Here is a 71,713-nt window from a genome sequence, read left to right on the forward strand (position 1 = left end):
ATAATGAGATGACAGCCGTCACTCAGGTGATTTTTGTTAAGGAAGCAAAGTCGGTCCATTTCTTCGGACTCCACTGGCAACTCAGAACTCCCATGACATGAATTGGGAAGTTTTACAAATTCCCTCAACTCTCAAGACTCATTTCCTCTATCGTGGAGCATCTACGGGTAGGGCAGGCGAAAATGTGGTTCTTCCCCACAAATGTTTCTCAAAATGTGATAACTGAGTATAGTTTATACAGATCTAGTTTATCAACTAGATACGCCGTGTGTGTGTGTGTGTGTGTGTGTGTGTGTGTGTGTGTGTTGCCTTTGTCTCCAAGTGCAGACACAGACAGACGTGGGTGGAGGAAAGAAGACAATTTACAACAATCTTCCCACAAGAGAAGCGTACCAACAGCGCCCAGAATCCCCCCAAACCGGGCAGGTTCTCAGACTCCCCCAGGATGGCAGCCGACCTGTGAGGGACGGCCCTGGGCATCTGGCCCTTTGACTGACGTGGACGTCACGGGGAAGGAAGGGGAGGGAACCTGCCCCTGGTCACCCCATGGACACTGGCAGGGCCAGGATTTCAACCCGAAGCCATCGATCAGGATAGAACCTCATGTGACCTTCACCAAGCGACCGAACCACTCCCGGCCTGGGTGTCCTCACCTAAAAAGGAGAGTAATAATGTCACCAATTAGGGTCGTGATATATTTGCATGATTAAAAGTGGGTGTCTACCGGCAAAACACCAGGCCTGGTGTGCGGCACCTGCCAGGCCAACGGAGCCCCATGCTGCGGCCTCTGGAGGCACAGAGGGCCTGGGGGGCAGGACGGCGGGGGGCCCGTGGTGACGGGGAATCCACTCTAACCCTTCTGTCTTCTGATCAAACGCTAACCTCTTGACTCTGTGCAGCATCTTCTGGAAACGCATGCAGGTATGGTTGGCCCAGCGGCCCAGGGGGCGCACAGAAACGCTCTTAGGTTTTGCCCTGTGAGCATCCCTCAGCCCGGCCGGTGCTCCCAGTGTGGCACTGGCACCAGTCCCCTGGGGCACCTGCTCTAACCCCAGGAGAGCCACAAGTTTCTGATTTGGGAGGAGTGCGCAGGGCCCGAGCACGGGCACTCCTCCCAGGAACCAGCATTGTCCATTTTAATTCGCTGCTTCTTGGAAACGCTTGACACGCCCTCCGAGTTTAGGGCAGAGCGTTGGACACGTGAAGTGTGTTTGCAGCCAGGCCGTTGGAGTTTGTATTGTAACCTGACCACTTGCTGTCCTGTGACCTTGGGCGGGCTTCTTTGTGCCTGTGACCTTTAGTTTTCTCATCTGTGTTAAAGAGATAGGACTTGTTCCCTGTTTCACAAAACCAAATGGCACGTGGCTGTACCAAGGTTTACCTCTCCTTTTGCTGCTGACAACATTTAGACTTATTCCAGATTTTGGCTTTCACAGGAAGTGCCTCTTATAGGGACGCCTGGGGGGTTTAAGGGTTGAACGTCTGCCTTTGACTCAGGGTGTGATCCCAGGGTCCTGGGATCTAGTCCCACATCGGGCTTCCCGCTGGGAGCCTGCTTCTCCCTCTGCCTATGTCTCTGCCTCTCTGTGTCTATCATGAATAAATAAAATCTTTTTTATTATCCTTCCAGGAGGATCATTTCTCTCTCTCAGTGATTATTTCTTTGCTTTCATCTTGGGGTTCAGCTTGCTGCTCCATCTTAACGCAGGGTAAGCTATCCCTTCCATCTTTCTGCAAAGAGCATGTTTTGCTTTTTTAATGAATCGTTTTGGCTTGTGCTTCTCTGCACACCCACTCTCCCTCCATACCACTGGAGCCTGGGTGTCAGCACTGGGAGAGCCTCTTCCTACTGCCACTGCCTGGCTGGGGACTCTTTCTGCCCCGGGTCACCCAAGCCTGACTCCCCGTCCTTCAGCCAGCACTCCTACGACTCTGGTCTCCCCCCACCCCTTTTGTCTCTCACTGTGGATAATTTTTGGTGCCCCAATATTTGGTCAAGCATTACTCTGGGTGTTTCTGTCAGGCTATTTCTAGACGGGGTTAACATTCAAATCACTAGACCAAGTAAAGCACATTGTCCTCCCTGGCGTGGCTGGGCCTCATACCCTTTGACCCTTCCCCAAGAAAAAGGCAATTCCTCCTGCCTGACTGCCCTCCTATGAGGGCATTGGCTTTTTCCTGCCTTTAGACTCCAACAGAAACCGTGAGTCTTTTTGGGTCTGGAGCCCGCTGGCATTCAGATTGTAACCCTGCCCGGTGCCCTGGCTGTCCCGGGCCGGCTACCTGCCCAGCACAAACCTTAGGCTCATCCACCTTGATAATTATACGAATCAGTTCCTTACAATAAACACACACGCCTATTGGCTCTAGTTCTCTGGGGAGCCCTGGCTAATGCAGTAAGATTTTTGGAGAAAAAAATATTTGGGTAAAAAGCAGTCTCTTCCATCATGTTGAACACAAAGGAAGCCTTAGCTGTTACATCACCCCCAACCCTTATGTTTGGAACTAATTGAGGACCTAGCACAACTCTTCAGAGAAGGTTAAAGGCTCACTGTGGTGGCTGGATGGGCAGAGTGTCAGCAGTGATGGGACCCTCAACCAGCAGAGAGGGGTCTCACCCAAGGATCACTTGTGTTCCTGTATCCTCAGGAAAACATGATAGGAAGGGACTATTCTTGCAGCTGAACTTGGCATTCGTTTGTTTCTGTCCCAAGGTTTGCAGGGTGGCGATGGGGCAGGAGGCAGGCGTAGGTACAGAAGCCTGGTTCCGGTGGTCCGGGGACCAAGAGCCTGGCTCCAGGAGCAGATGGCACCAGGCGTCTTCTATGTGGCCAGTTGCAGCAGGCCTGATGTCTCCAGGGAACGGTGGTGGGTTTCTGGTCTGAGGAGGTACTTCCAGATGTTTCTTGTTCAAACAGCCGAGGGTGAGTGTGGTCTGGGCAAATGAAATGCAGGAGAAATCCTTGCCCTTGAATAATTAATTACTTCATCTTCCTTCCCCCAGATTGGTTTACAAGCTCAAATGGAACTCTTTCGACACCCATTACCCCATGCCTAAGTGACATTTAAATAAATGTCTTGTGGCATTCTGCTTCACTTCTTTGTTCTGTGGGAGCCTCTCCTGCATTCAGGATTGGGAAATTTGTAGAAACCATCATTTTGCAAAGGATGCAGCTGGGTAGTAAGTCATTTATCATTTCTTCGTCTTTTCATCTCCAGGTTAATGGCAGCCTGAACCTCTTTGTTTCAGCAAAAATGCCTGGCGAGCTGAAAATATCTTTTTATATAAATATAAAAAATATTTTGCTATATCCAGACAAGTTAGATTTTTTAAATTTATTTGTTTGTTTGTTTGTTTATTTATTTATTTATTTATTTATTTTATGGTGGGAGACACAGTCACTGAGAGGGAGCACCAATCCTGCCTGTGCCTCTCTTGCCACATTATTGAAGCTCAGTATTTTTAATACAGCTATTTCTTTTTGCAAGTCATGGATTACATGGCATTAAACCTCATATGATATTGCCATCAACATATTTTTTCAAGTTACATAGAATGTTGGGATTGGCAGTTTATTTCCCTTAACTTACAGACGATGGGGTTAAAAAAATACAGAATATAGTCTTAAAAAGTAAGAATGCTTTTGAGAAAGGAGGAAGTGAAGGGAATATAGAAACAGGGCTATTTTGGGGGGAAAAACAGAGAAGATAATTTTAAATCTGAGCCTTACTTGAGTCAAATAGGTGGCCACTGCCCAGGTGTGCAAATATAAACCTATAGGAAACTTAAGAATCTCTGTATTTCATGTGTCTTCTGGAAGTATTTTGAATTCTCTGCCCTTGAGGCAATCCCTGTGGCCCCACTTGTCCAAGTGGCTCTTTGTCATGTGCTCTTTGGATATGATCTGCAGAAGCTTTCAGGAGTGAGATTTGTACTTAAAACTAAGCTTAGAAAATTATAAATCAAGGCAAATGGGTGAGTGTCCCTCAAATGCAGGGATCCAAGTACATGAGCTCCTGCAGGTGTCTCTGATTCTAGCAAACAGGACCCTCCCTCGTGGGTCCCTCATGATGCACAGGGACTTGCAAACAGGAACCCACAGCTGTGCAAAGAACTGAAGTTCCACAAAGACCAGAAAGCAATAAAAGGAAGACATTTTTTTTTTACATCAAAATCTGTGGAAACTACACTCCAGGAAAAATGCATCATCTTAGATGCCTCCACTACTAAAAAAAGAAAGGTTAAAAATAAAGGAACTCGTCAGTACTTACCTAAGGAATATAGAAATATGGGAATGAAACTTTAGAGGCAAAATACGACTAGGGAGAGAGATTTCACAAATATAAATGCTGAAATTAATAAATTGGAACTAAAATATGGTACCTGTAGAGCTGAAAGTGAGGTGTTTGTTTTTCCCTCCTACAGCATGCTGGTGGTGTTCCTTCAAATGTTTCTAATGACACCCAGTTTCTTTAAAACAACAACAACATAGATGAGATTTTCATGAGCCTTGATGGGTGAAAAGAAGGCAAACCAATGTTGTATGAGATTAGAAAAGGAAGAAGACACACATACAAGGCGATCAGAAGAACGACAAGAGAATGATCAGTACGATTCCACAACGATGCAAGGACAACGTCCTATCAAAATGTCAATCGGAAAAAGAAAATATAGTTAGGTTTCATAGAAGGATCAGAAATAGGATGGAAGCTCATCACGTTTTTAAAAAAACATGAGGCACACATGGCTCCAAGCATAATTCTACCCATCTTTAAATACTCGATCGTTCCGGTGATATTGAAAGTATTCCAGAGCACGATAAAAAAACGAAGGTGTAAAGTCACTAGATTTATTTGAGAAGCATTGTCAGATATTTTACAATTATATGATTTCAAGGGGATCCATGGGTGGCTCAGTGGCCGAGCGTCTGCCTTTGGCTCAAGTCGTGATCCTGGAGTCCAGGGATCGAGTCCCATGTCCGGCTCCCTGCATGGAGCCTGCTTCTCCCTCTGCCTGTGTCTCTGCCCCTCTCTGTGTGTGTCTCTCATGAATAAACAAAATCTTAAAGAAATAATACTATTTCAAAAAGAAATGCTTCACTCCTAGTTTCGAATAAAATGTTGAAAAATAGGACCTAGCAACGTCTTTAAAACCTATTCAAAATAACTTCAAGAATAATCAATTACAGAAGGATGATTCAAAAACAGTAAAATGTTGACGATTCAATTAAGACAGGAAAATCATGTGATTCTGTCAATGCTGAAAGGTAAAATTTAGCAATCATTTGTAATAAAAGTTATAGGCAAATGGGAATAACAATCCAGTGGCAAACACTACTAGATCTGATGGAATGTTTCATGTTTCCTTTGAAAGTCACCACATCAGTCCAAGCAAGACACCTTCACTTTCAAAATAGTGACCACAACAGCTGCAGGATGGGTGTCCTTGGCCTCATCGTGTGTGCTTTTCCCATTGGCCAGGGTGGCCTCTTAAAGCTGGAGATCACATCACACACCCACTCCGTTCAAAACTCTCCCAACAAAGACCAGTGGGAGGAGGATGGAGACTGACAGGGCCGTCAGGGCACAGCACACACCATGCACGACCCACTGGCCTTGGAAGGATGCTTGGCTTCACCAGGAGGTAAAATCAAAGCACCGAGGACAGGTCGCCACCCCTCAGATTGGCAGAACTAAAGTGTTCAGTGCAGCTTTGGTGAAGGGCAGGAGGGTGCTCCTTTTTGCTGGGGAACCAGCGCTGGGGAGATCTCAGTAGAAAGCTCAATGGTTTCCATAATATACCGTTGGATTAAAGAGACAATTTCAGAGAAGTGTTTTTCTTTTATTTTTAAATGATTTCATTTGTAAAATATTTTTTAAAAGATTTTATTTATTTATTCATTACAGACAGAGAGAGAGAGGCAGAGACATAGGCAGAGGGAGAAGCAGGCTCCCTGTGGGGAGTCTGTTGTGGGACTCAATTCCAGGACCCCAGGCTCATGACCTGAGCCAAAGGGAGATGCTCAACCACTGAGCCACCCAGGTGCTCCTTGTAAAATAATTAAAAAAAAATATGTCTGCCCTATATATGCCTGCATATATCTACATATACGTGTTTGTGTGTAATTAGAGCAAAGAGAAAAGTATGAAAAGATATTCATCAGGTGATTAATTTAGCAATTCATACAAAGCACCTAACTGGTAGTTGCTGGGCTGGGCGAGTGGAAATAGGTGAAATAGGCAAAGGAGATTAAGAGGCATGAACTCCCAGTTATAAAATAAAGAATGGAGATGAAAATTTGTATGGAATACAATCAATATAATCAATAATGTTGTAATAACTTTGTATGGTGACAGATGACAACTACTGTTATCATGATAGCATTTTGTAATGTATGTAATGGTCAAATCGCTATGTTGTGCACTTGAAACCAATATAATATTAAAATAATTTTGTGTGTCCACATACCTCAATTAAAAATAAAAGGAAACAGGGCTCCTTGGAGAAATGACTATTTCTAAGATTTCTAAGAAGTATAAGAAGCCAAAGCTGAAGCATCTTTTTTTGTAAGAAAGTAGTGAAATGGTACCCAAGGAAGGTCAGGATGATGAAGGTATGACAAAGGGGTCCTGGAGCTAGATGCAGGAGCTCTCCACTGCCAAAGCCAGAACAATTTGAGCAACAGAATCAAGTAGTATTGGATTGTGACCCAAAGTACATAATGAATATCGGTGAGCGTGCACCAAAGTAGATAATATGATAAATAAACGAGAAGACACAACTGTCCTGTGTAGAAGAATACCGATGACTTGCGTAGATGGAGTGGGTTGCCCAGAAAGACATCCCTAGGACGCGTACAGAATGGGAAGTGGGAGCAAGAGTAACTTTACAGCAGCGGGGAGGTTTGACAATGTCTCCGCAGGTTGATCAGCATCACCGTGGGTGAGAGCAAGGCATGTGGATAGTGCGTACCCTTGATGCAACAGAATGACAATCCACCTCTGTTCTTTTGTCCAAAATCCATAATCCTAGCCTACTCATTAAAAAAAGACAAATCCAAATAGAAGAATATTTGACAAAATATCAACCAAGGGTCCTCAAAATTGTCAAGTCCTTCAAAACCAGCAAACGCTGGAGAATCCATCCCAGCCCGTGGAGGAGAAGCAGTGGGAAGGACTGGGCGTTTGGTACCGTGACGGGCCGCATGTGTTAGCAAAGCAGAGGGTGGGAACGGGGCCTGTGGGAACTCTTTGAGGCTTCACAGCAAGTTTTTTTTTAAGTTTTTAAAATAAATGTACAATTGTTCAAAAAATAAAGATCATTAAAAAATGTTTAAGATGATATATGTTTATATGCATGTGCATATATCTATGTATACTTGTTAGCATATGATTATGTGAGCAGAGAAAGTTAGGGAAGGATACTTAGCAGGTTGTTAACTTAGTTGGGTCTTGAGGGAGGAGCAGTAAGGGAGTAGAGGTCTGCGGCCGTGCCTTCCACAGGATGGGAACAGCGTGCTCCCTCCTTAGCCAGGCACATTCGGGAAGCAGAAGGTCCAAGTGTGGCAGGAGCCTGGCACCCAGGAGCAAAGTGCAGGGAGGGGGTGAGAGGGAGGGAAGATGGTGTGATAAGCAAGTAAAAAATGTTTTAACCTGTGTGTTTCCAAACAATATAAGTGACATGTTATTTAGAAGCATAGACTTTTTTTCATTTATTATTAGGTTAACACAACTGATATCGTGGGAATATATATATATATATATATATACACACACACTATATATATATATAGTATAAATGTATAGTATATGTGTATATGTGTAAACATATAGTATAAAAACAGTATAAATATATAGTATATATAGTATAAATATATATGCCATTTATAAATATGTAAATACATAGTATAGAGTATAAACATATAGCAGAAATATATATAGTATGTATAGTATTAATATATAGCATATATATGCTGTGTATAAATATAAATATATAGTATATATACTATGTATAAATAAATATGTAGTATAAACACAGCATAAATATAGAGAGTATTTATAATATAAATATATAGTGTATATACACTATACAAATATGTAAATATATAGTATAAAAACAATATAATATATTGCATAAGTATATATACTATGTATAAATACATAGTGTAAATAGAGTATAAATGTATGGCATAAATATATATAAATATATAGACTATATGGTATAAATTTATATATACATATATAAGAATGCACATATAGGATATAAATTATGTGCATGCCATTTGTCCTGGGGCAGAGAAATTCCAGAAAAATATAACTTTCTTCCTTATGCTTCATTGCTCACACTTTTAGATACTGATCCCTTGGTGATTTCTGACTGTATCATGAAAGAAAGGATGAGGGTATGAGGGTGCTCTGCCTTTGGGTCTGGGGCAGGAACCCTCCGGGGCCGGAGTCCAGTAGCTACACCAGGACTGTTAGGTCAGAAGCTGGGACTTGGACCCCAACACACCTGGCTAGGTCAGAGGCAGAACCAGAAAGCAGTTCCCTTGGAGGTTTCCATCATACTCATGCCTTTGAATCTGCCTCGGTTACGTATCTTCCTCCGAGATACTGAGGTGTGTGCACAAAACAACCCCCGTCTGACAGAGTGGGTGGGGCTAACATCCGGTCCTTCCTTCCAGGACATTCCTGCTGCACGTCCTGTTCTATGTCCCCATTTGTAGGTTGTCACTGGTGAATAAGCAAAGTTCAAAGCAGGTGAACTTTATCACGAATATTATTTTTATGGTGGCTCCCTATGGGGGACCCCCTATCTTACGGAGCCTGTCTCCCATGATTGCACATTAGAGGGTGTGATGGTTGGTTTTCTGTGTCAAGATGACCGAGCTAGGGGGTGCCAGGTCAATGTGCATTACCTGACTCCTGGGTGTGTCTGGGGGGGATGTTTCAGAAGAGATGACCTTTGGATCAGTAGCCTGAAGAAGGTCACCTGCATCAAGGTGGGTGGTGTCATCCATCCTCAAGAGCTTGACTAGAACAAAAAGGCAGACAGGAAAAAAAGGCAAATTTGCTCCCTGCTTGAGCAGAAGCCTCTCTCTTCTCCTGCCCTTAGGCATGTGCATTCTGGGTTTCTGAACCTTCCCATCCAGTGTGAGACTTATAGCACCACCCTCCCTCGGGGTTAGCACTGGACGTGACCCCTCTGCCTGGAACGTCCAGCCCCGGCCTCCTCAGGTCTGCCCTGGAGTCCCTCTTTCACAGCACATCACAGCACCCCTGCATAGGTGAGGGCTTTGGGACACCTATGTGTCCTCGAGGAGCTTCCATTCTATCTGGGGAAGCCAGGCAAGACCCTGAGGAGATGTGCGTGCGACAACCCCAGGTACGATAAAGGGATTTGGAGGAGAGCAGAAGTATGAGGAGGTGACGCCGAGTTGGGTCTTGAGGGAGGAGCGGGAAGGGAGTGGAGGTCTGGGGCCGTGCCTTCCACAAGATGGGAACAGCATGTTCCCTCCTTAGCCAGGCTCACTTGGGAGGCAGAAGGGACAAGTGTCGCAGGAGCCTGGCACCCAGGAGCAGGGCAAAGGGAGTGGGTTCCAGGCCGCAGGCGGAGGAAGATACAGGCTGTGGCGGGATGTGTGCAGGGTCTCCGTGTAAGCAGGGACCAACCGCCCTCACTTACGCCTTTGAAAGGCCACCACTGGGCGATGGACAGTGAAGGGTGAGGAGAGGTAACATAAATTCAATGAGCCCACATCAAGTACATACTTAGTTTCAGCTGTAGTGTGCAATGACTTATCAGTTGTGTATAACACCCAGAGCTCATCCCATCCGGTGCCCTCCTCAGTGCCCATCACACAGTTACCCCATCCCCCCATAACCCCTCAGTGTGTTTCTTAGAGTCAGGAGTCTCTCATGATTTGTCTTCCTAATTTTACCCCACTAAGTTTCCTTCCTTCCCTTATGGTCCCCTTCATTATTATAGTCCACATATGAGTGAGACCATATGAGAATTGTCTTTCTTTGATTGACTTACTTCACTCAGCATCATACCCTCCAGTTCCATCCACCTTAAAGCAAATGGTGGGTATTTGTCCTTTCTGATGGCTGAATCATATTCCATTGTATACATAGACCACATCTTCTTTATACATTAATCTGTCAAAGGACATAGGGGGTCTTTCCACAGTTTGGCAATTCTGGACATTGCTACTGTGAACATTGGGGTGCAAGTGTCCCATCAGATCGCTACATCTGTATCTTTGGGGTAAATACCCAGTAGTTCAATCACTGGGTCATAGGGCAGCTCTATTTTTAACTCCTTGAGGAACCTCCACACAGTTTTCCAGAGTGGCTGCACCAGCTTGCATTCCTATCAACAGTGTAAGAGGCTTCCCCTTTCTCCACAATCTCACCAAAGCCTGTTATTTCCTGAGTTGCCAACTTTACCCATTCTGACTGGTGGGAGGTGGTATCTCGTTGCGGTTTTGATTTGTATTTCCCTGAGGGCAAGTGATGTGGAGCATTTTTTCATGTGATTCTTGGCCATGTGTATGTCTTCTTTGGAGAAATGTCTGTTCATGTCTTCTGCCAATTTCTTGGCTGGATTGTTTGTTTTTTTGGGTGTTGAGTTTGATAAGTTCTCTGGATCTTGGATACTCACCCTTTATCTGATGTGTCATGTGCAAATATCTTCTCCCATTCTGTAGGATACCTCTAAAAAATGTTTAAAAAGTATATGGAAGTTCTTCACCTGCTCCCACAGAGAGGTGGGGCTGTGTCCCCACACTTTGAATCAGGTAGGCTTGGGGTCCCTTCTACCAGTAGAATCTGGTGCAAGTGACACAGTGTGACTCCTGAAGCCAGGCCATAGAAGGCCATGAAGCCTCTGCCTGGCTATGTTAGAAAACTCACCCTTAAGCAGCTTCCTCCTTGGGATGCCCTCTCTGGGAGTGAGCCAGTGTGCTCTGAGAAGCCTGAGTCACATGGAGAGACCCCCAGTGTCCACAGTCCTGGTGGGGCCAGGCTGTGAGTCATCCCAACCCAGACTCCAGATCCATGAGCCACTGAAGCTCAAGGTGTGCAGCATAGACAAGTCCATCTTCGGGTTTGTGCAGAGGCTGACCCCCAGGGTCCATGCCATGCTACTGTGGTGGATGTTTGATGCCACTGAGTGTGGACTGGCTTGTTTCAGTATGATAACGACAGAGTGTCATATCAAAGGCACAAATAGGGATGATTGTAACCCAGATTAGGCCTGATGTGGGCGAAGCTCGTCACAGATTTGGGGATTGGGCAAAACATCCAGAACCAGGTTTTTAACAAGAGGAATGAAGGATTCCCTGTTCTCTGGCCTGAACAGTAGGGTAAGTGACATGTCATTTCCTGAGGATGGGAAGGCCCTGGAGTGGGGGGTGAGGGTCTACAGAGGGGGAGCCTGATACTCTTGGCCTGTGCTCGCGGCCATGGTAAGTTTGAGATGCATCCATAAAAGGTGGAATCGGAGATGACGTGGACAATGAGTGTGGGAGTCTAAGGCCCAGGAGGTGGTCAGGACTGGGGGGGGTACTAATGCCATCAGAGGACACGAGACACTGCACACCGTGAAGGGAGGTGAGCTCACCCAGGGAGAATATAGGGGAGCCGGGGACCTGGTGGAAGATAAGCACCGGGAGATCATAACGGGTGGCCTGTGAGGCAGGTGTAAACCACAGCCTGCAAGTGCAGGTTCCCCGAGGAGGAGGAGGAGGGAGGCGGAGGAGGGTAGGTCAGCCTCCTGCAGATGCTGGCAAGCAGATAAGATGCACACTGAGAATTCACCTCTGGCCTTGACAGGATCAACGTCATGGGTAATGTGACAGGAGTCCTGGTAGAGGAGGCTCGAGGCCCCAAAAAGCAGGGGGTTAGAGGCAAGAGAAGATGAAGGGCCCAGGGCAGCCAGGGGAGACGTCACAGGGAAGGGGTTTCCCGCAAGGAGCAAGGGTAGGGTGCCCGCTGAGTGCGAGCAAGGGAGGATTGGAAGGACTTCCGTCAGTGCACTGCGCCCACCCTGCCATGTGTCCCCTCAATGCTTTCTTAAGTGTCTCACCTTTCTTGGCCTGTGCGTGGCCTTCAGGCCGGTTGGGTTTCCTGCAACCCTGGCGAGCTGGGGAGGGCTGGACCGGCTGGCAGTGTCCGCGGAGCAGAACCAGCGAGGCTGCGTGCAGTCCTGTGGGCCGCTCGGGCCACGGCTCTGGCTCTCCCCTGCAGGGTTTGCTGTGGGGCCGGGCCGCGGGCACCGAGGCAGGACTGCGGGCACCTCATTCAGGCAGGCCCCTCCAGGGACATGCTACAGGCGGGCACCCTCTTCTGCGGTCCGGGCCTCTTCAGGATGGAATGCGAGCCCCGTGGCAGGTGCGTCCCTTCCTCTGCAGCCCAGATTGCAAGATCATCCAGACTTCCCAAAGAGTCTTCCCACAAGTCCTGGATCTTCCCTATTTGCATTCATCTTGCTAAGGAGCAAGGAGTCTGCTAGAGTCATCTCGAAAGCATCCCCTCCGAGGGCTGGGTTCTTCCCTACGCTGGGCAGTCACCCCGAAACCCTCTTCCACCTCTTGATACTGTGCATCCCATCCCCTGTTGCCATGCCACCCTCAAGGCAGCTGAATGCGGCCAAGGGGCAGACTGGGCATGCAGAGCCAGCACCCCTGCACCCGTCAGCTTTGGAGGTCCCCCACATTCCATTCCACCCATCCCACAGAGATGTAAACCATCTGGCTGCTTCCACCTGCACCTCCCTGTCTCCACCTCCCCTTCCGTACCTCCCACCTCCCAGATCAGAGATTTCTACTTCTTGCAGGGGGAAAGCTCCTTTATATCACATCCTGACTTCTCTCCTCCTCGAGGCTTATGAGAAGCTCCAAATTCAGGCCTACTGGCTTGGCTTTCAAGATGAAAAGGCAGCTTTAATAGCTAGAAATCCCTTTTTAATGCCTCCAAACTTGAATTTTGAGATGATCGCCTGTCTAGGAACACGAGAAAATCAGCTTCAAAATTTATTTTATTTTTTTAATTTAAATTAGATTAGCCAACATATAGTACATATTTAGTTTCCAAGGTAATGTTCAATAATTTATCAATTGAATATAACACCCCAGTGCTCATACATCACATGCCTTCCTTAATGCCCACCACCCAGTTATCCCATCACCCACCCCTCCAGCAACCCTCAGCTTGTCTCCCAGAGTTCAGAGTCTCTCATGGTTTGTCTCCCTCTCTGATTTTTCCCCACTCAGTTTCCCTCCTTCCCTTATGGTCCCTTTCACTACTTCTTATGTTCCTCAGATGAGTGAGACCATATGATGATTATCTTTCTTCGGTTGACTTATGTCAATCAGCATAATACCCTCCAGTTCCATCCATGTAGATTCAGAGTTTATGAAAGACTTCTTTTTTTTTTTTCCAAGTGATCACTACCCATTCTTTGAAGGTAACCATCCTTAGACTCAATGGGTTGGGATCAACAGAATCCAAATTTTTTTTTATTGTGTTTTACTTGAAAAATCTTTCAAAGATGCTTATTTACACCAACAATAAGTTTTACCAGGCATGGCACACCACAAATTCTATAGTTTAGCAGGCTGTCAAATAATGTGTAGCTTCAGTTGTAGTAAAAAGAAATCTTTGATGTTGATCAATATGAAGAAGGGAAAGAGGAGAGGGGGATACAGACACACTGAGAGCTTTGTAGAAGGCGAAGCAATTGGAAACTGAACAAGGGCTCTTATCTGACCACCAACAGAGGAAACTACTACTGCTGATTCCTGTTTCATGAGGTTCCTGTTTACAGGATAAAATTCACTTTGAAAATATGACCAATAGCCATAAAAGCATTCGGGAGGAAGATTGTCCTCAGTCTGAGCATGCACAGTGCTTACGCATTCCGTTTTATAGTGACCATTGATCATTAATCAGGGACAGCCTCCCCAAAGCCTCTATTTTTAGAAGGCTTCCCAAAATTAGACACAGTCTTCTCTGGTAGATTTGAGGAGCCTGGGATTTATTGCTGCTCTCAGACAGCAAAGTGGGAGAGAGGCTGGCACGATATCAGGTGTATTAAAATGGGGCAGGTGCCGGCTGCCATGGGACATTCAGAGTGATGTGGACTTGGCACAGCTGCTCTTGACCTGAGTCAGATGCAAGTTTTCCAGTTCACTGGCTGCACTGCAGCTGTACTTTCCAAACTAGAAAGGCTTGGGCCAGAAAGTGTCCCAACAGAGGTCCTTATTCATGTGCGCTCTACTTGGATGCTGCCAGTGAGGAGTGGGGAACACCATAAGTATTTGGGTTGGAAAGGAGCACATGAAGCTGCAGGTATCTAAGTATGCTGCTGCAGGCTGAGCCACCCTACCCAGCTTCTCAAACAAGGGAAACAGCCCAGAAGGAGCTGTACCCCAGTAGTCTCTCATCTGCACCCAGACCTGATGCATGTCACCAGCTCATGGACTTCATCCCAGGTGCTGGAACAACATGAAACTTCAGGGGTCTCTGTTGGCTGTGAATCACTGGTGCCAGAAGGGAACCATAGTACTGCCTTAATGGCCCAGGAGGATTGTGCCTCCCTATGTCCACGCCTCTTTGCTAGGTAACTTTGCTGCTGCTCCTTCTGAGAGCTGGTGACTATTTCCTATTCCTGAGTCAGTGCCAGCCTTGTCCCTTGCTTTAACCAACAATGTCCAGTGAGAGTGACTACATGAGGTCCCCAGGTAGGTTGTAAGTGGCCTTGACCTGTCCAGGAGGGCATCAGAGAATACTTTCAGCAGCATGTGAGAAGGTCAAGGTGGAGGGCTTGGGAAGAGTGGCAGAGACGTCCAACCAGACCCCTACTGGCTTGTCGGAGCCCGTGTGAGCCCCAGCCATGCCTCTGACCACCTGTACCCATGTGAGAGACCAGTGAGGACCAGTAGAAGAAAGGCCAGCAAACCCACAACACATGAAAAATCACATGCCAGACTCCTGGTGCCTCAGGGTTGAACATCTGCTGTTGGCTCAGGTGGTGATCCCGAGGTCCTGGGATTGAGTCCCACATCAGGCTCCTCACAGGGAGCCTGCTTCTCCCTCTGCCTGCGTCTCTGCCTCTCTCTGTGTTTCTCATGAATAAATAAATAAAATCTTAAAAAAAAATCACATGCCATTGTCTGAAGCCATGAAGCTTTGGGTGTTTTTTGTTATGAAGCAACTGATAGCAGATACAGAATTTGGTTCCTTTTCATCTATGGCCCCAATTGAACCATAGAGGCATCTTCAAGAAAAGATTGTAGCTTCCTGCAAGTGAGCAAATTGTGACTTTTCTGGAGCTAAAGAGCTAGTTAGTAAGAATAGCCAGTCTAAAGACCTGTTCCTTCCACTGCTAGTTTGGAGACCTTATGAAAATCACCCATTTCTCTGACTTCTCTATCTATAAAATAGTAAAAACACTCCACCTGATATTCATATAGAATGCAATGAGCAAATTAAATTTGATAACTGTGATGCTGTAGCTGTGTAAGATTTCGTATGACCACTCACAGGCCTTATAGTTTTTCCTTTTATTTTCTTCCTACTAGAATTAGAGAAACAGTGTTTTTTTTTTTTTTTTTTTTTTTTTTTTTTTTTTTTTAAAGAAAGAGACACAGGCAGAGGGAGAAGCAGGCTCCCTGTGGGGTCCCTGATATGGGACTTGATCCCAGGACCCCAGGATCATGCCCTGAGCTGAAGGCAGATGCTCAACCACTAGCTACCCAGGCTTCCCCAGAGAAACACTTCTGATAATAAATCAATGTTAATTTGAGAAAAGCTAGGGAAGATGTTCTAAGTTAGGAGAAATTTTAATTATTGAAGAATTTTATGGAACTAGTGTGAGGATACAGAGAGTGGATGTAAGAAAGAGATAGATTTTGGCTTTAGTTAAAAAAAGAATCCTTTTAACCTTTGGCTATGTCCAAAAATGGAATGCATGGCCTCTATGTAAGGTCAAGGGCCCCTAAACTCAAGACAGACTGTCTTGATGTCTGCACACAGCAGGCCAGGGCAAAAAGGAAGGCCCACAAGATGTACTTTTGTACTTAAATATTTAAAAGAAATAAATCAAGCTGATAAACTATTAAATAAAACATGTTCTGTCCTCCTACCTTGAAAAATTAACCACTACATGCTTTGAGATTCACATTTAGAGTATGAAATTCTTTCAGGTTCCACTCAGTGGTTTTTTGGTTTGGGGAGTGTCACTGCCCCCCATGCCTCCCCGTGTCCTTCTCTGCGCTCCCCCAGGGAATGCTGTCCTAGGCCTGAACTCTCACAACCACAAGGACGCTCAGGCCTCCCCCCATACAGACTCTGCTCAGATGCCCTCAAGCAGCTGCCCTTTGGCCACTGAGGGATCACAGCCAAGTGTGTAAGTTCTCAGAGGTGCTTCGTGCTCAAAAGAAGGAGCTCAACTAATTAACTAAATGGCCTTTTGAGGCCTCTTCTAGCTTGGACTCCTTGTAATTCCATTATTTGCAAACACTGCACAATGTTTGAGCTTAGGGGTGTGTGGGTGGCTCAGCTGGTTAAGTGTCTGCCTTCGACTCAGGTCATCATCCTCGGGTCCTGGGATCAAGCCCCATGTTGGGCTCCCTGCTCAGTGGGGAGCCTGTTTCTCCCTCTTCCTCTCTCTCTTTCTTCTCTCTCTCTCTGTGTGTGTCTCTTAAATAAATAAATAAAAATATTTTTAAAAAAATGTGAGACTAGGGCAGCCCCGGTGGCCCAGCGGTTTAGCGCCGCCTTCCGCCCAGGGCGTGATCCTGGAGACCCGGGATCGAGTCCCACGTCAGGCTCCCTGCATAGAGCCTGCCTCTGCCTCTCCCTCTCTCTGTCTTTCATGATTAAATAAATAAAATCTTTAAAAAATGTGAACTAAGGTATAAACAAATGGGTACATAAAAACAAAATGAGTTACATTTTCAGTTTATAGTTCAGAGGAATCTTATGTCACGAAGCCATATATTGTACACACAAGATAGGAATGAAAACATCTCCTAGCTGAATAACTACACCTCCTGAATTAACAGGGCCTGATTCCTATCAGATATTAATAACTGTTGTAAGACATCTAAAATAATATTAATATTGATCTTAAAGTAGGAAATAGAAGAATCATCATAAGTAGATCCGAGTTTACCCAGGACATTTGTGGGTTTTTCCTTCTCTCCTATAATTTTTTTTCTTTAAAGATTTTTTAAAATTTATTTATTCATAAGAGACACACACACACACACACACACAGAGAGAGAGAGAGAGAGAGAGAGGTAGAGACACAGGCAGAGGGAGGAGTAGACTCCATGCAGGGAGCCCGATGTGGGACCTGATCCCAGGACTCCAGGATCATACCCTGAGCAAAAGGCAGATGCTCAACTGCTGAGCCACCCAGGTGTCTTGCCTTCTGTCCTGTTATTAATTATTGCTCCTTTTCATCCTCAAAAATGTCCCATTTTGATGATAAATTATGTGTTCATCTTACTCAAGGGCATCAAGTGACACCTTCTAGAGATCTTTTCACTGCAACAAAGGCACATGTCAACCAGAAATAAAGACTCACATATAATCAAAGGATTGTTTTCAATAAGAACATTTCAGAGATCATCCTATAGGATCTGCCATCTCCCTCTCAATAAGGATTTTCAGGCCTAGGGAAGTTACCTAAGGCACCCAGCGTTTAAGTAGTAGATCCCCAAATGGTCCCCAGCCTCCTAACTCCCAGGGGACTTCCAGAAGAGTAGAATTCTGTCGATAGTCAGGAGCCTGGGGTTGCCAAGTGAGGACTTCATCCCTAGAAGCCAGCAGGAACAAGGGCCAGGATAAGAAGCCACATGTCAGTGGAGTCTAGTACATGGGTCAGACCAGGCTGGTTCAATCTCTCTGCCACCAGGACCAGCAGGACCCTAGCAGACACCTTCATGGAACCAAGGGGCCATTTGAGCCCCATCTATAATTTACCCAGACACCATTTAGGGACAAACTGATACAGGGAAAGCATATCTGAAAGATTGAGGATTTGCCTTAAAATTTTTAAAAAATTAAAAAAAAAATCAACTTAATCTTTTCAAAAATAATAAACAAAATTTAATATTTAAAAATATTTTTCAAGCTCAAGAAAACTGTCACCAATAATTTGCAGGATTATATTCTCCTTCTTCCTCCATAATCTAATGGAGGAGGGCACTTGAAGAACAGAAGAGGTACAGTTAAAAAGGACCTTTGTACATTTTGTCAATGTAAGAAAATGAGGGGACATGTGCCATCTGAAAAGGGAGATCCTACTGGTCTTCAGATTTCAAAGCAACTGTGTGGTACCTCTTCACCAGTTAAGATTTCTCTTCCAGGGAAATGGGATGGCCATTTGGAGAACTTCCAGAAGCAAGCATAGAGGAGCCACCAGATTGTGCTCCCTCTTCTCCAGCAAACCCAAATCCCATCACCCTGTGCACTCTTCTCCCCATCAAGTCCTATCCAACTCGATGTTTGTCTAGTAGAAAACTAGCTATCTGAATCCACATTTTCTCTCACAGATACAGAAGCGTCTTTCATTCACTATCCCTCATCTTACACTCAAACCAAAGGTTTTAATACCATGAGCTCAGAATCACTCAGATTCTTGGCTGGGCTCTGTGGTCGGTGGATCCACACACTGGGATCTGAGGCTGCTCAAGGCCATGCTTTAGGCTCCCTGGTTATGTAGGGCCAGAGGATATTTTAAATTCTGGTATAATCAGTTTGTCTATTTTTTTTTCTTTTATCTGTGCTTTTTTTTTAAGATTTTATTTATTTATTCATGACAGATACAGAGAGAGAGGCAGAGACACAGGCAGAGGGAGAAGCAGGCTCCCTGCGGGGAGTCCGATGTGGGACTCCATCTCAGGACTCAGGGATCACACAGTGAGCCAAAGGCAGACACTCAACCTCTGAGCCACCTGGGGGCCCCTTGCCTGTGCCTTTGATGTCATATCTAGTGGTGTCATTGGCAAACCTAACGTCATAACAGTTTTCCCCTATGTCTTTCCCCTATGTTTTATATTTTTAGCTCTTCTGTTTAGATTCCTCGTCCATTTAGAGTTAATTCTTATATATGGTGTAAGTTAAGGTTCAAACTTCATATTTTTGTGTGTAGGATGTCTAGTTTTACTAATACCATTTATTAAAAAGTCTGCCATTTTCTCATTGCATTATCTTGCCACATTAGTTTAAAATAATTTGATCACATATGTGAGGGTTCATTTTGGGCTTTCTATTCTATTCTCTTAGCCTATGTGTCTGTCTTCAGGCCAGTACCACAGTTTTTTGATTATGGTAGCTTTGCGGTAAGTTTTGCAAGTAAGAAATGTGAGACTTTCAACTTTGTTCTTTTTTTTTTTTTTTTTTTTCCTAGATCATTCTGGTGATTCAGGGTACCTTGAGATACATACAAATTTTAGGATTGATTTTTGTTTCTTCAAAAACATTGTTTTGATTTCAATAAGGATTGCATTGAAGCAGTGGATTCCTTTCGGTTAGTAGCAACATCTTACAACATTCAGTCTTCCAATCATGACAATTTCATTTGTGTCTTTTAAAATTTCTGTCAGTGGTGTTTCATAGTTTTCAGCATAAATATTTAGTTCTTTCATATGCTATTGTAAATAGGATTGTTTTCCTTAATTTTCTTTTGTAGATTTTTCATTGCTAGTGTATAAAAATGCAACTGAACCTTTTCTTGACTAAAGTATAGAAAATGCAACTTTGCATATTGATTTTGTATCATGAACTTTGCCGAATTCATTTATTTAACTTATTTATGTACTTATGTATTTATGTATGTATGTATGTATTTATTTATTCTTTTTAAGTTGGCTCTATGCCCAATGTGGGGCTTGAACTCACAACCCCGAGACCAAAAGTAGCATGCTCGACTTACTGAACCAGCCAGCCAGGCACCCCTGCTGAATTCATTTATTAATTCTAACAGCTTGTGCTGTGTGTGTGTGATCTATAGTTTTGTTTTGTCTTTTACATAAGATCATGTTTTCTGTAAAAAGAAATCATTTTACTTCTCTTTTAAATTTGCATTTGTTTTCTTTCTCTTGCCTAATTGCTCTGGGTTGGACTTCCAGCATTATATTGAATCGCAGTCACAAAAGCTGGTATCCTTTTCCTGATCTTGGAGGAAAACCTTCCTGTCTTTCCCCATTGAGTACAATGCTAGCTATGGGCTTTCCATATATGGCCTTTGTTATATTGACGTATCAGGGTCATGCTGGCCTCATAGAATTATAATTTTTCTTAGTGTGAGATTTTTTGGATTTATCTTACTTAGAGTTTGTTTTTTTCTTGTATTTATATATTCATAGATTTCCTCAAATTTGGGAAATCTTAGTAATTATTTCTTCAAATAATCTCTCTGTTCCTTTCTCTCCTTGCTCCATCTGGGACCTCTCTAATGCATATACTAATCTGCTTGATGGTGCTTCATAATTCCCATAGGCTCTGTTCACTTTTTTTCTTTGTATTTTTATTTTTACTCCTTGGTCTTGTTAGCTTAAAATGACATCTCTTCATCTTTGCTAAGTCTTTCTTTTGTCTGTTTGAGTCTATTGTTGAAGCTCTGTTGTGAGATTTCAATTCTGAAATTGTGTTTTTCAGGTCCAGTATTTGGCTCTTTTTATAATTTTGATCTCTTCTGATATGCTTATTTTGTTTATATATTTTTATTATTTCCTTTAGCTCTTTGTCCATGTTCTGCTTTAGTTCTGTGAGAGTTACAAGGCAGTAGTTTAAAAGTCTTTGTCTAGCAATCTAAAGCCTTATTTCTTTAGAGTTTATGTCTGGAGATATATTTTCTTTCTCTGAATGGGCCATGTTTTCCTATTTCAATTACACTTTGTGGACTTTATTTGAAAATTAAGCATTTGAAAAAGGTTAGCAATTGCTCCCACTCTTTGCAGACCAGCTATGTGCAGGGCAAGACCTTTACTCATGAGCCTGGTATGAGCTTAATACCTTCTCAGGAATTTTCTGGACATGTATCTTCCCTGGGACTGTGTATGTGCTTTTTCCTGATTCCCCCATACACCTGACTATTTTTAAATGCCTCAATTTCTCTGCTTTTTCCCATGGCTGAAGATTTCTACTATGTTCCTCTGCCTCTGATCTCAGCTCCCAGGGACTCATGCATCTGTAGGCTTCCTATAGTTTTTAGGTGCTATGACCCTTGCCATGACCTGTAGCATCCTCAGACCTGATATATGAACTCTATTACTATAGGGGATGAAAAACTTTTCCTTCTACTTTTCTATGTTCTGTCACTGGTCTAAGTATTAAATGAAAAGAAGGTAGATCAGTGGAGAAAAAAAATTAATTATGTATGTGTGCATAGGAGCTCACAAAAACTTGAAACTTATATACCTGACATTAAGGAAGGGCAAGAGTTTGGAGCTTCTAGGTGGGGGTGAGTAGAGCGAAGTTATGGGAATGGATGTGAGGGAAGAAAATGTATAGTAAATAAGTATTGCTTTTTACGCAGATAAGATTCTCTCAGGAAAACGAATTATCTCTGAGATTAGCTCTCTTCCTGGTACAAGCTCCTTTTCTATTTGGAACTTCCTTTAGAGATTTCCTTTGCCAAAAGAGGAAAGGTAAGGGGCAGGTTCAAGATTTTTTCCTGAATTTTCTAACTCTCAATCACCTTCAGTTCAGAATAATCCCAATGCAAAGTGGCATGCTTTGGGATGCTCTGAACCCCTTCACTAAAATTCCTGTGTGCTATCTAGTCAGGCAAGACAGAAACCTTGCCCTCCAGGCAGCCTGCCAACAATCAAGAACACAGTAAACAAAGTGACACTCATCCCTTTGTCCCAAAGGAGGTACTAGGAATTGGGTGGCTTCCCATGGACCACAATGTGCTCAAAGGAGATGGGGTCAGGGGGAGCAAAACATAGCATTTCCTACTGTTTCTAGTGTGGCTTTTTCTTGATTTAGGCTTCACCTGGTTGCCACAGATTCTTGACTGGTTTTTAGAGTTCCCATAGAGATATTTCACTCAGTCTGTTGTCATTTACTTGGTGTTTCCACAGGAGAATGAGGGCCTGGGGCTCCCTGCTTTGCCATCTTGCTCGAGTCTTTTGACTTATATAGAGTCTTCATTGGTTTGTTTCTTTGTTTATAAAGATTTTATTTATTTATTTTGAGAGACACACAGAGAGGCAGAGACACAGGCAGAAGGAGAAGCAGGCTCCATGCAGGGAACCCAAGGTGGGACTCGATCCCAGGACCCCAGGATCACACCCTGAGCTAAAGGCAGACACTCAACCACTGAGCCACCCAGGCACCCCTGCTTCATTGGTTTAGAACATGGGTGGGGAGGAGGTGGCATTTCTGCACTTCCTTCCTTAAGTTTATTTCAACCTAACACACTTGTGACAGTGATGAATGAGGTGTTCATGGTGCCTACCTTCATTTAGCTTACAGGCTAAAGGGGAAGGTGGAATAAATAAGTACAGGGACAATAAACACTGGAGACTCATTCTGCTCTAGGCTATGGAGGAAGCAGGATCTGGGGGCTGGTTTAGGGGAGGTGTAGTAGTTTACTGGGGCTGCCATCACCAAATACCCAGACTGGAGGACCAAGAAAGAGCTCTGTGGAGACTAAAACTCTAGAAACTAGAATTCAAAGGTCCAGAGTCTTCATGCTGTTTGTTGTTGTGCCAGGCTCCCTTTGAGACCTTGCAGAGAATCCTGCCTTGCCATTCTAGCTTCTGGTGTTCACTGGCAATCCTTGGCATTCCTTGACCTGGAGATGTGTCATTCTCATCTCTGGCACCGTTGTCACAGAGCTGGCTTCTCCCTGTGTATCGTCCTCTCCTTAGAAGAACACCAGTCAAATGAAAATAAAGGCTCATCCTACTACAGTATAATCTCATCTTAATTTAATCATCTCTGCAATCCACCCATTTCTGAGTGAGGTCACATTTTGAGCTACTAGTGGCTAGTACTTCACATATTTTTTGGAGGGGGGAGGGAGGACACAATTCATGCTGAGTGGGTGATGCAAGTTTAAACAAGGTAGCCAGGAAGTCCTCTGTAAACAATGCATTTAGCGGAGTGGAATATGGGATCAAGTTGGAGGCATAGCAAGCTGTTGGATCATGAGTGCCTTATGAGCCAACATGGAGGCTGGGCTTGAGTCTAAAAGCTCTGGGATGCCACAGGGCCTCCCTGCTCTGCTCCTCCTGGATGCTTGGAGAACAAACTGGAAATCATGAGCAGGGATGAGGGCAGACCCTCAGATTCATCAGTGTCACCTTCGATCTTTTCAGTTCTTCAGAGAGGACAAGAGTGAGAGGGACAGCAAGCCTGTTTCTCTACATATACTGCAGGTAGGAACAGGAGCAGTGATGATGTAGGAAAGATGGATACTTGAGCTTAGGGCAGAAAGTGGCCTCCCAAGGAGGAGGTATGGCCTTGAGTGGGGGCATGCTAGAAACGAATATCCTGCTGCCCTGCAATTCACCATGATGCGTGTGGCAAGATGTGTAGAGAAGAAGCCACTGGGGACAAGGAGACCATGGGCATAAGAAAGCAGAGAGTGGGTGGTCAGGTGGCACTGGATCCATGTGGAGAGGAAGACCACTAAACCCAAAGGACAACAGATGACCCAAAGGACAGCAAGACAAAGGGGAGAGGCTGGTACAGTCCAGAAGGAGGCTGGATCCTGCAGCCAGAGGGGAGGCTATGATTCAGGAGAGACTGCTCTGAGATTAAGGAGATAATGCAGCATGGGAGGAGAGACTGCCTCTGCTTAGATGCTACAGGAGAAGCGGGGACGGGTCAACTGTCAGCTTTTAATGAGGTCAAAAGAGAAGCAAACTTCTACCAAGTAGTCTAGCATTTATAGAAGCTTGATAGCTAAGGCCCAGGTGTCCCAAAGGATGCAGTGAAAGGTTTGGGAAGGAGGGAAAGCAAAGGTTATCATGAGCAGGATCCAGGCATAGGCAGAGCAGATGAGTACACAGGGCTGCATTTTATGGATATAATCATCTGTGTGTGTTCGCTAATATTTCAGTAGACCAAGATAACTAGGTCAACCTTAGATAAGGCAGGGATGAGAAACTCTCGAGATTACAGAGAACAGATGTCAGCTTTAGCATCTGTGTAGCCCTGGTAAGCTGAAAAGATTAAGAACAGATAGCAAGCATGATGCCTGGGCCTTGTCCTCCCAGTGTTGAGGGAGGGGAGGAAGAACAGAAGCAAAGCCTCCTTAGACCTAAAAGCATCCAGTACAGCTGGGCAAAGCCTGAAGGGATGATTAAAAATAGAGAACTGAGATGGAAACCAATGGAAAAATAGAGTCTTCACCTGCAAAAAGACCTGCCTTTGGCCTTCTTCATTCATGGTAAGTGGATGCCCATCTCTGGAAATCGTCCGTGGCTGCTGAGGTTCTGCTGCAGTGCACAACCACAGCCACCGCTCGGGACCTGAAGCCTGGCAACCCCCGTGACTGGAGTCTTGCTGCTGAAGGCTCTCAGCTGACTCCCTTCCTGAGAATTGGCTCAGAAAGGGCCTGGGGAGAGGACAGCCTGTGATGACTAATCCCAAGGTAGCCTTTGATGTGGGACATCTCCGGAGGGCCAACCCAATTTCAGAGCCCTTATTTCCGGGCCTGGGAACTCACGGACAAGAATCAAAAGAAACCTTCATTCTCTTCTTCCTTTGGTGGGAAGACTTTATTTTCCTAGGCCTGGGCTTCCCTTCCTCCGAGTAGACATCTGCAAGGCCTCTTACATTGCAGAGCTGAGCAGTCAGTTGGAGTGTTTGACCTGTCCAGGGATTAGGCTCCATGAGGGGAAGATGGAGGCAAGAGTATGGACAGCCCTGTAGGTGGACAGCCTGACCACTGGCCTGATCACTGGGAGACAGGCCCTTAGAAGGGACAGCTGCATGGACAGGGCGTAAGGGATGCAATCCTGAAAGACCTTCCACAGGACAGAAACACCTGGAGGTGGTGTGCCTTGTCCCCCTGGCACATTCCATTAAGGCAGTGCCTTTTCAATGATTTTTAAGGAGGTAGGCTGACATGGCATTTGTTACAAATATGATAGAAAGGCTTAGGTTAGGGCGGTGGGTTTCAAACCCTACCGTGTGTCATCCAGATCCCCTGGATTGTTTGCTAAACACATGTTCTGGGCCCCACCTTCTGAGTTCCTGAGTCAGGAAGACCAGGAGAGGCTGAAATGCGCTTGCCTAGTAAGTTCCCAGCTGCTGCTGCTACCACTGGTGCCCAAGCCAGTGTCTCAGAGAAAAGAAGATGAAAGTGAGTCCATGAGACACGGAGGAAACACAGTCCAAAGGTATATCTTTTCATCACATGTATGCTCGCCCAGCAGCCAACTAGAGCATCTCCTGCCTTACCCTCCTGGAGCCCCGATGTTAGACTTTGGCTCTGCTTCTCCCTCCATGGCGTCTGGCACTCTGAGGACCTGTGACATCAGGTCCTAAATGGAGCTGCCAGCACCCAGGTGAGCAGTGCTGGCCTGGGGGAGGAATGGGCTGGGTGTGTTTGCCTGGGAAGTTTGTGTCATGTACAAAGGTGACCCGCAGAGGGTGAGAGCGAGGTTGGGGTCCAGCAGGTGCCCTGCACTCACCCCTCTGGAAACCTGGAGTGGGTAGCATCTGCTCCTGGAAGATTCTTTGCACCAAGAGTTCTCTGCTCCTCAAGTCCTGCATCATCTTGGTGGCAAGTGGAGAGTGTGTTCCCCAAGGGAGGGGTCCTTTTTCTACTTTGCAGAAAGGATGAGTTTGGCTGGTCCTACGTGGAGAGTGCAAAGTGGGAACATAGCTGAGGAAGCTTTTTTACAGCCCCCCCCCAAAGGTTCTGAGGCTCATGTGTGATTCTCGGGGAAGGACAGGGCTTCCTCTAACTGGGGGATGCTGGCCTGGCTATCCTGGTTTCGATTTGTTGGAGAAAAACAGGAGTATGTATGTTTCTCTTACCGGAACACATTGCCATCTGTTATTAGTCTCGACATCACCTGGGTGGTGGTTGATCTCAGCAGGTCCCTGCTTCAAGCAGCCTAAGCATGCCCAGGGAACCTGTTAGAATCACCTACTTTGAAAAAAAAAAAAAGAATCACCTACTTTGGAACCCCCCCCCACCTCGCCCTCAGCTGAGTCAGAACATCTGGGGTGTTCTGGGGTGTGGCTCAGCTGACTGTGTTGAACATGCTAAGAGTTTGAGAGACGTTGGCTTAGAGCTTCTCAAGTCCAACAGGCTGAGAAATATCCTGGGTATCTTATTAAAGTCAGATTTTAGGAGCAACCTACTATTCCTAGCCAGAGAAAAGTCAGGGCTTGAGGGTGACAGGCCAGCCAGGGATGTCATTGTAAGCGTGCTGCTCCTGTTTCAATGGGGCCTTTGGGGCCCCTGCATCACATTCTCAGGACAAATAATGACTGCATGAGGCAAAATGCAGATTCTTCTGCAGTGTCAAATTTGCAGAACCAACTGGTTCCATTCACAAGGTCCAGATTCTCTCTCTCTCCTTCCAGGCCTGGGCTAGGATAAGCTTTCCACCTTCAGTACTTCCAAACCATCAAATCTCTTTGCCATTCTCCACTTAGTCCTCAACTTCCATTTTACCATTTAACCTGGTAACCTACATTTTTGGTTGTTGTGGAAAACCACATCTTATTTTGTTAGCCTGGGTACTTTCAGATTCCAGAAATGGAGGTAGGCAGTGCCCAGACTCATCATCAGGGTACCTGAGCCCTCCCCTGAGATGGCTTTCCTATTGGCCATCTGTTTATACCAAAGAGGAGACCTAGACGGAGTGGCCACCCCGCTTTCCTGCATCATTAAAATAGGGGTAGATTTGCCCATAGTGGCCTTCAATGACTTTGACAAAAATGGTGTGTATCTTTTTTTTTTTTTTTTTTCCTATTCCAATGGCTTTAGCTTCTAGGTCAGGATTAGGGTGAACTAGTGGTAAAAATACGTTTTCTGGATTATAATTATCATTCTAAGTAAGATTTTAAAAAAAATATTTCCTGTGAATAAGAGGGCAGGAAATGTGCTTTGTAAGTGAACATCAAAGATTAGGGTAATTTGAAATGATAAAGAAACTCAAGACAGGTTGAGAACAGGTAAATGGGATTCTATAAGCTAAGTCAAATTTAAAGAACAACAAAACACTTGCCCAAGTCTCTTGGAAAAACTGGTATTAAAAAAGAATGAGTTATAATAGGGAGTTAAAATGTTCCTCAGTCCTGTAGTTTAAATTCAATATTCCATCAGTGTTACAGGCAAGCATTTTTAAAAAAAGTGTTGGCACAGCATTGTGAGCCATAAATCTCATTTCTTGCTGATTCACCTGTTTCTGATCAATGCTTCTTAGACAAAATGGTCTATGCCTGTCGGAAAATAAACCTGGTTATTTCCTGCAGTCGCTAATGTGGAACTACTGGGGGGGGGGGGGGGAGGCAGTTCTGGCCGGAGATGGTCCACGGTGATTGTCACAGGAGTCTATTAAATGGGAATGTACTAATCCGTATCGGCGCGGCCCTCTCTCAATCAGTAGGTGCTTCACTTGGTATCTGGGCCCTGAAAGAAAAGCTTACGCGGCTCGTGGGGACCCCCGTTGGTGATGTGACGGATCTAAAACAAAAGAATCTGGTGCACTTTCCATGGAATGATTGTAATTCATTGAATTCTCAGAAAATTCCAGTCCCGGCCACCGATTCCAGGAGCATGCAGTAGGTGGCACCTAAAAGCTCTTTGGAGGCGAGCAGGCGCCATTCGAGCAAAAGCGGCGGCCGCTGCAGCAGCTGGCACGGCTCAGAAGTCGGGGACTGAAGACGGGGCGAGGGGAGCGAGGGGAGCGGCGGCAGCGGCAGCGGCAGCGGCAGCGGCAGGAGGAGCGGCAGGAGGAGCGGCCCGCCGGGCGGCGCAGGTGCGGGGCGCGCGGGGCGCAGGTGCGCGGGGGGCGCGGGGGCGCAGGTGCGCGGGGCGCGCGGGGCGCGCGGGGCGCAGGTGCGGGGCGCGCGGGGGCGCAGGTGCGCGCGGGCGGCGCGGGGGGCGCGGGGTGCAGGTGCCGGGGGCGCGGGGCGCGGGGCGCGGGGCGCGGGGCGGGCGGGCAGCTGACGGCAGCGTCACGGCGGCGGCGCGAGGGAGCGCGCGCCCCGCCTGCCTCGGGAGGAGCCCGCAGCCGCACAGCCTGCGCCGCCCTGTCCTGCGCCAGGCGAGCTGAGCTCGGGAGAGGCTGGGCGCAGAGTTGCGCGGCTCCTCAGGTAACGATCCCCCCCCCCCCGCCCCTCCCTTGCTGGGGCTTCGCCGCGTCCGCACTGGGGCGCCGACGGCCCCGGGCATCCCGGTCGGGGAGCCCCGGGAAAGGGATTGCCGCCCTCCGGGAGGGCGAGCAGGCGATCGGGATCCTGGAGTTGGCCCCGGGTGGGGGGTGGAGAGGGAGCTGCGTTTCTGCGTCCGCGTCGGGGCGGGGGTGCGCCTGGGCGCTCTCCGTCTCCAGCGTGTTCCCTGGAGAAGCACGTCCGTACCCGACGCGGGCTTTCTTCCAACGCGGGAGTTGGTGTTTTCGGGAATTCTGTGGGGCAGGTGTTTCTAGGGTGAAGTTGACGGAGTGGGTTTGCCCAAGTCCTCCAAGCTGTGGTCCCAGGTGAGGAAAATGCAGAGCGCGTTAGGACCGCCGGTGGCTCAGCATGTTTTCCCCGACCGCACCGCAGCCCTTGACGGGCTTGGCTGAGACCCGGCGGGAAGATTGTAATTCTCCTCTTGCAGGACGGGGGCTCGTGGCCTGTCCAGGTGGCCCTCCCGGCTCCCAGGTGTTAGGCGGGCGCGGGGGAGGCGCCGCAGCCCGCCTGCAGGTGTGCGGACGGGGCTGCTCCAAGATGACAAGAACTCCTGCCGGCCCGCGCTCCCTGCAAAGCCCTGCTGCTGCTCGCCCTGCGGGAACCCGTCCGGCCGGGGCGGGGGGCGGGGGGGTGGATGCTGGTTTGCTCCTTTAAAGAACTCCAGTGCTCATTCTTGGGGGTTTGGGAGACTTTTAAACTGCAAGCCCTGTGCTCTGGGAGTCCTCTCCGTTGGCCCGTGAAATGCAGCGTCTGGTGGGTTCAGCCTCTCCAGCTGTGCAGTGACACAGCGCTCCTTCCTCAGGGGTGTCTTCTACATCTCTGCCCTTATCAACTTTCCAGCGACCCCCTCCCAAGGGAGAAGCTTGTCTTAGCGTAGGGGACCGCTCCAGCGTCGAACTAAAAAGCTGTAAAATATTCTTTGTAGGGAAGATTGTTCTAGGTAACCATAAAAAGCTGGAGCATCTTACATTCCAGATCAGTCCAAATGTGCTTCTTTTCTGGTGGCATTTGGATTTGAAGAGGTGGAGAGGGAGGGAGAGACAAGGGGAGGGTAACATTAGAATAAATTTAACAGATTTTCCCCGGGGGAGGGGGCGGTGGATAATACTATTTCTTTTCTTTCTTTCTTTCTTTTTTTTTTTGTCGTTGCCTGAAATTGCAAATTGTCAACAGTTCTGTCTGTGGAATTGCAGGAGCCCACAGTTCCTGTGGGCTGAGGCATTGGAAGCCCCATGGTTCATCTTGCAGGAACAGGAGGGACGAGGCAGGGGAAGCATTTTTACCCCCTTTAACACATGATGGTTATTTTGGTAATAGGGCGAGAGATCCCCAGGAGCTCAGGGAAGGGAGTGGGGAGAGGCGGTTGTCTCACAGCGCCTGGAATCCCTGCTTCCTCCTGGGCTACTTCTGCAGACGGCAATTAGAGGTGCACAGTTATTGCAGAAGCCTCCAGAATCTTTTCTTGTGGCAGCTTTCATAGTTTGTTCCTAAGGAGAGACTCAGAAAACAACCCAAATTGAATTCCGAGTTGTGGGAGTGCCTCTGCGCCTGTGTCTGGCAATCTGGCATTGCCAGCAGCCCATGGATGCTGTCTCTCCCCGGGTACCTGCACATCACACTGAAAATTAAAACCCTTTGAAAAATAAAATAGCAAGCGTTCTTTGTCAAAAAGAGAGTGCATCTGTGCCGATAGTCACGTGTTGTTCCCTCTTCTAATTTTGTTGCCATAGTTGACATGTAATGAACCTTATTAATTTGGACAAAGTCGTCATTCTCACACACACCCCCCCAAGCCCCCAAGATGAATGCAGTGAAGTTTTGCACTAAAAAAATTTCTTTGTTATAAAGAGGAGCATTTGGTTTTTCTGGGGGGGGGGGGGGGAGCAGTTGCCTGCAAACTGTTTTAAGTTAGAAAGGGCTCAGTGCTGCCCTGTAACTTTGTGTCCCATTCTCACCTATAAGGGGGTTGGATGTCTGTCTGTCTGTCCAGTGTGGCTATTTCCAGAGGACAGATGTCTCTTTAAAAACACAGCTGGTTTCTAGGACATTGTTTTTGGTTATGCTTTTTCTAGGAAAATACCTGCTCTTAATCAAAAGGGAAGGAGATGGTTGTCACACTGTCATGATTGCCGATGTTGTTTTGCAGGTTAAATTTGCACGTGCGTGCACAATTAAGGATTAGCCTCAAGTTGTTTAATTGACTTCATGTTATGCTTTAGTTTTTATTTCATTATGAATCTTGCAAGTTTCCCTTCCTTCACCAGGTGAGGGTTCTCCAGAGTGCCCGGAGCAGGTGCTCTCTCATCCTCTCTTGCTTCGCTCTCACCATTGACAAATTCAGGAAAGAAAGATTCCTTGTAGCTCTGTCCTTAATGCAGTGAAGTGTTTTCCTATAACTCAGCACTCTTCAATGTCAATAAAGTGCGTGAGCCACATGTATAAACTCAAATGTCCTAGAAATCAAGTTAGACAAGTAAAAATAAACCAGTGTGATAAATTTAGATAATATATTTTCTTTAACCCAATCTGTCAAAAATGACCATTTAAAGATGTAATTGTTACAGAATACTGATAAGATACTTTACAAATGGGTTTTTTTTTTCCATGCTAAGTCTTACACTTATGGAACATCTCAATTTGGATTCACTACATTTTAAGAGGTCAATAGCATATGTAAGTAGTGACTATTGTATCGGCTAGCGTGGCTATGGAAAGTAAACTTTTTGACAAGGCAATTTAAAAGCTGACAGGTTAGGAGCCATTAAACCATTAAATTAAACACTATCAAAAATAAATATACAGATAATCTCAAATTGCTATAAGACCCATGTCCTACCCTTCCTTACCTTTAGCTAGTTGTGTGGTCTTGAAACCTATTTTTACTTCTCTATCAGTAAAACAGGAGGGTTGGGTCAAATAACCTGCTGGGTCAGCTACCTGAGTCAAATACCTGGTTCTCTGAAAATTAACCAGTGGAGAGACTTGAGGAATTCAACCCACATGCAACCTAGAGATGTACCGTAGCAGGAACAAAGCGAGCCATCGTGGTGGTGGGTGTTGCCATTTTGCACAAGTCCTGTTTGCCTCAGTCCAATCCCTGATGGCAGACGTCAGCCACTGCGTCCCCATGTCCCACAGGAGATCATTCAATTTTCATATTTAAATTCCTTTACTGGTGGGCAGGTAACAGCAAATCCATTGTAAAATCAATAAACGGTGAGTGAGCTAGTATATACTGCATGATTGAAGATGCTTCGTGAATCTTCTCAACTTACCCGTCATTGGTATGTGTATTTTCCATACTTCTGTCCGTTTTGACACCATTAAATAAAGTTGGGTGAAATGGAATGCTTTATAATTGAGTGACTCGTGAATTCTGACTTCTTGAAGCCCAAAAAAACGAGTGATCTTCATGAAAAGATGTCACTTTCTTCACCCCGCCCCTGGATAGCCTTGGTGGTCAATGAGCGACGGAGGGGCACGGGGCCATTTCTAACACACGGCTGGCTGGCTCGGAACCAGGGTAGGAGGTTTGAAGAGAAAGGAGTTTGTATGAAAGGAGTTTGTGCAGTGTTCCTCTAAAGCTAATTGATGTCTGAAAAGTGGTTGCTTTTCTGAAGAAGTAAGAGAATTCAGGACTGTTCATTAGGACTTCCCCCTCTCTCCTCCCATCCCTCTGAGGCTGAGCTCCAGAAGGGTCCATGTGCTCCTGAGCGTTCAGACAGAGGAGCTCTTAGAGGGGGAGAGCGTCCTTCCTATGTCACCTTCACCCTCCGATGGCCTTATTGGAGCACACCTGGGACTTTCTTTCTTTAAAAAATTTTTTTAAAAAGATCTTATTTATTTATTTATGAGAGACACAGAGAGAGAGAGAGAGGCAGAGACACAGGCAGAGGGAGAAGCAGGGTCCGTGCAGGGAGCCCTATGTGGGACTTGATTCCAGGACCCTGGGATCACACCCTGAGCCAAAGGCAGATGCTTAACCTCTGAGCCACCCAGGTATCCCACACCTAGAACTTTCGATGTGGGATTTATCTTTAGCCCCTACTGGGCAAGGTTGATCAGTGTCCAGGTCTCTGCATCCCGAGCAGAGCCAGCAGCTCACTCGGCTCGACCACATCAAGAATCCAGCTCAGTGGCATTTTCCTGTTTTGGACGAACTTAGACAGGCCTTCCTAACCACACTACCCAGCTACCTATCCCCTCCCAGTGTGCATGGTATCACTGGGCTGTCTCACTGTCCCCTGCTTGTGAGCTGTCCCCCGCGATTTACAGAAAGCCCGTGGAATAGTCCCATTTGGCTTTCTCTCACTCAGTAGCGATCTCTCGCTCTCCATCCCCCTCTGACTAGATACCGTCGTATCCACACCCGATGATAATGTTGGCCCTTACTGTTGACCGCTCAGTGTGCGTGCTATTTGGGTACCTACCCTCCTGTTCCATCAGATCTCTGCTCTTGGCAGAGAGCTATTTCTGGCTATTGAGTCAGAAAACGCACAAGCCGTCGGTTATTAGCTGCCTAACATGGCTGTTCCGTCTTTAACGTGAACAGGAGGCCATTCTGAGGGTTGCTTGGCAATGTTATATGTTATCCCATCGACAGCTTCCTTCCACACCATTTTAGCATCCTCAGCCCCTGGTCCCATGGTTGCTGACTTGGATCAGCTGGGGTGCCTTCCTGGGTTTGCTACACCTGAGCTGAGATGCAGGGTCCGCCCCTTCCTAGCACTGCTGCAACCACCCGGAGGCTCGGGTCCCGCATCTGCACGTTGGGGCTGCTAAAACCTCAATCAGAGGTGTTTTGAAGACGTAGCTTGTCTAGGATTGACCTCTCCACACTTGCTGAAGGGTCGGGATTCCCGGGGCTGCTGGGGCGGGTGGTGGTTACCCGGGGAGCATCTCACAGGTTCTGCTCCCATGCTGGGTCAGATTTGTCCTCCTGCACAAACTGGCACAGAGCCCGCTGTCTTCCGTGCTCCTCGCCTCCAGGCTCAGCCCTGTCTAGCTCACCTGGTGTGCACACTCTCCAATTAATCTTAAAATATTGATTTTTTTTTTTCCTTTACATCTTGCTCTTTGAGCCGGGCCTGCAGGGACTCCCTCTTTTGATTCTGGTTAGGACTGCGTTCCTTCTTTTGCCAACTCTTTCCTTCTGTTCCTTGGCTGAGCTCATCTCCCCATGGGCAGTCCCGCCTCTGTCACTGAATTCAGGCTGTTCTGCGTATGTAAGAATATCCCCTGCTTGGCATTTTTGTCACTCTAGTCTGTTTGTCTCTGCAAGGATCTGGGTGTCCTGGCCTTGACTGGAAGCCTGCTGAGGACAGGTGGTGCCAAGGACTGTCCAGCATCACCTGTCATTGGATCCTAGACACGTTGGTGGCTACAGATTTTTATGGCACGTTTTGCTGACCTGCTTGGTAACTGTAGAGCAGATGCAGATAAAGATCTGTTATTGGTTCACAACTCCTGACTCCACACCCTTGCCTGGGCTCATCCTGTCCACTTCTGACCTCTGATGCTCTTCCTCCCTCACCAAGAGCATTGGCCCCACAGCACTGGTCCTCATGGTGTCACCCAGGAGACCTGTGTCTTTCCCTCCTCTCCTCTGAAGCTCCACATGACAGTGACAGTCTCAGGAACCCTCCCCTTCCTGAGGGACGTGGGGAGTTCCCTCTCCCCACAGCGTCCACAGCGTCCTGTCCTTGCAGCGTGCTTGCTCAGTGCACTTACTCCACTGCTCTCCCAGGACTCACATTTCATCCTGCTGCTCTCTTCAGTTGTTCCCTTCCTGCTGATAAGTATACATGTTTGTGTCTGTGTATCCTCAAATTAATTTTATTTATTTATTTATTTTTTATTTATTTATTTTCAAATTAATTTTTAAAAACCCAAACTGGGTGTCATTCAGCCACCAAGTTGCAATCATCCCTCATTTCACAGCCAAGGCCCCAGGGCACGTTCCTGAGCTGCACCTCGTGTTCCATCGGGACCACTCCTGCCGGCTCCCCAGGGGCTCTCATCTGTCCCACTGCCTCCGTCCAGTCCATACTGTCTGGCCCTGTCTTCAGCTTCACCCTCTGAGGCTCCCTGTGATGCTTTGCAGGCCCACTGCCGCCCCCAGCTTGCGACCCTGGAGCCCTCTGCCATCCTCGCAGCTCCGGGGCTTCAGGCCCTAGTCACCACGGTCCCCACCCTACAGCCGGCCCTGGACACGTTATCTACCTGCTCACACAGCGCAGATGTACTTGCAGCTCACTCTGCGGGAAGTCCTGCTGGTGATCTCGCCCTCCAGCCTGGCCTTGGCCCAACCTGCTCTCAGGAGAGGATCAGACCCTGTCTCTCAGGTTCTGCCACTGGAAGCCTTACAGGTTCCCTTGACGCTTTATTTCCCTTAGCTCCACATCTGTGCCCCTTCCTGAACCAGCCAGCACCTGCCTATAGCTGCTCGTCTGGTCTAAGCTGACTGGGTTTAGGCCCCACTCATGATACTCGACTTCCCGTGCGCTGTCTCACTGGAGCCAGCTCCTCTCGGGGGCCGTGGCTGCCCTCTGAAACGCGCGTGGCCCTCTATGCCTCCTGTCCAACCTCGCCACACCCCGCTTCCCTCTTGCAGCCTTTGGTATTTGGAGGGCTATGGGTAGAGAGCTTCGGATGCAAGGAGAGGTCTCCCTCAGGGGCTGCACAGGGCCAGGAACAGAGGGCCAGGGCCAGGGGCAGAGGGCCAGGGACCACCCAGCACAGGCAACAGCCCCGCCCCGTCCTTGAGGTGGTGGCCCGCTTCACAGGATGCTGCAACTGCAGCCGGGGAAGCCACGTCTGCCATGCTGCTCAGCCACCCAAGAGGCACATGCCATCTGTAATTGCATGGCCACATAGAGATGACCCCCATCCTAGCCCCCAGAGATCTCTATTCCTGGCACCTTGCTGAGCCTGGCCCTCCCCATTGGTTCATTACAGGTTTATTCACACTCTGAGCAGGTTCTTATCAATGCCTCCTATGGGCCAGAGGGTGTGCAAGCACTGAGGAGACAGAGTGAGGGAGCCGATGAAAAGCCCCCATGGAGCTTATGGTATAGTAGAGGTGAACACAAATTTTTAAGAAGTAAATTGCATAGCATGTCAGGAGAGAATATGTGCTCTAGAGAGACATAAGATGGGAAGAGGTTACAGACTATGAGGGCTGCAGTGAGTTAGTGTGGTCGGGGTCTTGTTGAGAAGGTGGTATTTAGACATAGGTCTGCAGAAGGTGAGGAGTGGGGAAGAGTGGTCCATGGAAAGGGAACTGCCAATGCAAAGGCCCTGGGGCAGGAACATGGAGCTATTGTCCAAGTAGCAATGAGGAAACAAAGGTGGCTGGAGTGAGCTAGGGGAGAAGCAGCAGGAGGCAAGGGTGGGGGTTGAGCCCCTTTAGCTGCTATTCTCACAGAGACAGAGTGGCCCGTGGAGGGATTTGAGTACAAGGATGACAAGATCTGGTGCCTTCGGGGAGTTGATTAGAGCAGCTTTCGGCTGACGTGGGCCTTCTGCTTAGGAGGCTGCTGCAGTGACTCGCCTGAGGGTTGAGTCATTAGGATTTTCTCTCTATAAAATCATGTGATCTTCAAATAGAGACCATTTTACCTCTTGTTTTCTAATCCTAATGCCTTTTATTTTTTTTCTTGCCTAATTACTCTGTCTACAATTTCTAGTACGATGTCAAATAGGAGTGGTGTCAGCAGGCATCCTTGTCTTGTTCTTGATCTTAGACAAAACTTTCAGCCTTTCACCATTGAGCATAATGTTAGCTGTGGGCTTGTCATAGATGGTCTTATTATGTTGAGATGCGTTTTTTTTATGCCTAATTTGTTATGTGTTCTTTATCATGAGTGGATACTGAATTTTGTTGAATGCTTTTCCTGTATTTATTGAGATGATCAAGTAATTATTCTCTTTCATTCTATTAATGTGATCTATCAGGTGGATTGATTTGCATACATTGAACCATTTTTTGTATCTATCCCAGGGATAAATCATACTTGATTAAGGTCAACGATCCTTATAATGTGCTGGTGAAATCTGTTTGCTAGTATTTTACTGAGAATTTTTGCATCTATACTCATCAGGGTTATTGGTCTGTCATTTACTTTTCCAGTAGCATCCTTCTCTGGTTTTGGGATCAGGATAATGCTGGCCTCATAGAATGAGTTTGAATGTTCCCTCCCTTTCATTTTTTTTTGGGGGGGGGGGGTAGAGATTTAGGATTGGTATCAATTCACTTGCAAATTCTCCTTGAAATTCACTAGTGAATCCATCTGGTCCTGGGCTTTTCTTCATTGGGAGATTTTCCATTAGGGATTCAATCCCCTTACTGGTAATTGATTTGTTCTGATTTTCTATTCACAGATTCCCACTGGTAATGTCCTAGGAGCAACCTATGTCACCATCATAGTGACAATGCTCCTAGGAGCGTTTTTATGCATCTCTTTTCAAAATATCCTATCTCCATAGGACAGTTGTTTTTCCAAAGGAGGTATGGTGTCTCTCATGTTTACAATTTCATCTTTATATTAGAGAGAGAGGAAGTAGCCTTAGTTTTGTAAAATACCTACCATATGGCCTACTACTCAAAGCTGTCTGCCATACAGAAAATGGCAATGAATTTAGAACATTTGCTTTTTGTATAAAAGACACATGACTTGCCTTTTAATTCTACAACATATATATTCCTTGCTACAAGGTAATTAGTAAGCCATCCTACAGTAGACAGTATTTTTGTGGTTGCATCTTATCTCCTTATAAAGTATGTTAAAGAATTTGCTGTATCTTAAAGATTGAATTTTCATGTTATATATTATTATTATATATTATTTATATGTATATATTAAAATACTTGCCTTATTTATAACATATAATATATGTTCTTACCTTTTATAAACTAGAAGTACCTATTTCATATTAAAAAAATACCAGTTGGAGATAAGCACATGGAAAAGAATGAAACTGGACCATTTTCTCATGCCATACAGAAAAATAAACTCAAAAGGATAAAAGACCTAAATGTGAGACCTGAAACCATAAAACTAGTACAAGAAAACACAAGCAGTAATCTCTTGGACATTGGCCTATGCAACATATTTATGGACATGTCTTCTCAGGCAAGGGAAACAAAACCGTTGGGACTACACCAAAATAAAAAGTCTTTTCACAGCAAAGGGAACCATAAACAGAATAAAAAGGCAACATAGTGAATGGGAGAAGATATTTGCAAATGATATATCCAATAAGAGGGTAATATCCCAAATATGTAAAGAACTTATATAAGTCACACCAAAACCCCTCCCAAATAATCTCATTAAAAATGGACAAAGAGTGCCTGCCTTTGGCTCGGGGCGCGATCCTGGAGACCCGGGATCGAATCCCACGTCGGGCTTCCTGCATGGAGCCTGCTTCTCCCTCTGCCTATGTCTCTGCCTCTCTCTCTCTCTCTCTCTCTCTGTGACTATCATAAATAAATAAATAAAAGTTAAAAAAAATGGACAAAGAACCTGAATAGACGTTTTACCAAAGAAGACATCCAGGTGGCCAACAGATACATGGAAAGATTCTCCACATCACTTATCATTAGGGAAACACAAATCAAAACTGCAGTGAGTTACCACCTCACACCTGTCACAATGGCTAGAATCAAAACAACAAGAAACAACAAGTGTGGATGAGAATGTAGAGCAAAAAGAACCCTTGTGTGCTGTTGGTGAGAATGCAAGCTCGTGCAGCCATTGTGGAAAACAGTATGGAAGTTCCTCATAAAGGTAAAAATAGAACTACCATATGATCCAGTAATCTTACTGTTGAGTATTTACCCAAAGAAAATGAAAACATTAATTCAAAAAGATACATACACTCTTGTGTTCATTGCAGCATTATTTATAATAGCCAAGATATGAAAGCACCGTGTCCATTGACAGATGAATGGATTAAAATGATAGATAGATAGATAGATAGATAGATAGATAGATAGATAGATAGATACGCAATGGAATATTAACCATAAAAACGAATGAGATCTTGTCATTTGTGACAACACAGATGAGTTTATGCTAAGTGATATAAGTCAGAGACAAATACTGTATGATTTCACTCATATGTGGAATCTGAAAAAAAAAAGTTGAACAAATAGCAACAGATTCATTAATACAGAGAATAAACTGCCTGGAGGTGGGAGGGGCAGGGGAGTAGATGAAATAGGTGAAGGGAAAAAATAAAATAAAATTAAATATCCAAATGCATGATATGCAGTCACTCCTGCCTGATTTTGGCTTCAACTTCTTTGCCGTAAGAACGTACTGAATGCTGCAATAGATTCTGCACCTCTGGTTCTATCTCTATAATGTTACCATATATCCTTCAGTAAATTTTTATTTCACTTGACATTGCCAACCTATGAATGGTAAGTCTTATGTTGATGTTTCAAAACTTTATTTTGTTTCTTCAAAGAATTCATTTTTTCTTCTCGGGTACAGTTTTCCTTGGTTGGCTCAGAAAAATTTATTCCAACAGCAGATAATCATTCAGTATGTGCTAAATGTTTCTGATGTGTTTGGCGATGAGTCAGAGGCATTGATGTGCTTGGTGAATGAATTCAACAGGGACCCTGCCTTTATGGTACTGATGCTAGACAGAGAGTGGAGAGAAAACACAGACAAACACTGAGAGAAAAAAGGATGTGCCAAAGTATCTTATTATTGAAAGAGAATCATTATAGCAGATAATAGATGCACTAAAGTGTGTTTGAGACATTTGTACTTTTGCTCAACTATAGCCAATCTTCTCCTCTGAAATTTCCAATATGGGTTTCTTCCCACCTCATGCATTATTTTTTTATTCATCTTTCTGTAGGATTCTCGGAAGGGAACGCATTTCAGTTTGTCACCGTGCATTTTGGCATGTTATTTTACATATTTTGCCACAGCAGGAAAATAAGTATTTTTCTGATGGCTTGTGGCTATTTGCTTTTCACTATTAGTTAGAAGAGGATTCTTAGAATTTTCTAAAAGATCATGGTCAAATTGTGTAATGGATTGGATGAGTTATAACAATGTGTTGCTAAAAAAAAAAAAAAAAAAAAAAAAAAAAACATAGATATTTGTTCCAAAGTGTGGCATACCAGCAAATACACAGTGTAAGAAAAAAAAAAAAGTAGCATTCTTTTTGATTCTATGTGTTCAAAGTCTGGTATAGAGTCCAGCTGCAGCACACTTGGGAGTGGCTACCATTTTGGACAACACCGGCTATCAGGCTTAGTTTTAAATGCCCTGGCTAATAGTGATGCTTAACATCACCTTTGATACAATATAAAATTAGGACCAGGAATCGGGTGCAGATGTTAATTGGTCTTCTCAGGAAATTAGATTTTTGTTTGGTTTTGTCAGATGAGATTAGACTCAAAGCTTTTACTGTGTGATGTGGATGAGAAAGGAGAGGGCCTCTCTGTCCTGCCAGTGCTGTTAGTTGTGCTCGTGTCGTGAGTGTGGTCTTTAAAGTGTGGTTCTGTTGTTGATAGAAATGTTTCTACTTGCAATCATATATTTTTATTGTGCTAAAATACTGGTAACATAAAATTTACCATTTTCATCGTTTTCAAATGTACAATTAGGTGGCCTTAAGTACGTTCATACTGTTGTACCGCCATCCATCCACAGGATTCTTCATCTCCCCAAACTGAAACACTGTCCCCATCAAACACTAGCTCTCCATCCCCTTCTCCCCCTAGCCTGGTACACACACCATGCTACTTTCTTTCTCTACTCTAGACTACTCTAGGGACTCTAGTGGAATCATGTCGTATTTGTCCTTTTGTGACTGGCTTATCCCACTTATCCCAGAATAGGACCAATGGCCTAAATATAAGAACTAAAATCATAAAACTTGTAGAAGAAAACATAGAGGTGAATCTTCATGACCTTGGATTTGGCAAAATTCTTAGGGCCCCGAAAGCATGAGTAACAAAGTTGTTTACAATTGTTTAAGGGAGTCTTTCTTAGACACGTGCCAATTTTGTCAAGTTGTATTTGGCTAAATCTAGAAGCTCACCTAATGACCTACACATATACAGAGCCCCGTTTCACCAGGCTTATGGCGAAGGGAGGCCCCGGGCTGCCCACGGCAGCACACTGAGCCTTCACACCTGGCACCAAACACTTTCCTTCTCCTGGTCCGCAGAGTTCCCATGTTCGCACTGCCTTCATCCTTTGGTGTCTGCTCACCTGCAGGGTTAGCTTGCGGCACCACCTTGGTAACTGATCCTTTGACCAGAGTGATGATGGTATTTTTATTCACATGATTTGCCTTTTCATTTCCCGTACCTGCATGGACAGAAAAGCAATCAAGCAGAAAGTGTCCCAAGTAGAGTCAAGCTCTTGGCAGTGTGAAAAGTGTTACGAAATGCATGTTGCATGGCTCTCTGGCATTTCTGAGCATGATGGTCAGAGGACTGCATCAGACAAACATTAGCAAATCTTTCTTCTGTGCCTAAGTGGTGGGATTACTTGCCTCTCAATAATGAAAGTCTTAAAGAATAATGTAACCTTTCCAGTCCAAGACATGTCTCAGTGTCTCTCCACTTGTTTCATTCTTGCAGCTATCATGAGTCTTGCAATGAATACCTGAGGTCCCCCCTCAGGGAATGGTCGCTCCATTATCTGGGTGCACATGTGTCACCTGCTTCTATGCCTGTCCTTACATTGCATGGCAGGATGTTCCAGAACACCATGAAGCAAGCTTCCTGAAAAAGGAGTCTACTTCTTTGGGGAAAGATAAGCCATAGATGTTTAACTCTTTACAATCTGGCAAATGTTCCCCACTAACAAACAAATCTGTCATTTTTTAGGGTCAGCTAGGAAGGTCCATGAAATGAATCATTAATTAAATTGAGATTCTAAAAATACATAGAAGTACACTCTGGTACCTAGAGAATTTATGCTCCATTGAAAGCTAATTTCTTTTCAAGATATCCTTATTTATCTTGTAAAATCAGTAATAGTTATTTTCATTTCAGTGACCCATTCATCCCATATTAGTTGTAGTGTTAAATATAGGCTTTCAGGTACCGACTTTAAATATGGAATTTGTTTAACAGTGAAGTTTAAGTGTTATAATAAAGACAGATCTATTTGAGGAGAGGCTGTTGTGGAAAACCAAGGCAAGATTCAGGCAGAGAGCACCTGTGTAATCTTTAGGAGATGGGAGTGCCTTTGATTTCAGACCGTTGGTGAGGATTTATGGCAGGAGAGCACCCAGATTTTCAGGCTTTTCCAAACACCCACACTTCATGAACTGAATTTTTCTAATCTCTAATTTTTGTGTGGTTTGAACAATTTTATTTATTTATTTATTTATTTATTTATTTATTTATTTATTTATTTATTTATTTTTGCAGCAGGCTTTATTCAGGCTAAAATACAGGTAAAGATTGTGGTTTTACCTGAGATGCTCCTTTTTTCTCATTCACATGAATCTGCTGTTTCTCCCAAAGGGTATTTGAACAGCCAATTTCTGTGACTCAGGAAATCTAAGTCCATTTTCCCTAGAGTCTAGGCCCTCTAGGCTAGGATAACCTCCCATAATTCTGTATCCAGTGACAGTGAGGTGTGGCAGGTTCCCCCACACATCCTATACTTCTCTAGGTACTAGCTGGGTACCCTGCACGTTATCTCACTTCTGATGCTATCTACCCAGAGAAGGCATCGGATTTCATAGGTTTGAGGGCACAGTCCTACAAGCAGACTGCCCCCTGCTTCAGATGCTAGTGGCAGGTCCAGGCTGTCACCTGCACTTCTGGCTGGCCATAAATCAGAGGTTTCCACCACCCCCCTCCTCTGGTTTGATTCATTTGCTAGAGTGGCTCACAGAGCTCAGGGAAGCGTGTTACTTAGTAAATTAGTGGTTTATCATGTAAGACGAGAGCTCAGGAACAGCAGGTGGAAGAGATGTGCAGGGTCAGGAATAGGGAAGGTGGTGGAGCTTCCACAGTCCACCTCTGCATCTGCCCAGAAGCTCTCCAGACCCTATCCTTTTGGGGTTTTACCATGTCTTCATTACATGGTCATGACTGATTACATAACTGGCCATTGGCAAAGGATTCAACCTCCAGTGCCTTCTCTCCTCCGTGGAGGTTGGAGGAGGGGAAGGCTGAAAGTTCCAAGCCTCTATTTATGATTGCTTCCCCTGGCAACCAGCCCCCTAGTCTTTAGGTGCTTTCCAAAGGTCACCTCATTGACACGAACCAAGGTGTGGTGGGAAGGGGCTCCTTATGAATACCAAGACACCCATTTCACCTTTATGGCTCGGGAGACCAGACAGTGTGATAAAAGATGCTCCCAATCCTCTCCTCACTCAAGAAATGCTAAGGGTTTGGGGAGCTATGAGCCAGGAACCATGATGAAGACCAAATATATATAAAAAAATGTCTTTCATCATCTGAATGATCAAATGTATATTTCTTACAAATCATAATACTGCACCACTAACCTGATTTTCAGTATTTAGAATGTCTCACTTTAACTTCTTTAAGACACATAAGTTATGATACTTTGGGATGTATCATTTACTCCCTTTCTTTGATCTCTTCCCTCATTTGTCAATGTATAAGTATAAGCTTTTTAGATGTGCTAAAGGGCTGAGACACCATGTAGTCCAGACAAGTTCTGGAAAAAGAGAGTAGAAAGATATTATTCCAGACAGTCATCCTATGCAGGGCATCTGTGCAACCAGAGAACCCACTCTATCTGCCCCTCCTAGCCATCGTGGTGACTCTTGCCTAAATCAGGAGACAGCCAGGGACCAACAGACATAAGTGAAAACAACATCATGAGACAGAAGATCACAATGAACAAGCAGAACCGGAGATAGCTCAGATAGTGATAAGAACCGCAGCAACAAATCTCAATTAGCATTCTTGTTGATAGTCAGGGTGGTATTGCCTTTCTTGAGATAAGAAAGAAAGTGCTTTTTTTTTTTAAAAAAAAAAAAGATAATTATTTATTTGAGAGAGAGACATAGAGCAAGCTGGCGGGGGTGGGAGGAGTGCAGATGGAAAGAGAGAAGTAGGATCCCACTGAGCAGAGACCCCCTGACACAGGGCTCGATCCCAGGACGCTGAGATCATGACCTGAGCCAAAGGCAGATGCTTAACCCACTGAGCCCCCCAGGCACCCCAAGAAAGAAAGAACGTGCTGCTATGAGGAAGGCAAAAACAGAGTGCAAGAAAGGGGACTGAAAATATAAGGGGAAAAATTCTAAAGAAGTCAGGCATAGGTACACTGGATCCATCATCTAAGAAGAGTTCCAGAAACAGAGAGAAGATATAGGGGTTGGGATGATTTACTTTTTAAAAATAGAAGGAAATTCCTCCAGGCTGCAAAAATGATCAGGTTTTTAAAGCCTCCCTCAGCCTTCGAAAACATAATTAAAAAGCAGTTCTAGGTACATCCTGGTGAGATGTTGTAACTCCCAGAAGAGAGAGAATATCCTCCCCCTGCCAAAGAGAAGGGAAAATCCCCACTTCCCTGCAGAGGTAAGAGCATCATACTGCCGTGGATTTCACATCTCTGGATGATCAAGTTAGAAATCAAATTATACTTAAAATCTGAGGAGAAATAATTTGCTCTTGGTTTAGCTGCAGGGTTGCATCAATCAGGTAAGAAGGACATGAAGTCAGTAATTTTAATGCCATCTATAAGAATTTATCAGTAATGTTTATATCAAAACATAAAATGGATCCAAGGAAGGTGATAATAAATTGAAATACCAGAACTGGCAACTAGGAGTTACCAAGGTAAAACAAAAACAAAAACAAAAACAAAAACAAAAACAAAAACAAGTAGGGGGTAAAAAACCAACGAAACCTATGCCTACAGAAAATTATGCATCAGTCAGCAAAGTCTGATTGACAATGACTTTCCTTCGGTGGGTTCCATCCTACCCTCTACTTCGGCCTTGAAAAATTGGAACGAAAGCCTTTTAATGCTGTCTCTTGATAAGGTTTGGAAACGACCTGCAGGGAAGTTACAGAAGACTTGATATAAATTTTGGAGCAGATTGTAAATGTTATACCTGGAAATACTGGCATATACTTTAAAAATAGAGTCTAACAAGACATAGGTAGTGGAGGAAGGCATTGTGCTAAATATCATAGAAAGACATGGTCCCAAGTCAATAAGTCAAGACATTAAGATCCATGATTCAAGCAGTGAGTGCATTATCTAAAATTATAATGGTGAACACCAGGAAGTGACAACCGAGTGTCCATTCTTTTTCATGGTGGTTATTTCTGGAAAGAGAAACAGGCTGGTGAAGGAAGGAAGGGGGCCTCAGTGCAGATAAAAATGTGTCTTGCGTCACCTTTATCTTTTTTAGCCAAGTGCATGCATGATGTCAATTTTCATTTGTTTGTTTTAAGGTTTTTATTTTATTTTATTTTATTTATTAAAAGATTGTATTTATTTATTCATGAGAGACACACAGAGAGAGGTAGAGACACAGGCAGAGGAGGGAGAAGCAGACTCCCTGTGGGGAGCCCAATGTGGGACTCGATCCCAGGACCCCAGGATCATGACCTGAGCCAAAGGCAGACGCCCAACCACTGAACCACCCAGGTGCCCCTGCCCCTTCTAAACTCAATATTGGTTCACTATTCTGGGCCTATTGAATTTTCATGTGAATTTTGCAATCTGCTTGTCAGTCCTTGCAAAGTAGCCGGTTGGGCTTTTTGTGGGAATTGTGCTGAATCCCTAAGTGATTTGGGGAATATTGCCATTTTAACAAGATTAAGTCCTCTGATACATAGACATGGGTGCCTTCCCATTTATTTAAGTCTTCAAATTCTTTAAACAGTGTTTTTTAATTTTTACAGAAAGATGTTCATGCTTCCTTATTCAATTTATTCCTAAGTATCTTGTGCTTTTTAATGATACTATAAATGGAATTGGTTTCTTACTTTTGTTTTTAGATTGTTCATTGTACGTGTATAGAAATACAGTTGACTTTCATATGGATAAAACCTTTTATTTTTTTTATTTATTTTTTTTAAGTTTTTTTATTTATTTATGATAGTCACAGAGAGAGAGAGGCAGAGACATAGGCAGAGGGAGAAGCAGGCTCCATGCACCAGGAGCCCGATGTGGGATTCGATCCGGGGTCTCCAGGATCGCGCCCTGGGCCAAAGGCAGGCGCCAAACCGCTGCACCACCCAGGGATCCCCAATAAAACCTTTTAGAACTAGTTTATTCTCCTTTGTTTTTTGGAAGACTCCTCAAAATTTTCTATATACAAGATTATGTATGCCTTCTGCGATAAATAGTTTCATTTTGTCCTTTCCAATCTGGATGCCTTTTATTTCATGTTCCTGACTTATTCTCCTGGTTAAAAAACCTCCAGGAAGGGATCCCTGGGTGGCGCAGCGGTTTAGCGCCTGCCTTTGGCCCAGGGCGCGATCCTGGAGACCCGGGATCAAATCCCACATCGGGCTCCCGGTGCATGGAGCCTGCTTCTCCCTCTGCCTATGTCTCTGCCTCTCTCTCTCTCTCTGTGTGACTATCATAAATAAATAAAAATTAAAAAAAAAAAAAACCTCCAGGAAAATGGTAAATAGAAGCTGCAAGAGTGGGAACTCTTGTCTTTTTCCTGATCTCATGGAGAAAACATCCAGCCTTCTATCATTAAGTATTGTCTTAGCTACAGTATTTCATAGTATGCCTTTTTTTCTGGCTCAGGAAGTTCCCTTTTATTCCTGATTTGCTTAAAAAAAAATCATGATCAAGTGGTAAACTCTGTCAATTTAAAAAAAAATCATGATTGCAGAATTTTGTCCATTTTTTTCTTTTTTTTATGTCTACTGAGATTATCATTTTTTGGTCTTTTATTGCTATGGCATATTATAGTAATTTTTGGATGTTAAAATGACACTGCATTCCTGGCATAAATCCCACTTGGTTATGATGTACAATCTGTTTTATATGTTGATGGATTGAATTTGCTGGTATTTTGTTGAGGATTTTTGCATACATTCATAAGAGATACTGGTCTGTAGTTACTTGTGAAATCTTTGTCTCAAGCTGGTATCAAGGTAATATTGGCCTCAAAAAGAGTGATAAGTGTTCTCTCCTATTCCACTTTTTGGCAGAGTTTGTGAAGGGTTGGTATTAGTCCTTTGAATGTTTGCTGGAATTCCCCAATGAAGCTCTGGACCTGGCTTTCCTTATGGATAGTTTTTTGATCACTGTCCTGCTATAGATATTTTCAGATTTTCCATTTCTGCTTGATTCGGCTTTGGTGGTTTGGGTCTCTCACCTGAGCTACCTAGAGTCACCATGTTACCATACAGTCACCATGTTACCATACAGGAGCCCCTTATAACACTTTATGTTTCTGCAAGGTCTGTAGTAATGTCTCCTTTTTCACTTCTGATCTTAACAATTTGAGTCTTCCCCCATCTTTGGTCAGTCTAGCAGAAAATTTGTTAATTTTGTTGATATTTTCAAAGGATCAACTTTGAGGGTGTTGATTTTTCTCTAATGCTTTTCTACTCTTTATTCTACTAACTTCTACTGTAATGGGATCTTTCCTACACTTTTCTTCCTTTGGAATTAGTTTGCTCTTATAAGGTCAGAGATTAGGTTACAGATTTTCGATCTCTGTTCTCATTTAACATAGCTGTCCAAAGCTATAGTTTCCTTCTAAACACTAAGCTGCATCCCCCCCCTCATGACTTTTTGACTTTTTTTTTCTTTTGCTTTCTTGGAGTTTTGCTGCCTTCTCTCCAGTTTGTGCCTGTTCCTACTGCTCCTTCGTGACCCCCTTTTCGGCCCTGTCCTTACTAAATGTACTCAGAGAGCTTGGGCTCCCAACTGTGCCAAGTGCTTGGTTTTGTCTTGTCTCCCTAGCGCCCCCCTAGCAGCTCTGGGAAGAAGGTGCTGTCATTATTCTCCATCTGCAGGCAAGTCCAGTGCAGAAAATTCAAGTAGAAAACTCACTAAGCTCTCTTATATCAGATTTGGCATTCTGTCTTCTCTTGCTACATGCCTTACCTCTGGCTGACTATTACTTATTATAGTGCTGTTTATGTGTGGATGAGACCCAAGTATTTAACTCTAGACTAGATGTCTCTGCTGCGCTTTCAGACTAAAGCCCAGTCACCTACCAGATACTATCTCTTCATGTCTGTCCTACAAACCTGACCCAATCACAGCTGCCTCCTCATCACCTTCTTCAAACCTACTTCTCTCTGCTGCCTTTCATCCTGACTAATGGAGCCACCACTCACCTGCTTGCCCAGCTCTGCCCCAGATATCAGTGCCCATCAGCTTTGTGCCCTGGCCTGAACATTGGATCTGTTCCTGCCCTTGTATGTCTACAAGTGGCACCGTCTTCTGGATGATGTGCCTTTCATCACTTAACGTCTTCACCCAGCCTTCTGTGAAATCTCTCCTGAGGGCCCCACACAGAACTGGATGCCCCACCATGCTGTTATCTTGGTAACACTTGATGCCTGGTAATTCTTAAAAAATAAAGTACCTATAATCATCTTAATTTAGATTGAAATTTGATTTGAACAAAAGGACCCTGCAAGCTTCTTAGTTGACTGTCCACTCATGCTACTCAATGAGCCCCTCTACATCATGACCTTAGTAGCACCCAAGCCTCTGAGACCATTTCCCTGTCCACATGGCCTGGGGGCACTGAGGGTGTCAGCAGCACTTGGTTTGCCTTCCAGCCCTCACCTGTTACCAGCTGTGTGAAATCAGGGACATGACATTCCACAGTGCCTTATGTGTTTCCAGTTATTTCATTGCAAAAGGACAGTGACACCAGTGCTGCAGGGTGGTGAGGATTTCATGAGTTAATGTGAACATTGAATAAATATTAATAGAATTCTCCTCCCCTTTCCCCCTGTACTTATAAAATATCATGTATCGTTATCACCTGAATTTTGGATGTTCACAGTATTTTGTGTAAAATAATAAGGGTATTTGGTGATATTGTGTGTGTGTGTTGGGAGGGTGGTTAATTCCCATCTTTCCTTTACCTTCCCTTGATTCCACCTCCCTTGGCCTGACTTGGCACCTCTTCCCTAGGCACAGGGATGCTCAGTCGTGGCCCAAGAAGGAGAAATAGACTCCAGTTAACTACTAAATAGATTGGCTGTCCTATTGGAAACTGGAGATTGCCCATAATTACTGGACTTAGATAGAAGGATAGAATTTTTAAATGAAATTCAAATTTTCTTATGTCGGGACAGCAAAAGCAAAATCCATCACTCCAGTTCTTTTTAAGCTATCAAAGAGGGTAGAGCCATCTTTCTTGAGATTGTCTTAATTAAAAAAAAATTTTTTTTTTTGAACTAATACTCTCACACATCTGGTTCCTTTGCTAGGTGCTTCCTGGTTGACAGTCTGAGCTCTCAAGCACCATGCCGGAACAAAGCAATGATTACCGGGTGGCCGTGTTCGGAGCTGGTGGCGTTGGCAAGAGCTCGCTGGTCTTGAGGTTTGTGAAGGGCACGTTCCGGGAGAGCTACATCCCCACGGTGGAGGATACCTACCGGCAGGTCATCAGCTGTGACAAGAGCATCTGCACGCTGCAGATCACGGACACCACGGGCAGCCACCAGTTCCCCGCCATGCAGCGGCTGTCCATCTCCAAGGGGCACGCCTTCATCCTGGTCTACTCCATCACCAGCCGGCAGTCCTTGGAGGAGCTCAAGCCCATCTACGAACAGATCTGCGAGATCAAAGGGGACGTGGAGAGCATCCCCATCATGCTGGTGGGAAACAAGTGTGATGAGAGCCCCAACCGCGAGGTGGAGAGTGGCGAAGCCGAGGCCCTGGCCCGCAAGTGGAAGTGCGCCTTCATGGAGACCTCCGCCAAGCTCAACCACAACGTGAAGGAGCTCTTCCAGGAGCTGCTCAACCTGGAGAAACGCAGGACCGTGAGCCTCCAGATCGACGGGAAAAAGAGCAAGCAGCAGAAGAGGAAAGAAAAGCTCAAGGGCAAATGCGTGGTCATGTGAACACCCTTCCATGGGAGAAGCCGCAGCGTGTCCCCCATTCTGTCCCCTTCCCCCCCCACGTGACACCACCGTCGTCAGGGTAGCATGTATGATGCCCACGTGTTCAATATCGCCTTTTGACAGAGATATGCCCTGTCGTCCCTGAGAGGGCATTTCACACCGCCTCCGATCAGCGCCCCTCTCTGGAATCAGGGACTCTGCCCAGCGGCTCAGATGGAAACCCGTGTGCCCGGCAGCACAGGGGACTGCCACGGGCGCCAGCCGTGGCCCCCGGTGGCCGTGCCTGGAGAAGGCGTGGGGCTGGTATGGGCGGGAGTGGGTCCCCTCTGCATGCATGTGACAGCCTGTGACCCAGAGCTACAGCCCACCCAGCCCGGGCCTTTCCCTCCGGTGGCGGAGCTGGTCATCCTTGGAGGTGGGACGGGGGTGGGAGGCGAGGAGACCAGGCCAACGCAGTTCCTTCCATTTCAGGTTCTCTAGCAAAATCACAAATAAAATGACACAGGATCCCCCTCCGCCCCCGAGGGTGCTCACTGTCGGGTCCCTGGCTCGGGGGAGCCTTGCCCCTCCAAGGGGATGCACTCACCTCACTAGGCCTAGTTAGCAGGCATCCCCATCCCCGTTTGGAGTATTTATTTCCCATACAATGATGAGTTCTCGAAGGGCGTCCTGCTGGGTCAGAGACCCTTCCATGTGGGAGTGAGGATATTTTGACGTGACTAGAGCAGCTCCCTAAGGCTCTGCGTGTTACACTTGAGGATTTTAGAAATGTGCTTTATTTTCCTTCCTTTGACCCATGAGTGGTATGCTTCTTCCAGCCCCTCAGATTTTAAATAAATGCAATTAAAGTAGCTAATTTTAGACAATTATTTTCCCTCCAAAATAGTTTCCTTCTTTTCAGTAACTCTGTCTGTATCCAGCTGGGGAACAGCCAACAAAGGCCACCCAAAGACCAGAAGCACATCCGTTTTCTAAATCACATGGGTATCTAAACGCCATACTTTGCACCTCAACAAAATACTTTGAAACAGAAGTTGTTCACTGTGTTTTTGATGATCTGTCTATCACAGAAGTATACTCCTGGAAAATGTGCTCGAGTAATAGATTATCTTGCATGCTCCCTCAGAAGTGTCTTCTAAGAGCCGTTTGATGCCATGTTCACTCTGGAAACAGTTATCTTTTCCTCTTAGTGACTTTGTGTGCATCCTTGATCCTCTGGACCAAATTAGGGCCCCTGCTGGTTCCTGCATGCTGGTGACGAGATGGACGGTGGCCAGTGGCTGGAGACAGGAAAGCTGCTCCGTTGTGGGCCGGACACAGTCCACTCAGCTGCTCTGTCCAGTCTGGTTTGGCTCTGCTTCCAGAAAGTTCCCACTGACAGAGCCTGTGAGTCCTCCTATTTGTTCTAGTCCGTGTAGCTCACACTTGGCCTGGACTCTAGAATCTTCCTTCCAGCAGTGCTCCCTGCCTGGCAGACAGAGGAAGCCCTGGGCTGGTACGGGGAGCCCCCAGCTGTGGGGCCTCTGCACCAGCCTCAGCAGAGAGGTCCCCAACTTGGGGACGTTTGTGTGCACCTTCTTTGGTTCTGCTCTGCTCTCCTGCCGCAGCCAGGAGCTCCCTCCCTGCTCTCGGCATATCCTCATCAGCCCTTTGTGATTAAATGTCCTTGCTTTTGCTCATCTTCCATACTCTGCTGGCAGGTCCCCCTGTGGTATATGTCCGTGTGTGGAGGCACCTTTGAGAATCAGCGGCCCCACTGTCTTCCCGTATATTGGCCAACTAGAGCCACCCTAAGAAGGGGGGCATGGATGTCGCCTGGGAGCCAGTGGGGTCAGGGACCCCAGAACGCCCCAGCCAGACCTGAGGCCCTGTCCAGTCCCAATGCATGTACCCTCCCTGTGGTGGCCGCCCCACAGCCTTTACAGTGACACCTAGTTGGTGAACTTCCTAGAACATTTATTTTCCAACCTATCCCTATTTTTTTTTCTGTTTCTATTCTCAGAAAGATGTTATCAGTTTGTCATTTGGATGTGGGTTCAGTGGAAGAAGAAACAGGACTTGGTGGCTACAGTGGGAGGCTGGAGGTTGGCCATGGGCTGCGTGTCCCTAAGGCTCCCAAGCGTGAGGTCTCTCTGCCGGGCGTCCTTTTCCCACAGATACAAGTCACAGTTCCCGTTCTGCCTCTCACATCGAATGTCTAGAGCTTCACCAACAGGAGAAGCTTCAGATGGTTGAAAATTGAAGTGCACTTGGGACACATTCTGTTCCTTTGTGCTTTGCCTGTGGGTCTGTAGGAAGGTCATTGATGCCTCAGCCGCAGGTCTTTGCTCTGCTGTGATTTTCTATGAACTGCGCTGAGGGTTTGACGATTATCTCAAAATAGTCTTTGAGGAGATCCCCGTTGTCTCAGGGCTCCAGGAGGAGTTAGCTCCACAGGATCAGATGTGCTTAGCATGTATGTGGCCCCGTCCTCAATATGTAGCTGTGGTTCCAGAGGATCCGTCCCACGTTGCACATGGGCACAGAGGTTTTGGACCGAGCCACACCGTACGTCACAAAACTCCAAATATTGCTTTGAAGATGGCATTCCAGGGATAAGCATGGGGTTCCACGAGCCCCTTCTGTCCCTTCCCATCTCTCCTCCATCTGGTAACAAGCCATGGGCGTGCCCTGGGCATGCATGCAATACAGCAGGACCAAACAAGAGCAATATTGAATTGTTCATTAGATCTCAAATTATATATATATATATACACATATTATATATATATATATAATTTATCTTCCTGCATTTTTGAAGTATAAAGCCGTACACTGTACATACCTGTAAGCTAGCATCCTTGTTTCACCATTTCTAATATTTAAGAAATGCGCATTCTTTGTAGAACAAACGACTATTAAAGGTTTTAAAAACTGCTCTGTGATACGTCATTTCCTTTTCAAGATTTGTAACGTGTCGCCCATACATCAGCTCTCTGGAAACATCCATCACTAACGGGACACACGTAAACCCTGGAAGCATCCTGGAACTCGGTCCGCCACAGAGACCGAATGTGGACAGAGTATTGACAGAGCATGACTTTTATACGTGTGTATATTTATATTTATGGTGTATATTGTTACAACTCCATGATCTATTTTATTTACTCTTCAGTTACAAAAGCCACCCTTGCATACCAGTTTCTAGTTGCCGGTGATGTTCTGAACATAATGAAACCTATTGTAATAAAGCTTCAGTTTTGACCCCCTGGCCAGTAGGTGGTGGTGTTTTTACCGATCCTTTGGGGGGTGCAGCGGGCCAGGGAGGGTCTGCACCTCCTTGTCTCCCACCTCCTTCCTCCTTCCGAGCGCACAAGGCTGATGGGCTCTTCGCGGGGCTGGGATGGGGACAGCGTTTCCGGAGGTTTTCGCTGGCGATCCCTGATGTGCTCTCAGGCAAAGCAAAAGAAGCATTAAGTTTACTTGCTGCCTGCAGCCCACGGGCAAGTCCTCGGCGGGCATTTCTCTGGAGCTGGGCGGCCTCGATGTTGGTACTTTGCTAGGGGCAGGGGAGGGCAGCAGTCTTGGCAGGACCCCTGGAATCCTGTGCATCTGCCTTAGCAGGTACACATTCCTTCAGAGGGAGGCCTGGGGAGCTCAGGGGGTGAAGCATCTGCCTTTGGCTCAGGTCATGATGTCAGGATCCTGGGATCGAGTCCTGCGGCGGCTGGCTAGCTGCTCAGCGGGGAGCCTGCTTCTCCCTCTCCCTCTGCTGCTCCCCTTGCTTGTGCTGTCTTGCTCACTCTCTCTCTCTGTCAAATAAATAAATACAATCTTAAAAAAAAAAAAAAAAAAGTTCCGTTGGAGACATCCTTTGTCTCTTCCCGCCCAGGACACGGGTTGTGGGTCATCCCCCAAGCACATGACCCACCAATGTACATCTGTGTGTGTGGGGGGGGGGGGGGGTCTCATGGGTGGGGTTTTATTAGACACCGATGAATGACCTTTTCCTGACAATGGCTGGCCTATTAAGGTCCTGGAGGCCTTGCTTCCAAAATTCCTTAGACACCTGTTGTCCCTGACCCCCTGCCAACGTCAAAGTGTGGGGTCAGCTGCTCCTCGTGGCCCCAGTGCAGCCCTTCCTGCCCACAGGTCTGGTCCCCCTGGGCTTTAATAAATCCACCTTTCTGCATCATAGACGTCTCAAGAATTCTTTCCTGACCATTGGCTTCAGACCCCAACATCTTTCCTCCATCAGTCCCGTCTCAGGCTGAGGTGAAAGGGAGGAAGTAGAGGCAGGGCTCTCTTGGGCTCCAAATTCCAGTGAGGAAAAGCTCCCTTCTTGTCCTGCATCTCCGCTCCCCACCTCCTCTCAAGGGCAGGCTGTTAAGTGGGTTTGCTCCTGAAAACCCCAGTGCCATTTCTGGGCTGTTTTGACATCCTTGGTCCTTACTCCTCCTTCTCAAGGCTAATTATAACATAAACCTGACTTTTGGTAACACGGGGAAAGCAAATCAACAACTACAGACAGGAGAAAACCCTCTGTCCACCCGCGAACAGCTAGGTGACCACGGGCAGGTTTTGAACCTCCCCGAGCTTCTGTAAAATGGGAATTAGCAGCACATAGAGACCCTGGACCTTGCAGGACTCTGCTGGAGGGTTTGTGGCAGGGGGAGGATTCATCCGTGCAGGTACAACAGTCAGCCAGCAACTCCCCGGTTCCTGAGGCCTCTTTAATGACTTTGCTGCGCTGGCTCTCCACAGGCCCCCGCCCCTACCCCCAGGTCAGCATTGCTACATTATTCAGGGGTTTCTCCACTTACACAGATAATTGCAATCAGCAGGCCCCATTAGGCCCCATTAAAGGACATCCCATCCGGTACTTACCAAGCTTTAATGTGCAAATAAACCTCTTGAAGGACCTTGTGACTCCCCGGAGCTGGAGTGGGCAGGGCTGGGCCGGGCCTGAGAATCTGCATTCCAAGGAGGCTTCCTGGCCACGCTGATGCTTCTGGTCACCGACCCACTGCACTTTGAGTCGTGAGGCTGTCGTCTCTTTGTATGCCAATTCCGCTGCACATTGGGGGTCACCTGGAGAGGTTCTGAAACCTCCTGATCCCCAGGCCCCAATCCCGAAATTCTAATGTAGGAGGGTCCAGAACGTGGCCTTAGCTCAAGATGTTTCTGCGTAATCAAAACGTGGAATAGAGTTTGAGAGCCCTGCTGGTAGCCCGGGTGAGCTGGGAATGTCTGCCCCGCCCCGCTCAATCTCCCAGACGGAGGGGCATTGCTTATTAAATCAAGTTTCTCTTTAATGAAAGTTTTCCAGGCAGCAGATTGGAGGGATTTGCGTGGGGCCCCCACCATGTCCAGCAGTGCCCGAGCCTGGCGCAGAGAGAAACGTTTAATCCAGGTCGAGAGCTCCCGCTCACCTGCACCTCCCAGGAGGGTCACATTAGCTCTGAGTGTGAGGGGACCTGGTGTGTCTTGGGTCCGAGTCCCACGCTGTCTGGGGTGTTCTATCCTAGGCTGGCCTGACCTCTGGTGCACACCCCATTCCTAACAACTCAAGCTCCTCTGAATCCCAAAGACCAACAGCCTCCCCCTCCGTCCCATCCTGGCTCTGCGGGCTTGCCTTGCCCCAGAACCTGAGTCTGAGGGTCAGTGGTCAGAGCCCCGACACCCCGCACTCACACCCTCCATTTCTCAGCCCCAGGGCCCTGGTTCTGCCCTGCCTCAGTCCTGCCTCATTCACATGGGGCCTGTGCTTGCGTGTGCTCGCGTGCCTTCCTATTTCCACATTTCTGGGTGGTTCTCAATCACCTTACCCTTCCATTATCTTCTCTGGACTAGAAGCGGACTTTGCCCAACCTGGAGATTCACGTCATGGGCCGACCCAGAGAAGCTGCCACCTGCCTCCGAGATTTTAACAGCACTTCGGTGTCATAATGATAATACTGTTGTTTTTGATGAGGGAGCAGAAGATAAGCTGAGAACAAAGCACAAGCTGACACCCCGGGACACCTGTCCCCACGGGTGGGATACGTGTGACGTCCCCCAGGCACTCCCGGCTGCCCTAAAACCAAGGGAAGGGAAAACAAATGGCTAACGGGCAGCGATCACAGCTCCGCAGGGCAGTCTCCCTCCTTCCACCAACCTCTCAGTGATTCACAAGGGAAAGGCATTCTTACCATAACCTCACCTCCAGAAGCCCATCACTCCATTCCCTGGAGCCCTCACGTCACCCTCCCCTCTGTGAATGATGTGGGAAACAGAGGCAGAAGGGAAGTGAAATTAAGCTTCTTTGTGACCTGCCACCCCTTGACAAGTGCAGAGAGAGAAGAGGGTAAGGGGCCTCCAGGAAGCTCCCAACTGTCTCAATGCTGGTGCCTCTGTGGGAGGAACAACCATCTGCACTGGGCGGGGGCCAGGCTTCTGGGGTCCTGAGGGTCCCCGGAGCAGGTGAAAGCCCTTCTGGACACCCCCAGCCCCCCAGTAGAGAACCAGCACCCCTCACCAGCCCGGGACAGCAGCTCTCCTGCCCACGGGTCCCGTCCCCGAGCTCTGAGCTTTCATAAAACCACCTTTTTGCACTCAAGACGTCTCAAGCATTCTCTCCTGGTCATTGGCTCTTGACCTCACCAACATCCCCAAACTGCATCAGTTTTTATTGGTTTGCTCTTACAGTGCCTCGTGTGCCCCGTGCAGCGCGGAGTACGTCAGCCTATGTGTAGGAAACCGAGCCCGGCGCCCCTGTGGCCCAACTCCTGTAAGGACGGGCTCTGGGGCTGAGGAAGCCCGAGCTGAGCCGAGGCGCAGCCGCTCCCGGGCGGTGAGATGAAAACCAAGCAGGTGCTTCCTGGGGCCACACAGGGCGCGACACCGAAGGGAACGTCAGGCGCTCGCTAGGTTAGCCTCTTGCCAGAGGATGCTCTGGAGCCATCCTCTCCCCGCGAGGATGCGAGAGCTTCAGGGAGCACCTCTGGAAAGTACCCCCCGCTCATGAGCCCACGCTCCCTGAACCGTAGTACTAAAACAGCCCCCAGTACGCGGTGTGACAACCACAGGGTTAGTCTGGGGGTCTCAGAGGAGGACGAGGAGAAGGCTTTGCCTGGTGCACCACTGTCGCTGTAACACCCACGACGTACAACCATAACGTGGGGGTGTCGCCCGGCACTGCTGCTTCCTCTGCTCCAAAACCCGTTCTCTGTCCTTGTGTCCCGTCCCCACACCTGAGCATCCATTCCCATGTCCCAGCTGCACCCAGCGAAGTCCAGGAAGCCCTCCCCAGTCATTAAAAACAAACGAATTCTCTCTGCCTTCCTGACACCTGTTTGCCATCCTCTACGGCTCTTCCAACAGGTTTCCTTGTGCCGAGAAGGGGTACACCCGCGTCCCGATTCACTCCATGCAGCTGGACCTGAAGTCCCTGCTGAACCTTCTTGGCAGCTGGAATTGTACCTTGGAGCAAGTAAGCGCCCGTAGGCCGTGGTTCCGACGGGCAGCCGAGGGTGCCTAACCCTTCCGACGGGGTTCCTCGGGCTCTGCACATGCACCCATCTGTGCCTCAGGGTGCAGAGCAGGACTGCATGTCCCAGCTCCCCGCGTGTCAGGTGGATTCTGGCCCTTTCCCTCTTAGAGCAGAAGAGACACCTGTTATTTCCAGGCTGGAGTGAGTCTTTCATCTCCAAGGAGCTGCTCTTGGGGTCTCCCCTGCCCGTGTCCCCCAGGAGCCTCTACTGGTCTCAGCTGTTGAAATCTGGGGGGCTGTGGGTTCCAGTAGCACCGTCCACCTGACCTTGACTCACACACGCTCCCTGGCTTATAACCCCAAGGTTAGCATTTCCTCTTGCTAATGGTTCTGTCTTAAAATAGCAAATGAACAAATAAAATAGATCAAGTACAAATAAATGCAGTGCTATGAAGTAAGAAATTCTGAAGAACATGCCTGAGTTACACTTATAAACTGTGGCTTAATCTTTGGTGGATTATTTAAAGAAAAAAAAACATTCTTGGGGGCGCCTGGGAGACTCAGTTGGTTGAGCATCTGCCTTCACTCAGGTCATAACCTCACGGTCCTAGGATAGAGTCTCATGGCGGGCTCTCTGTTCAGTGGGGAGTCTGCTTCTCCCTCTCCCTTTGACCCCCACCCAACACTCATGCTCTCTCTCTCAAATAAATGAATAAAATCTTAAAAAAAAAAGAATAAGTGGAAGAGCAGAGTACATGGACGGTTGAAAAGAAATGCATTTACCAGATGTTTGACATTCAGTTACATTCTTCTGTTTTTGATACTGGGGAGGTCAGTAACTAATCAAGACATGTATTTTGGGGTCCTATTGAGCACCTCCACAGGCCTGCATCCACTACTTCAGGCCAAGGTATGTATTTTGTTTCTGCTTTACGTGAAGGACAGTGCATCACATGAGCTTCTTGGGCTGAAGATCACAGCAAAATCTCAAATAAAAATTATTTAAACAATGTAGATGTTTATTCTTGGTCACATGGAAGGAGTCTAGGAGCTTCATGGAATTAGGAGAGATCCAGATTCATTGGATGATTCAGCTCCTCCTTCTCTAGAGTGTAGGATGCTTCCTAATGGCCCTTGATGGCTGCTTGAGCTCCAGCAAAAAAATCACCTGCGCTGTACTTCTGTGGACTCCTCACTGAGCACAACGTGGCAATGTGGCCTCTGCATCGATTGGTTTGCCTATGATAGGTGTGCTCACAGGTGACTTACTTACTACCTGGAAATTGGCTCACCTGGGAGGGTGTCAGCAAGCCCCCTCCCACACCCCCCCACCCCGCATGTGAAAGCATCAGAAGCAGAGAAAATAAAAGAAATGGTTAGTACACTGGCCACTTAGTACTCTGTCATGGACATCGAAATTCATGAGAAGAAAAAATGCCTCGGCCATCAACATTTTCCCCATATTTCATGTTTTTCTAAATTTGTTAGAGAAATAAGGCAATGTCATCATATGCATAATTGAAAACCAAGATCGAAGTGCTGGAGAGGGAACACGAAGAAACACGTTCTAAAGCCAAATGAAATAAGTGACTGGATTAAGAATCCATTTGCTGTGATCTCTCCATTGAAACTTTTAACCTCTGGCTTTTGAGTAATATGTGCTCCTTAGTCCAAATCAGATAAAGCCCTGAATAGAGGGTCCACCGTGAAATATCTCCTCATTTCTATGTCTGCTTTCAACCTTTGTCCTTCATACTGAGAACTGCCTCCCAGAATAATCGGCCACTGATTGTCACTCGTAATGAGCCAGTATTATTGTGCATTAGGGTTTTCTACTTTGGTAGAAATAGAAGGCCCATAGGAAGTGCTACATATGCTGTGAAATCTGCCTCTGGGCTGTAGGCCTCCGTGGTCTGCTCAGCTTGAACAAGACCCTGTGAAAAGATGGGTGGTCATCATGGTGGTTCCTATATGACATCTGCCTCCCCATTGTGTGTGTGGGGGTGTCCAGCAGGGCCATGGTCAAGGCGCATGCGTTTCTCTCGACCACACAGGGCATCTGGGTCCCCAGTCCTCTGGTTAGGGTCCTTGTAGTATCTCAGAGCAAGTGTTCCTTGGTGTAGTGTGGATGCTGGTGGTGGCACATCCACCCCTGAGGACCCTCATCCTCACTATCCCTCCAGCCGTCCCCTGGCCCTCTCATGGCCTGGAGGCTGGGGCCAGTTCCCACTGGGTCACAAGGGCGCTGTGGTCCCGTTTGTCCCAGTTCTGAGTTTGCCAAGAACCCACACTCGGGCAAGCCCAGCACATCTCTCTTCCGGAGAGCTGGTGGTCAAGCATTTACCTGCACACCGATGCTGGCAGTGGATGAAGTGCTTTATTTCTTTTCTTCTGAGACTGTTCTCTGATTCTTCCTTCCTCTCTGGCTTCATCAGTCTCCTTCTCCAGCCTCCCTTTCACCCAGAACCTTTCTCACTGGTCTCCAGTTCCTCAGTTATCAGTCTAAAGTCATCATTAACAATCACACTCTGTAATTATCTATATATACTATCTATAAATACATAAAAATAAATATATATATTTATGTTATAAATATCAATATATAGGGGCACCTGGATGGCTCAGTGGTTGAGCATCTGCCTTCAGCTCAGGTCATGATCCCATGGTCTTGGGATCGAGTCCCATATCGGGCTCCCCTCAGGGAGCCTGCTTCTCCCTCTACCTGTGTCTCTGCCTCTTTCTCTGTATCTCTCATGAATAAATAAATGAAATCATTTTAAGAAAGCTTGATTTATAAATATATATTTATTTGTTATATATTACTTATAATAAATATATATTTATATAATATATTCCATATACTTTATTATATATTATATAATGCATATTTATACCTATATATTTATATATGTGCTTATATTATATATATTTATTTGTTATATATTACTTATAATACATACATAATTATAAATACATATTTATATATTCTTATATACTTATAAATAAATATAATTACCTATAATAAATAAATATTTACATATATTTTATATGTAAAATGCTGGGTTCTGGTAACAATGTGGTGAACACTGGTACAGCATTTTGGAAACATTGTCTAGAAACATTAAAAAACAACTATAAAATTTTTTATAACCCTGTTGACCATTCCACTTTAGGCATATCTGAAACTAATCTGAAGTATAAAACCAAGCATCTTATGCCCAGAGACGTCCTTTGCAGCCTTAATTAGTAGCAGGCTGAAAAAAGCCCGAAAAGTCTGATCCCACGCGGAGCAGCGTGTGCGCTGCTGGATGGTGAGAAGCCAGTTTTCTGAACGGCTGGCCCCAGGCGCTGTCAGTGACTTCATTATCAGAGAAAATTTAAATCGGGTTCACTAAGTTAAGAAAGTGTGTCTCATACACTTTGGAAAAAAACCTGTTTTAATGGAAAAGTTTTTCTGGTTAGTGCTCAATTAAGCCAGGAAATTAAATTACCCGGAACACTCGATTAATTGAAGATCCTCTTAATTGAGATTTTTACAATCACATTTAGAATGAGGCCTCTGCAGAGTGTCTGGAGCAGGGCTGTTTGTGGTGTGGTCCTGCAGCTAGAAACACATCCAATATGCAGGTGCCGTGCTGGGCTCTGCACTGTGACCATGACCGTGACCGTGACCATGACCATGACCGTGACTGTGACCGGGGCAAATGGACACCCCGCTGTCTGTGGCCCTAACTGCAGGTCACATCTGCTAGGACTGAGGACAACCGCAGATGTGAAAGTCTTGGCACCTCATCATCAGAGGGAAAACACTGGAACTGTCACAGGGAGGACCGTCCTTATCAGTGAGAGCTGTCCCGACAGGGCGCCCCAGAGCCTGCCTCCACCACCTGCCTCCTGTCCTGAGCGTTTCTTCTCCAGATGCTTCTCTGTCCTCTTGTTCTCAGTGGGAGGCCACGTTCTCCACAAGTCCACTAGGAGTGAACCCATGTACACAGCCGTCTGAATCACAAGGCCTAGTCTTCTAGCTTCTACTTCCTCTGCTTTCTTACACACACTCTCTTTCAAAAGCCGCTGTTGCTTCCCTCACATTCCACTCAGAATAGCTGCTTTCAGGAAATGCTAAATATAGGCAATCTGAAAAAGCCAGTTTTTTCCTCCTCTGTTCAAAGCTTCCTTTCCCTTGGAGTTGAGAAGAGGGTTTGCAGTGGCTCCTGATGTGGCCCCCAGTGGCCCTTTGTGGTGTGCCAGGCCCCCCCCCCGGCTGCCAGGCAGGGGTCTTAGGGACAATTTCCCTTCCTCTGCACGCAGCTCTGGCGGAGGATGGGGCTGGGCCTGTGTCCTTCCCCCAAGACCTGTGCTCAGCTGCCTCCAAAGCCAACCCCCAGTGACATTGGCTCAAAAGAGGTTTTCTGCTGGGTAGTTAGGGAGCCTGGAGGGGAGTGCCTCAGGGCTCCTCGGATTTCTCTAGGCCTCTCTGTCTCTGTTTCTCACGCAGAGGCTGTTCCAGTGCTGGTAACCCTGCCATGTTCTAGGCTGTAAGCAGGAGGAAAGGCAAGGGGGAAGGAGAGTGTGCCCACCCAGCTCCCTCTGTGGAGCGTTCTGGAAGCCCTATTAGTTACCTGTACTTACCTTTCCTTGCTTAGTGCTATCTGACGTGGCCAGCCTTCCACCAGGGAAGTGGGGTGATTCTGAGGGATCTGGGAACACTGCCACCCACAGTGAAAGGGGTCGTCTAGTAGGCAGGAGGAGGGGACATATCTGCCTTATCCCTTTGCTGTCTGCATTGTCACCGGGCACACCTATGTGTCTATCAGACATCCTGGCAGTGGGGGTGACAAAAGGGCATTGCAACACAGACCATGTTGTCAGCTCCCAGCCTGGCCCTGATACAGGCTTTGTCAGGATGCCTCCACCAGCAGCCCCCACAACTTCACCCCTACACTCGTACCCTCAACAGTTACCCAGGGTCCCACTATCTCCTCAAACTTGAGTAATAAATGGACAACTTCGAGAGAAAAAGATGTGGTGGGCTTCTATGTGGTGAGTTACATGATTTGTATCTTAATATCACTTAATACGTGAAGCCACAGACCTTGGTCAAACTTCTGAAGCTTATGGTTTTATGTATCTTTAAAACAAAAACAGAATTTCACAGCAATTTCAACCCAAACTATGCAATCTGTTGAATTAAATTAGCACAATTAATTTAATGGAAGAGAAGATTTTTCCTTGATGGCTGGTCTCAGTAGAACGCAGCTCTGAGGCAGATGGGGGGCTTGTGTACACCAGCGGCAGGCTCTTCTCTGCTCTGGCTCAGGCCGCCCTCCCAGCTCTCTCCTCGAGTCATTGCAAAAATCATGATTTCCTAGTGCACATGTGCACTGTGGTCTCCACTTCTTGCTCACTAATGATACAGGAAGTTCATTTTCCTTGGTCTGGAGGGAATCACAGGCGTCAGGGCAGGCGAGCCTCCCGTTGCTGCTGGCTATGGCAACGATCACTCCTGATTCTCTGCTTTCCCATCAAACATCGCCTCATAGTACTACCCGAAATCAGAAACTTTCTACAAGCGTGAACACTGGGAAAAACAAAACTTTTTACCTGTAAGGGTTTGATTGGAATCGTAGGCAAGTTCTATCATCTACCAGGAACAGGGCTGTGGTGAGGGAGGGGCAGTGGCTATCAAGGTCTTTTGTATTTTGGACAGAGTAACATCCCCGTCTGGGTGTCCCACTGCTTCTGACCTTGGGCTTTAGGCTGTTCTTGTCGCTGAGTGTGAAGCAGGTGCAAGACACTGCAGTAGGTAAGGTGGGGACCGAGAATGCCTGCTCTCCGGTCCAGAGCGAAGTCTAAGGACATTTTGGCACATTGGAAAAGCCAGGCCTGTGTGACGCAGAAGCGAGTTTGCCAAACCCTTGGTGGCTTAGTGATTTTCCTACATAACTTCTACTTTTTATGATTTTGCTATCCTAACATCACAGTTGCCTGACTCAGCTCCTTGAGAAACTGATGCCCACACGCCATCTCGGCATCCTGTCTGGGACCAGGTCTCCACTAAAGAGCAGTGGGGCAGGGACATGGGAAACATTGGCGGTGGCATTTCAGGATCACTGGCATTTTTTTTTTTTTTTTTGGTGGTGGTGGGGAGGGCTGTCCAATTGCATCATTCCCTCTCCAATCCTGTTAAGACATTTCCTTTCATTGCCGTGGAAAAAAATGGGTCCTTGGCTGAGGGTCACCAGAGCCATGAGTGCCCCTCGGCCATGAGGCACCGTTGTTCTAAATATTAACTAGCCTGCCCCATCATCTACGATTTAAAGTTGCTCTCTTGGGGCACCTGGGTGGCTCAGTAGTTGAGCATCTACCTTTGGGTCAGGTCATAACCCTGGGGTCCTGGGATCGAGTTCTGCATCAGGCTCCCCACAGGGAGTCTGCTTCTCCCTCTACCTGTGTCTCTGCCTTTCTCTCTGTGTCTTTTATGAATAAATAAATAAAATCTTAAAAAAAATAAAGTTGCTTTCTCTATTGAATGTCATTGAATGAATTTCCTCTCTGATTCTTCCCTGCCCTCTGAATGAAACCTACTCCTTTGGTCAGCAAATAACTCCAAAATAAGTCTGAGCTTAGTTCTGAAGAACTGGAACTCCCCACTGTGGTGGTCAGGGGATTCTCTTCTCCCTGTGATAGCAAGCAGCCCCAGAAGCACAGGGCCTCTGAAGACTGTTTTCCCCTACCTACCGCAGATCCTCTGTCCCTTGCTCACTGAGCATTCCCTCCAATAAGATCCAGGACGTGAATACAGCCATGACTTAGGTGTGGTGAATTAATTCTGTGACCAAGGGAAGGGGAGCTCTGAGGATTGGAGACAGGGAAGGACATGCTCTGGAAGAAAAGGAACACAAGTTGTTTCTTCTCACAGCTCATCAGCCATGCTCCTGGAGAGGAGAAGATGGTGAAAAAGGGAGCAGCTACACCATGTTCTACCCGGGTCGAGGGCCCCACCAAAGAGCAGTGAAACCACACAAGGGAACTGCAATGGCCACTTCTGCTGAGCTATTCACAGTTTTTACTTCCACAGGAGGAAGCAAACACCTCTCCCCAGCCCACATCTGGTGGTTGGAAATGGGAGCTTGAACCATACAGGGAAGATAGCATAATGTCTGCTGCACCAAGCCCACCTACCATCTTGGTATACACTACACTGACCACTTCTTTGGCTTGTACATTGCTCACCTCTTTCGTCACTTTCACTTTTGTGCCACATCCACCCATGTATGAATTAAGACAAAGGCACAGGATCATGGTCTCAACAGAAAAGCTTGCTGAACGTGGTCCTGTTGAGCAAGATTTTGCACGCAGGAATCTCTCTATGAGGTAGACTGAGGGAGGGGATTTTCTGTCCCTGTTAATAACAGTACCAGCTGAGGCGGGAGAGGCAAGGTGAGTGGTTGTAATGAGGCCTGGGGGAGTGGCCAAAGCTGCAGTCACCTCTGAGGAGTCTTCCTACCAGTTGAGAGTGAGTTCTGGATGGGAAGTTGCTGCCTTGGCAATTTGTTGGAGGATGTGAGAGTCATTTTGAAGAAGAGAGATTCCAGATCATCTGAAGGGAACAAGACATAGCCTCTCAGTTATCAAATTCTGCTGGAAAACATAAATTTAGATGGCATTTAAAATTATTTACATAATATCTGTTTTATTATGCACCATCAGGAAAAAAACTCGAGCGTGTCCTTGGCAGCCATGGAAACACTGGCAAAATCTGACACTACTTGCATTTCTGCCTCTTCCTTCCCCCACCACAAAAAAAGAGAGAAGAAGAAAGGGAAACTAGAAACTGATCACATATACACTACAGGGCAATACAAATTTTGATGAAAAGAAAATTGTACTGGTGCTACACAATGTTTGTATCTGGGCTTTCTCTGCAAGCCCCCAAAGCACCATGAACCAAGGAAACATTGCAACTGCTCTTCATACAAATAAGTTCCGCCTCTACTGAAAAGGCAAACGGAGGGATGCAGCAAAATACCAAAGCAATCCGTTCGCTTTGGAAGGTCATAGGATGGCAGGTCTCATCATGGACTTCTGACAAAGCATTATGTTTTCACTATAGTTCCTCCGGAACACAGTTGACATTGTAGGAGATAGGGATTGGCTAATTCCTTGAGAAATAAGTGTGGTCAATAAAGACGGATAGTCGTAAACCTGGACTGTGATCCATAGTGTATGCCTGCAGAGGTGGGGAGCAAGCTTGAGTAATAGTAGTTAGAAGGTGGCATGTTTCCCTTTCAATGGCAAGTGAGAGACGTCTTTCAGCTTTTTAGAACAGGGACTTTTCTTTTGTGTCACTCACAATGAATATCTACACTTTCTACTTCTAAAAAGCTAGTAGTCAATGAAAAAGAAAAGAACAGCAGCAAAACAGGAATATCAAGAAATTGGAGAAGGTTGTTTGTAAGCTTTGAGTCTTCACCAAATTCTGTGGATCTAGCAAAAACAAAACAAAACAAAACAAAACAAAAACAAAAACAAAAACAAACCAGAACAAAAAAACAAAAACAAAAACAAAAACAAAAAGGAAACCAGGGGCTTTTGTCCTGCTCTGCACTGGAACCAAGGAACCGAGGGTTAGAGCAGATGATGTAAGTGCTCCAATGCAAGGGATGAGGTCCAAATTCAGGCTTCTTTGATCAGAGAGGACAGCAGAGGTTGTGGGTGGTGGGGGTGGGACTGTAACCTCGAGACACAACCAGAGACCCAGAGACTGAAGACCAAGAGTGGCCGGCGGGCTCTGGACAACAGTGCTTGCAAGCACAGGGCAGTGGTGAAGCCACCTTGAAAAGATAGGTATGCCTGAGATTTTTTTATAGGAGCAAATGATGATTCTCTTTCATTTTCCAAGAGTGGCCTTTCCTAGGTTGGTCCTGTTCTTGGAGCTGGGGTCCCCTGGAGGCCACTTGCAGGAGGAAAGTCGTCAGAGGACTAATTCATGCCATGCTGTCCAGCTCCCATGAGCTTCTCAGCCTCACTTCTGAAGGGACCTTCTCCACGGTCCGTGTTCAGATGGAGGAAGGCCTTTTCTCTCTTTGCAAAATTCTTCCTTTTCTCCCTCTGTCACTACACCTTTTTGAGGGGAGGTGAGAACCCTTTTTGGAAGAGTCTGTGCACACAGATGATAAGCCCATACTTCATGCACAGCATCAATGTGCATGTTGCACAAAAGCATCTCTTTGGGTTTACAGGGCTCTGCAGATATTTGTGAAGATCTGGTGGCAGCACTTTATAAGCAGTGTTTGTTTTTGTTTTTTTACGTGCAAAGAATATGAAATAGACTCATCCAGTGAAGCAACAAGCACACTCTTTTTCTCCCAGAGAAATGAAAAAAATTTTTTATGCAGAAATTTGTACGTGAGAGCTCATAGGAGCTTTATTTGTGATAGCTCAAGACAGGAAATTGCCTAAATGTCCTTTAATGTGTGAGTGGTTAAACAAACTGTGGTACGTGGATGCCAGAGCATACGATGCAGCACAGAAATAAACAGACTATTGATGTACATGACTATTGTTGTACACAACAGAAAGAAACAGACTTTTGATGTACACAACAGTCTGGACAGTAAAAGTGAGTCATTTTTGGGTGCACAGTTCTGTGAATTGGAGGAATTACATGGGGTGAAGAAAGCCAACCTCAAAAGATATACTGGATGGCCCCCTTTTCTATAGCTTTCGTGGAATGACATGATCACAGGATGGAGACTAGATTGGTAGTGGCAGGTATAGGAATAAGGGAGGATGGGCATAACAGGTAACGTGAAGAAGTCTGGTACAGATAGTTTAGTTGTGTATCTTAATTGCAGTGGTAGCCACATGAGTCTACACACGTGGTAACACCACATAGAGCCACCTACACACAAGCGAGTGCACCTGAGATGAATTCTATGGACAAATTCTATGGATTGTACCAATGTCAATATCCTGGTTTTGATCTGATAGCTGTGTCAGGTGGGACAGGGTGGGTAAGAGGTGTGTTGGACAGCCCGAGAATTTCTTTGCACCTTCCCCTGAATCTATAATTATTTCAAAATACAAAGTTTAAGGCAAAAGCAATATGTAGCCAAATAATCCAATTGCTGTCACTTATTTGGTGCTGTTTTTCCACACTTGTCCATTTTGATGCCTGAGAAGCATCAAATTAATAGTAATAAACTATTAAAGGAATAATATTTTAGAACATACTATTTGGATGTCATCCGTATACCACAATAAAAAATTATAATAGAAAATCTAACAGGCATATAACGTCAACCAAAGTCTGTCAACAAAACTACTGGGGATCCACTGGCTTTCATCCAATAGACTCAGGTTGAAAAGGGAATAAAAACAGCTCCTGCTAGGGCCAAGGGTGCATTAACGTAAGAAAAAATGTGATTCAAATAATTACGAAGAGTTCGGGATGTGATGTGATGTGTTACAGACCTGTTTCTTTTCTCCCATATGCATTTAATACTATACATTTCCCTCTAAGGACTATTCTGGTTGCATCCCACAAGTTTTGATCTATTGTATTGTGATAGTCATTCTATTAAAAATATTGTCTTATTTATACTTTTACAAAATTTTCATAAGCATTGGAAAACTCATTTGCTACCTACAGTAGGCTGAATTATGCCTATTCTTACTTCAACGTCCACATCCTCATCCCCAGAACCTGGGGGTGTGTTACCTTCCATGGTAAAAGGGACTCTGGAGATATGATTAAGTCAAGACTCAAGACGGGAGATGAGCCTGGTTGATAAACCCAGGTGGGCTCGGTGACATCACAACCCTCCTTTTAAGAGGGAAGCAGGAGACCACAAGCAGGATGGAGATGTGGTTATGGGAGCAGAGGCTGGAGTGATGGCTTTGAAGATGGAGGAAGGGCTGAGGGACCAGGCGTTGGGAGGCCACTAGAAGTTGGGGGAAGCAAGGAATGGATTCTCCTTTAGAGCCTCCAGAAGGAACCAGCCCCGATGATACCTTGACTTTAGCCTGTAGGATCCATTTCAAATTTCTGACTCCCAGAACTCTAAGATAATACATGTGTGTTGTTTTAAGCTACTAAGTTTGTGGTAACTTTTTATAGCAGTCACAGGAAATTAATACACTGCCATTTTATTTTGAAAAATGGTAAACCTTCTGATTAGTTGTGAGAATAGTATGAAGCCACCCACATGCCCTGCTCCTGCATTAACATCCCACCACAATTAACTCCCTCCTATGTGTGTATATGTCTTGCTGAACCATCAGAGCACGAGTTGTAGACATCATGTCCTGCTGTTCCCTAAGTATTTCAGCATGAATTGAACCAGGACATTCTCTGTCACATTCAGGTGCTTTAACATTGATCCAGTAGTTTTATCTAATATCCAGTACTGATCCAGTATCACACTTAAGCTTCTTCTTTACCCCAATAATATCACTTATTTCTGGGCTTTGTGTCTCCTGACGCAAGGCCCAGCCAAGGATCCCATGCTGCATCTAGTTGTCATGTCTACATTTAGACTCTTAAATCTGAGTAGTTTATAGCCTCTTTGTTTTCCCTCTCGTGATATTGATTATTTCACAGGATCTGGACAAGTTGTTTTATAGATTGTCTTGGATCAATGGATCTTTTTTCCTCATGGCCAGACTCAGGGTAAACATTTTGGAAGGAGTTATTACATGGTGATGCTATGAATTTTTCAGAGCTTCCCATCACCTCTGATATATCTTTTCTTTTTTTGATGTGTGTCTTTGAATTTTATTTTTAAAAAGTATCATACAGTAAAAGTGAGTCACTTTTTGGTGAACAGTTCTATGAATTTGAAGTCACGTATAGATTTATGTAATCCCCATGACAATCAAGATACAGAATAATTCCATCCCCACAAAAACTGGACTCCATCCCAGTCCTACTGACTCTGAATCTGCATTTTAACAAGATCCTCAGGGACATTCAATTTGAGAAGCACTGGTTTAGAGAACTTAAAACAATATTTACAAATTTCTTAGCACACAGCAGACCATCAGTAAATTATGGATACCTTAAATCTTTTGCTAGAAGGTTTTGTAAGAAAAAAAGAGAAGGTTTTGTAAGTGCATACATTTCTCTTGGATTGTATAAGGAAGATCAACTGGTTTCAGTTTCAATAAAACAGATGAGACCCTGGTCAAAGAAAGACATTGTCTTGCTGTAATTACCACTACAGTGTTGTGACAGTGGTCATAGAGACACAAACCCACACATACACGTAAGCACTGATACCCTCACTAAGGTTACTAGAAATACTTTTAGCCCCAATAATTCATGCTATTATAAAAGCTAATTCCATGAAAGCATTCAAGGAAATTCAAGGAAAGCATTCTGTTAAAACTGAGGAGGCTGAGTGGAGTTTTCTGGGTTTCCTGCCCATCATCACTTGTCTGGTAGCTGATACAAGAAGACAGTGCAAAATGGCCTGCATGGGGTGGGCAGTGGTTCACATTTTTATCCATTTTTTTTTAAGGATTTTATTTATTTACTCGTGAGAGACCCAGATAGAGAGTCAGAAACATAGGCAGAGGGAGAAGCAGGCTCCCTGCAGGGAGCCCAATGTGAGACTTGATCCCAGAGTTCTGAGCCAGAGGCAGACACTCAACCATTGAGCCACCCAGGTGTCCCCATTTCTATCCTTTAAAATCCACCTAGAGCCCAATAAAATGGACTCAACCTTTTCTAAATCTTGCTCAGCAAAGACCTCCATGTCTTGGGAGGGCCTTGAAAAACAGGGCAAACCATGTGGTCTCTCTAATGTGATGTTAATGGGCAATTTCAAGACCATTTTCATATGTGTATCTATTAGATCAAAGTGAGGACACTCACATGTTTGTGTGATGCTGTATGAAGGGCAGGAATTACTTCTAGGTTCAGAGTCCTGAAATGTTGGCTGCCAATTCATCAAAAAGAGATTGCTCCCCAAAGTCCTATTGACCAAGCAAAACTAACTTGCTTGGATTTATTGCAGTATGGAAGAGTAGTACCTTAATAGTCACAGTGTCTCAGAAGCAGAATCACAGGAAGGGGTTCATAAGACTTTAGAGATATGGCTGGGTGATTTGTAGCAGGCTTTCAAAGGGAAATCTGGCTGGGGTTGGGCACAGTTGTGACTTGGGTTGGTGTCCACAGAGTGAGAAGGTCAACCAGAAAGTATTGATGCTAGAAGATGCCAGTTCTGATACTAAGCTACTTTAATAATTGGTTCAGTCTTCTCTCTCTAGCAAGTATTTCCTGGACCAGGTAGCCCTGATCACAGTATTATTTAGCACAGAAATGGGATCTCTGTCTGAGAAACCTTTGGAACAAGGACAAGAAGGTTGTTGGTTTTAATGAGTCCTTGGATCTGGGTCAGTGTGGGGCCGTCCAGGGCCTCTGCAGGCACCTAAGACCTGTGAATGAGGGGACATGACCAACATTCTGTCCTCCTGCCAGGGGTGTTCATCCCCACGTCCTCTTCTATACCTTCTCATCTGTCCTTTGGCTTTGTTGTTTTGTGGGGCTGTTTCTCTGCCTTTGCAGAAACCTGAAGGGAGCTACACATCACAGTGGGGACGTAGGCTAGGAAGTATGAATATGAAAAATATAAATTGAGACAAGCTTTTGCATAAATCATTGTGAGTGGTGACTATATTTGCATTTCCCATTTTAGTTTCATGGGACACTAGATCAATTCTCCAAAAGAGAGGACGTCTGCAGACCAGAGTTTTGGAGACGTGGTGCACATGTTCCTGGGGAGGTCCTGAGGGCTTCTTGGTGCCCTACTGGCACAAGTCCTCCTGTAGAGCCCCTAGTGAATTCTATGTAAGTCACTAATACTCAGATGTATTTGACAATGGAAATTTTTTTTTACACTTACCAGGTACTATTATCCTGCAGAAACCCAATTATCGTTAAATGCTGTACCACCCTGCTTGTGGAGAGCACACAAAACCATCTTTATCTGTCAATCAGAAAGACAGTGAAGTGAAAGGGATAGATGTGGTTCTGAGGAACGATTTTCATGGTGACAAATGAGGACTTGGGAATGAGTAATTTCTGCATTCTAGAACCAGGTTTCCAGCACCCAAATCCATTGTTTTCCTGGTGCCTGTGAGGTACAATCTTTGGAAAGACAACCCATTCCAAACCAGAGATAGTTATGTTAGACGTGAAGAATCTGTGTGACGTCCTGTAGGGCAAAAGGCGTGCTCGCATTTAGTGTATAAGCTGGTGTCAGATCCTGTGCCATGGCACACCGTGGTTGCGCCTGAGGGCTCGTTGGACTGATAGCTCAACCATGATACATGAATAAAGAAGCACACAGGGTACACTTATGGAATTCCTTCTTATAGATTGCATGTTTATTAAAATTGTATTCAGTTTATAAAAGTAATACATGCTCACCATTACACTTTACAGTAGTGCAGACCGCATACTTCCAATCTCCTCCAAATCCACACTCGAATTCCCTACAATTTGTATATTTTTAAAAATTTAGCAAATAGGCATATGCAGTCTCAATCTTTATTCTTTCCCCCATTGTGATAGGATAAAAAAAATAGCCCTCCATTAATATCTTAATTTGTCTTTCTTTAGTTTAGTAGAGATCTTTGGTCTACTGGTATATTTCATTTTATGATAGAGCTGTATTTTTGAGAAGGCAAATATTTGAATCAGTTGTATTTTATTTTTTGTGTCATAATTTGAAGATGTTCCCTCTTGGTCATTGTTCTTTGTCATCAAGTGACTCCTTTTAAACAACATTCTAGTAAGGAACCAAGAGAAAGGAAAAGTT

At 45.8% G+C, this 71,713-nt stretch overlaps 1 protein-coding gene and 1 long non-coding RNA gene across 5 annotated transcripts; one reads left to right on the forward strand and one right to left on the reverse strand.

Moving 5' to 3' along the window:
• Positions 1-27,572: 27,572 nt before the first annotated feature.
• DIRAS2 (DIRAS family GTPase 2) lies at positions 27,573-52,689 on the forward strand. 3 transcript variants are annotated; one of them, XM_038527309.1, is made up of 2 exons: positions 27,573-27,977; positions 48,800-52,689. In XM_038527309.1, exon 2 carries the CDS (start codon positions 48,836-48,838, stop codon positions 49,433-49,435), a length of 600 nt encoding a protein of 199 aa, XP_038383237.1. In that variant the 5' UTR covers positions 27,573-27,977; positions 48,800-48,835; the 3' UTR covers positions 49,436-52,689. The 3 variants fall into 3 exon arrangements, with proteins under 3 accessions (XP_038383237.1, XP_038383236.1, XP_038383238.1); XM_038527308.1 differs by lacking the exon at positions 27,573-27,977 and adding an exon at positions 28,184-28,314; XM_038527310.1 differs by lacking the exon at positions 27,573-27,977 and adding an exon at positions 28,553-28,697.
• LOC111097044 lies at positions 30,297-42,563 on the reverse strand. Of its 2 annotated transcripts, none has more exons than XR_005354317.1 (3): positions 42,469-42,563; positions 40,635-40,733; positions 30,297-30,845 (listed from the first exon to the last, which is right to left on the reverse strand). It is a non-coding gene; the product is annotated as an uncharacterized LOC111097044 (long non-coding RNA). The 2 variants fall into 2 exon arrangements; XR_005354316.1 differs by lacking the exon at positions 30,297-30,845 and adding an exon at positions 38,558-39,042.
• Positions 52,690-71,713: the final 19,024 nt, after the last annotated feature.

Source organism: Canis lupus, chromosome 1, assembly GCF_011100685.1.
Source record: "Canis lupus familiaris isolate Mischka breed German Shepherd chromosome 1, alternate assembly UU_Cfam_GSD_1.0, whole genome shotgun sequence".
Classification (NCBI taxonomy): domain Eukaryota; kingdom Metazoa; phylum Chordata; class Mammalia; order Carnivora; family Canidae; genus Canis; species Canis lupus.

Excerpts from the sequence above, each read along its gene's own strand:
- DIRAS2 (XM_038527309.1), top strand. The coding sequence starts at position 48,836 with ATGCCGGAACAAAGCAATGATTACCGGGTGGCCGTGTTCGGAGCTGGT.